The sequence below is a fragment of the Magnolia sinica genome, chromosome 2 (genome assembly GCF_029962835.1).
Source record: "Magnolia sinica isolate HGM2019 chromosome 2, MsV1, whole genome shotgun sequence".
In the NCBI taxonomy this organism is placed as follows: Eukaryota; Viridiplantae; Streptophyta; class Magnoliopsida; order Magnoliales; family Magnoliaceae; genus Magnolia; species Magnolia sinica.
In genome coordinates, this window is record NC_080574.1 from 138,742,479 (window position 1) to 138,814,567 (window position 72,089).

The window sequence follows — 72,089 nt, forward strand, 5'->3', positions numbered from 1 at the left end:
GCTGTGTCTCAGACCTAAGCAAGATCGAATAGTAGCTCTGTTTCAAACCAAAGGTCGAGCCAAACAATGGCTGGGATTTGGGCTGAAACCAGGTAAGATAGTGACTCCGTTTTGAGCCGAAACCAGGTCAGATAATGACTCCGTGTTGGGCTAGAACCGGGCCAAAACAATGGCCATGTTAAGGGCCAGAAACGGACTGAAATCAGGCCTTTCATTAGGTTGTAATAGGAACTAGAAAAGGACCTTCAATCATGCCTTGGGTTGATGAGAGCAAGGTCTCTTGCTGGGCCACATTTGGTACTGAAAACGTCGATCAACTGAGCCATGGAGCAATGTAAGAACCTGTCCAGCGGCTGGACTTTCTCTGGACAGGGAGTTGCAGGGAAACAGCTCTCAACAGAGCTAAGGTCGGGCATTGGGCTCCACCAAATTGCAGGTGGGCTGCACACTGCAATAGCAGGTGGGCCGCACCTTGCAGCAGCCCAGGAGCTGCACGCTGGTTTTTTTTTTATCCCTGACCAAGTGGGCCACACCCTGCCTACATGGGCCCTGAAAATCGCGGGTAGGCCTCACTCAAACATCAAGTGGGCTGCATGTGTTGGGCCAACCCAAGCGGACAGCAGAGTCCCTGGATTCATGTATATCTGTTATTCTAATAACATCATACCCTATAGGTACGTGGTGGGCCCTATGTGGGACCCACGTTGACATATATAATATATATATGTAATGGTCCTACGTGGGACCCACGTGCTGTGAAACCCACCTTGTACATATGTTGGACCTAGACCCTCCCAGGGTCTGGACATGGTCCACCTTGATGCATATCCACTCCGTCCACCTGTTTTGCCAGTTGGGTGGGACCCACCCTGCACGTTGTACACGTGTGGGGTGTGGGGCCTACCATGATAAATGTACTATGTGCCTACTGTCTAGGGGTTTGACGGTGGGAGGCAGCTTGGCTGGAAGCCTTGGCGGGTACACCTCACACCAGTCATGTAGCTGCTGCGTGTCATCAGCAGCCTATGTGGGCCTGTATGTGATGTTCGTGTAAGATCCAAACCATCCATCTAGTGAGCGAGCTCGTCCTAAGGGCCTAAAAAGAAAATAAGGCTAGTCTAATGATCAAGTAGACCACAATAAAAGATTGCACATGTGTTCAGTACTTTCACGTTTGGGCGCTGGCAGATCTCATCATGCACAATGGGGCCAATCGTTGGGTCATTGGACCGTTGATTCATGGTTCTGATTAGAGGTTCCCCAAATGTACAAAACATCTTCGTTATTCATTCATTATTATTAATTATAACATTTGATAAGTGGCATGGCCAATGAAAGTTGTGGCAACGGTTCATGATAGAAGACCAGACACTTTGATGGCTGGGATCTTCCAATCTGGGAGGTTTTTGTCATTATTATTATTATTTTAAAGATTCCGTATCTGCATGGTCTGGATCTGGACCTACTTGTACGAATCGAACGCATCTCAGTAAGGTGGGCCGCACTCGTAACTCCAATCCCTGTGGGCCGCATCACCTCTAGGGTATGGGCCGCACATGAGATTCTAGCCTAGCAGTGGGCCACGTCCCAAGGGACCTCACCTCACTACAACAACATGGAGGTTGCCAAGCTGGGCCGAGCAAGGCCCAGTCCAGCCCAAAATCTTGGTACCTTCCATATAGTGGGCCCCAATCGAGCCCAGATTAAATTGCACTTGGACTGCTAGGTCAGCTTAGGGTAAGGTTCAGTCCAGGCCTTGACTAATTAGGCCAAGTTTGACCCAAAGCCACGTATAGGAAGGTTTGTCATCAAACTGTCAACTTATAGATGCAACTCGTGTCTTGAAAATTATTTCAGGAAGCCCCTTATTTGGTATTGGACCGCTGATTAGCCACGGGAAACTAAACCAAGGAGCTGCAACTCCTCTAGGTGATGATTTCTTCCCCTTAAGCTTTCCATCCCTAACTAGACTAGAAATAGTAGTTTTATTAAATTAGTGGCTAGTTAGACTAATAATAAACTGTGTACAGAAATAGACTGTATTCACTTGACCTATCTATTTAATATAATGATTTTCGTGCTTACTATTGTCTAGACTCCTGATTTCTTTGAGTTGCCTAGGTGAATAACATGATCATTCACGTTATGTATCTTATGTTAATTCAGTTAGTGTGTACTGATAGAAATACATGTATCATTCCTCATTCCCTTTTTTATTTTGATCTATGTTGTTATAACATGTATGCTGTTGGAATCTCTCCATGGGAAGTTCTAAGCAAAGGAGAGTTCGTGCTTAGAGTGTAATCAGACTGGTTGTGATGTGAGTAGGCCCCTGACATGGAGGTTTTGGTGTTGAGTTGATTGACCACATGTTGGTGGGGAATACACACACCCGAAGATGGTAGCTTCATGGGCTGGGGATGGTAGTCATGGGATACTATGCCCAAGCTGTCGCCCTACGCTGGGCCATGCGCTCCTCGTAATGACCATGAGCTCATTTGAATCGGCTAATTGTAATTGGACTAATAATGGGTTGACAAATCATGCATGCATAGCATATACCAGCATTTATTGCTGTCATACATTAAGTACATATTCGCCTGACTGGATGTTTTGCCCAGGGCACAAATCGCCATCTATTGTTATCGTACATAGTTACTTGTCTGGATGTTTTACCCGAGGCATAGATCGTCTGGATGTTTTACCCAGGTCAATGATTGTATGGGTGACGACCTTAGTGTCCATCTGGATGTTTTACTCAGAACAATAATTTCATTCATGCATCCATGCATTTAACAAGACTGCATCTACTGTGTTTTGGAATGTCTGTATGTTTTTATGTTATTCCTTGTTTAGGGCGGCGGTGTGTAATCTTGAGGGGAGATTACACTGAGCTGACCACTCATTCATAAATGTTCAACCGTACAGAGGACGCAGGTACAGGAGCCGACGAGTATGCGACAGATTTGGAAGCGGTGGCGGCCGAAGAGGAGCCTTATGGCAAAGAGCCGCAGCAGGAGGCGGCCGCCAATTTTGGGCTGAACCAGTAGATTAGCCCCTTTATTTTATTTCAAGTACATTTGGAATTTTAGAAACTTGAGGTTTTATAATTGACCTCCAGCTGAGTGGGCCAGATTGTTGTTTGTATGTTGGTTCAGATATATATTATGTTTCTTTTTCCCACCACCTGTACTTTGATTTACTCATTGATTTATCATTACCCTTAGCTAACTCCTAGGTTCTTGGAATTCGAGTCGTGTACTTGGGTTCTAAAAACCAGGGCATTACAAGTATAGACTAAATTATAATTCTAAATAAATTTGCTATTAAAATCATAATACTTTCGTTATACAATCACGAAATTTATAACTTGCAATGATATCCTTTATACTCAAAATTCTACAACGTGAGATTTCAAAATCTTGTTGATGGCTTGGTTAATGACCCGTATCAAAGCTACATGGCCCCACCATGGTGTATGTGTTTTATCCACGTAACTTATCCATTTTGCTATCTTATTTAAGGACATGAACCTAAAAATGAAGTAAACTCAAATCATAAGTGGATCACACTTAATTGAACTTCCACCATTAAAATCTTCCTACAGCTTACTACATCTCACCATAATGTTTATTTGACATCCAACATGTTACTAAGATCACACAGGCAATAAATGAAGGGAAAACACAAACATCAAGCTTAATCCAAAACTTATGTTGCCAGGAGAAGTTTTCAACAGTAATCAAGCTTAATCCAAAACTTATGTGGCCAGGAGAAGTTTTCAATGGTAAGCGTTTAAATCCCACCGTTTCCTGTGGTATGGTTTACCAGAGATTTGGATGTCTCATTATTTGGACATATGCCATAAAATTAGCTGGAAAAAAGATGGCCGGCGTGTATAAAACACATACATTTTGGTGGGGCTTACATAGCTTTGACAACACCAAACTGGCTAGTGTGGCAGCAGGTTAGCATGAGTAACACACCACCAACCTGGGCTGGTGTATGTACGTTTTGTGCCAAGACGAGCGTTGACGCTCCCCGAGCTGCCCGTTGCAAAACGTACATTGAAAGGAGATCAAAGTTACATGACCCCAACAAAATGATGTATTTATTATATCCACACCGTTAATCCATTTGGAAAGATCATTTTCGATCTTGATCCAAAAAATTAATCATGTCAAAATCTCAATTGGACCACACCACAAATGGCAGTGAGGACAATGATTATCACCGTTAAAACGTTAAAACATTCATAGGGCTCCGAATAGCGTCTATATTCCATCCCATCTATTCATAAGGTCACACATAACTGGATGAAGAGTAAAAAAAAATAAAAATAAAATCATATATCCAAAATTTTTGTGACCCTAAAAGGTTTCAATGCTAGAAGTTCAATCCCCCACTTCTTTTTTCAGTGTGGTCTACTTGATATTTTTATCTGTCTTATTTTTCTTCTTAAGAATTACGACGATCTCTCCAAGTGGACGGACGGTTTAGATATAACTCATTCCTAATCATGGGACCTACAGAACTTGGTGACGTCAACACACCAGTCAGGTCGGTGGTGTGTGGTACACCAGCCAATCCGCTTCCGGCTTGTGTGGGGTCACTTGCCAAACTGCGCTCCCGATGGTCGTAATAATAAAAGCCCGTCGACACGTCGAGCCTCTCAGTCTTAGACGCTTCTCTTCTCCTTCATTTCCCGCCTGTTTAAATCTCTCTCCCAAATCTCTCACCCAATGCAAATGCTCTGTCCATCTCATTTCAAAACCCTACCTCCCAACCCCTCTCCGTTCTCTCCCCCCATACCTCCAGTCTTTCCCATCTCTCCAATCTCTCCGCCTTCAACCCCTTCGAATCTCGCCCTACATCTCTCCATCTCTTCCTCTGCAAATCGCTACAGGAATCCATTTGCTCCGAGGAGCTCGAAATCGATTCCTTCGGAGCGAATGGACGTTGGGTTGGGGTTGGACAATGTAGAAATTGATCGGTTCGTTGAAATTGGGAATAAGGTCGCCGATGCTGCCGGAGAAGTAATACGGAAGTATTTCCGCAAGAAGTTCGACATTATCGACAAGGACGATCTTAGTATGGTTATTTATTGATTTATTTATTTGGAGAATTAGGGTTCGGTAGGTCGGGCGGGTTGCTACATGCTGCAGGATTAGGGTTTGGTGTGTGCTTTTGTTGTGTTAGTTATTTTCTCTCTTTCCTTTTCCTTAAAAAATATATATATTTTAGCGCGGTTTTCTTTCCCAGAAGATAGGTTTCTGTTGTGTTCTTTAGGAAGTATTTGGGCACGCCTGCTCATTGTTTGGGTTGGAAAATGCGTTTATCTGGTTTGGACGAAAATGCGGGCAATCCAAAAAGGTAAAAAAGAAAAAGAATAAGAGAATAAAGAGACTGGGTTCTTCCATCTATTTTCGGCTTAATTTTAAAAAGGTTGATATTTGTTATTTTTATTTTTATAGTTTTGAGTTATTTGTTAGGGGTCGTTTGGATGGTGGCAAATGGGGCAAGTAGTAAATGATTTACTGTGTCATTGCCAAAATCTGGGTAAACAGATGTGATCAGTTTAGAAGCAAGTCCATCAATGAACCTGCAAAGCCAAGATGAAGAAGACAACGCGGGTGCCGATAACGGGTGTGGACCCTCCAATACCTAAGTCAGGCAGGTAGACTCGGGTTGAAAAAGGATTGAGCTAGGGTTTTTGTTGCTTATCTCCCTTCAATTGCAACAAAAGTACTTATAGAGTCCATTGGGTAGTGTTGAGATCACGTATCTTGTGGGATTCATCAAATACGCTGGAAGATCTTATTTGGATGTGGATTTCCCTCTAGATCTATCACCAAGTCCGCCTCTCGGTCGGCATGATCTTCGGATATGTTGGATCTTGATCTGGGGCGGGATATTCTCGAAGATCCTCACCCTGCGCTGGTGGTGGTCAACCTGCTCAGCTCGGGAAATGGCTCTTGCAACCGAGCTATGCCTTCAAGGATCATTGAACTCTACTCGGTTCGGGATCGATCTCTCCGTGGAGAGGATCATTAACAGTGTCTTCCAAGCTCTACGAGCCTTATGCCTTGTTAGTTTGGGAAGCTCACCCTGGCGTTCCTCCTATGGTCGGTTACACTTTCCGCACGATAGACTAGTTTGGTTTTCCCCACAACAACTTGTGTTTGGATGCTCTAAATTACTTGTAAATCATTTACTACTTGTAAATGATTTACTAGCAAAGCCCCCTTCCCATTTACCAGCAAAAAGGTGTGTTTCATTTACTAGTAAATGAGGAGATGGCAACAGCATTTTTTTATTTTTTTTAAAAATGAAAGCCTACAAAGCATATTTCATTTTACAGGCTATCCAAACTCTGTAAATGATTTACTAGTAAATCATTTACAACTTAAAGCCAAATAGACAGGCTATAAATCATGTATAGCCTTTAAGTGATTTACTAGTAAATCATTTACAACGAAAACCATTTACCACCATTTAAATGACCTCTTAAGCATTGTTTTAAGATTCTAAATGTAGGCACCCCACCCGAGAATGTGTCATTTGATTGGGCCAGATCAAGAAGGGTGCTTCTCACAAGAAATCCCAGCCAGCATTCGCAACCCAAAATAATGGGTACGGAAATCCAATTTCCACCACCATGGGATTTCAACCTTTTGGTACGACATCATGGTGACAGTTTTCCTTTATCATCCACCCACACCATCATACCCATTTCATTACCATCTCTCTAAAAATCCTTTATATATATATATATATATATATATAGTCATGCTCACCTATGCACGTGTGCACCTTTGCACATGAGTCATGGGTGTCTAATCTGAATGGTCCATGTGATGCGGAATCCCATGAAACCTCAAGGGACAAATTTTCACCCTGATCTGGAATTCTGGTGGGCCATATCAAAGAGAAATGCAAATCAAGGGAGGAAGCTGTTTTCATTTTTCATGGCCCACCAAAGTTTTGGATCAAAGTAAAAATTGGGCCGGGGGGGTTTCATGAGGTGCTTCTTCACATGGACTGTTCAAATTTTGGAGTCACATCACGTATGATGAGTTCTCAAAAAAGTTTGCACGAGTTCCATGCGAACTGATGCACAGCTGAGCATTTGGCTATATATATAATTGCTTTTTCCTTTTTTTGGAAAGGTAACAACAATTATATTAACAAGCAGCGTGCAACATGCCAAAGAACAAACAAATAATAAATAAAACTAAAAAGGAAATTTACAATCCCTCTACCCATTTATACAAGAAGCCCACTCTATATTAAAACCCCTCACCCTACTCAAAATGACATCAAGCTATTACTCGTATTGCAGAAACATCCCCCATTCCTTTCAGCCCACACAGCCCAAAGACTTCTAGCAAGCTAAACCTCCACAAAGCGATGATTTGCTTCCAAAAACCTACCCCATTTCAGGCTAGAAGGAGATCGCCAACAGATTTTGGCATAGTCCACGAGATATTAAACTTCGAAAGGAAGCCCAACCCAATCTGATTTGCAAATTTGCAATGGATAAAAAGATGATTCACCAACTCTGCCTCCTTCATACATAAGACAGATACTCGGGAGGATCACCGACTCTTCCTTTTTCCCTTTTTATCATTCACCTACTCTCACACCCCTATCCCATAACTTTTTTCTTTATAAAATTCCCAAAATACCAATTTCTATACACTCATCCATGAAGTTTCTAGAAATCATGAGGCCTGCCACTACAACCAGGCAATGAAGGGATTTTACATGTCCAAGTGCATCCACTAGCGAACCATGTGATGTCATGTGGCTTCCCACAAATAACCAAAACATCATCAATCCCATCTATAAATACACCTTTCCTCTCCTATCCTCAACAAGCCTTGAAATTTTGGCGAGAAGCCTCAAAATTTAGAACCCCATTAGTTTCCATCCTACTCTATTTTCCAACACCATTAGCTACTTGGGCCAACCATACTTCGTCTATACCAAACCTCCTAAGACCAAGAGTTGGGTGGGGATTGAAGAGCTTCAATCATCTTCTCACCTCCCAAAGGAGTATTGAGGTTCTTCTTTCTTCACCCACATTTTTAATCTAGGCCCTCCATTACTCTTAATGAAGATCTTTTTGGAGTAGAGTAGGATATTTAAGATCTTTGATCATCTTCTCTTGCTGAAGAGTGTCAAAGTTCTTCTTTCTCCAATCATAGCCCTAAACCCTCGTCAATCCGACATGTCAAATTGATTTACAGAGTTCCTTTTCATTTTCTCTACATTGCTACTCTCTCTTCTCAGACACCCCCTACGTTGCACTTTTATTTTATTTTATTTTATTGATTTATCTTTCTTGAGCTACAAGCTATAAATTAGAGATCCAATAAGTAGAGACTATGCACATGTACAGCCAGAGAAGGTACCTCACAACTTCCTTCTCCGTAACCAAGGCCCTTAGTCAGAATTTACGGACAATTGCCCACATGGAGTTGTTTGGTCAAATCTATCCATCTTTACCCTTGGGTCATTAGGATCTATCGTCTCTAGCTTGCTCTATGTTCAAAGACTTTTCAACTAGTGGCGACTCCTTTTCATTTATATTTTTCTATTGAAGTTCGTCGGTGGATTTATCAGTCTGTTCCGCTTGACAAGAGAGGTCTTAGTAAGTAGCAGACTTTGTAAAATTAGAGTTTATGTAATCGAACTTTGCTTTTTGAATCCCCTTTTTCTGATTAGGGGAAGTCGACTAGGGTTGTTGTGTTTTAGATCTACTTATTCATGGAAGAAGATTCATATGAAGCAAATGGGTTTTGGGGACAAATGGAGAGTGTGGATGGGTGAATGCATCGGTTCGGCTTACTTCTCGATTCTTCTCAATGGATCCCCAAAGGGATTTCTCAAGAGTTCGAGAGGTTGCGACAAGGTGATCCCTTATCTCCGCTTCCTTTTCTCATTGTGGGCGAAGCTCTATCCAGACTATTGCACAAAGGTTAATTCGAAGGCATCCTATGTGGCATCAAAATGAAAGGTATGAGCAATCCGATTTCACATATCCAGTTTGCGAATGACACGTTGATTTTTTCTGAAGCTAATCCAGAGATGGTAGATAATCTTCGCACTACGATTCACTGTTTCGAGGCCGTGTCTGGTCTGAGAGTTAATTTAGCAAAATCCAAGATGTTTGGAATCAACATGGAGATTGAGGAGCTAAATTCATTTGCCAAAGCCTTCCATTGTTCTCCGGCCTCTTTTCCGACATCCTTCGTTGGGCTCCCTTTATGTATAGGCGTCCCTCCAAAGTATCTATGGGAGAAGGTCATTCCTAGGTTTCAGAAATACCTGGCTAGATGGAAATGCCGTTACTTGTCACTGGGAGGTCGTTTCACTCTTATCAAGGCCCCCCTTTCTAATTTTCCGCTCTTCTTCATGTCTCTCTTCAGATGCCCGGGCTCAGTAATGACTACCCTTGAAAATTTAAGACGCTACTTTCTATGGCATGGAAAGGAAGAGAAGAAGAAATTTCATCTCTTAAACTGGAAAAGAGGTATGCAATCAAATTTGAGATGGTGGAGCAGGAGTTAAAGATCTGAAGACAATGAATTGGGCCCTCCTCGGGAAGTGGATTTGGAGATTAGGGTCGAAAGACGGGAACCTTTGGAATATTGTTAGTAAAAGTAAATACGGAAAATCAGCGGGTGGTTGGTGGACCAAAGATTCTTCATCCTATAAGGCGTCGGCTATTTGGAGGGGCATTTTAAAGACGAAAAATAAGGTCCTCAAAGGCGTCGCCTTCGATCTCGGTCAGGGCTCCAATATCCGTTTTTGGGTTGATATTTGGGCGGGCGATACTCCTCTTAAAGACAGATTCTTGAACATTTATCTTCTTGCTCCTATCAAAGATATCCCTGTGGCTGATTGCTACTCTGTCGCTGGGGGCAAAATAGTTTGGAATCTGATTTGCAGAAGAAATCTCGAAGATTGGGAAATCAGCGAATACGTGGATCTTTTGGAATGCATCCACATAGTTTCCCCAAACTAGTCAAATGAAGATTCCTTAATCTGGAGAATGGACAAGGCCAACAGATTTTCTGTTAAATCTCTGTAGAATTTGCTTCATAGTAACCTGGTGGCTACAGAATCCTAGCGGCCCTTTCACATTTGGAAATTTTTGGTTCCCCCTAAGATCATGGTCTTCGGTTGGTTAGTTGGCAAGAAGAAAATCCTAACAGTTGAAAATCTGAGAAAAAGAGGGATGGCCATCACAAATATCTGCCTATGCTGCATGCGTAATGAAGAAACCGTCAATCATCTCCTACTGCACTGCCCCTTCATTACTACAATTTGGTCCGACTTTTGTTCGCAGTTCAATATCAGTTGGTGTGTTCCCGGAGCGGTGGATCAATTCCTTCAAGCATGGCACGGGGTCAATATAGGCAAGCACAGGACCAGGTTATGGAGGATGGCCATTCTTGCTGTTTGGTGGTTAGTCTAGGAAGAAAGAAATGGGAGATGCTTTTCGGTCGTTTCGAATTTTGTAGAAATTATCCCTAAGGCTAAGTGTCTCATGATAGAATGGGCTACTCAAGTAGATCTGTTAAAGGGCTATGATTTTAATTTTATAGGAGTTTACTTGAGTCTGCCACCTCAGTGGACTCTCTCACATTCTCGTCCCTTTTGTTTATTAATATATCATCAATTTTCAAAAAAATAAAAAATAAAAATCATCTAGCCTTTTATCCCAACTAATTGGGGTCAGCTACATGATTCCTTTTCCACCATTCCACTCTATCGAGGGCCATAACTTCAGAACACCCTAGCATGGGTTTAGAATGTCATATTGGTCGGATTCATGTAGGAAGTTATGGCATAAGTTTGACTCTGGCTGCCAACCTGATGCAACCCTCCTGGGCTGGGGATTGGCAATGAGAGTATAAAACTCCTACAGGCGCAATATAATAGACTATTACATAGGTTGATTACAATCAGGCGCTATCTGATACTCTATCACATAGGTTGGTTACAATCAATGAATTTTGTGGAAGAAAGTTGATTATTATTATTATTTTTAAAATTTTTGTTGTTGAAAAATGTGTAGGTCCTGTAACAATTGCTGATCGAGCTGCGGAAGAATCAATGTCGTCAATCATATTAGAGAATTTTCCTTCTCATGCAATGTAAGTGATTTTTTCTAACGAGTGGAGGAAATGATTTATTCTTTTTCCTGTCCATGTGGATATGTTGTTCTGGTTTCCAAAAATCGAGTTTATTATGAAATTTTTTTCTCAAGCTTGACACCGCTTGGTTGTGCCACTTACTATGTTGAGATGCAATTGCTACCAGTCATCATGAAAAGTATTGGGCCAGCTAAGTGCTGATTTTATTGCAGCAGAATGTTCAGAAAGTTGCCTAGTATTTTAAAATCTAAGAAACCCGACATGAATTTTCAAAGTTGATTACATTGGCATAACCATGGCATATTGTAATATTCCCATAATTTATTACTGATAAATAGGATTCGACAGAAAAAGATGTCCAATAATTGCGTTAACTGTACTGAGACTCTAGAGGAAACATTACTGCAGTTATGGGGAGGAAAATGGCTGGAGGTGTAAAGAGAAATCTGCTGAGTATGTTTGGGTTTTGGATCCAATTGATGGAACTAAGAGTTTTATTACAGGTCCTCTCGAGTTGCCTTTTTCATACTGTAGCATTGAAAATTTAGAACACTCTAATTCTATTGCATTGCAGGCAAACCCTTGTTTGGAACTCTTATTGCTCTTCTATACAAGGGAAAACCGGTAAATTCGCCATAACATGATTCAGTTTATACTTTCATAGCAACTCCGTTTTTGTAAAACTAGATATCAAATAGAAAGGGAGGTTTGCTAGCCTACTCATCCCTACACATGCAGCCACATGTGCCAACTATAGGACATCTGAGCCATGTATCAGGTGGACTCAGTATGTAGATCATTTGGCCAAAAACTCAGGCTGTTCAACTATCAGGTAGCCAATAGATGGACAAAAGCGATGGTCTGTACAAACATGCTAGTATTTTCAGGCAGTACATTGTTTTCGTGCATGCATGGCTTACTAGAACTGCTTCATTCTGTGGCGAGGTCATCTATCTGAGGGGTCCCACCTGATACAGAGCTTGGTTGTCCTACAACTGGCTGCCCATAGAGGTGCATGTGTTAGCAAACCTCATCAAAACAATATGCAACTCGATCACAAGCATGGAAGCAGGGATTGACTCTTTCAGCACCTATCGCATGGTATGAAGCAAAAATCAAAAGAAACCTCTTAAAGGGAATGAAAGCAAACTTGTTCAGCTAATAGTGGTGCAGATGTGAAAACTTGTTTACTGAAGCAGTGGAATTTTCAGAACTCCCATCTCCATGCAGCATGTCCGTATTCTTTCAGTCATTTCCTTCCTCCACCTTCATAATTGGATCTATCCAATTTTCTTGTAATTGTTTGCATATTTCATAATTTTGTTAGTAATTAGAATTGCAGAAAGCTGATGTTAGTTTTCTTTTACCCTTTTACATTGAATTATTTGAACCTTTCTTTGTCTTATTCAGATTGTTGGGATCATCGATCAACCTATTTTAAGGGAGAGATGGATTGGAATGAGTGGGAGACGAACCACATTGAATGGACAAGAAGTTTCTACACGCACCTGTAGTAAACTTTCCCAGGCCTACTTGTATGCATTCCCCATCCTCATACTGTGATTCTGAGAACATTTGCACTTTAAGAAATTGAAATCTTGATGTGTTTTGCTTTGGTTACATTAGACCACTTTTCAAGTTTCTCATGAACAGCCATCAGATGCAGATTTCATTGAATGCAAAGGCTTTTTTTTAACACACGTACACACACCCCCACACACTCACCCTGTAGTGGTATTTCACCACCTATGGGTACTCGAACTCTTGACCAGGTGTTGAAACTCCTGAGAGTCTACCACTGGAGCAAGACTAAGGACCCTGAATGCAAAGACATGTTAATGTAGAAACCTTGGCAAGAGTTTTACTTGCATCCCACATTTTTATGAAGAGATCCATTGGTCAAATGAAGAATATACTCTGTTTTTCTTTGATCTTTAGAGGAAAGTAAAAAGCACTTTATATTGAAGTTTGAAGATTTGACTACACACAAGACGTAGAGTATTTGTTAAGACTTAAGAGGTTCTTCTTAGGTGTAACCTGCGAGTTAGTGAAATCAGTTGGCCTTCTCTAACTGTGTTTAAATTTCTCAATATAAAACACTATCTATTGGCCTGGCATGTGTTCAGCAAATTGACCAGACCTTGGTGGAGTTATTAAGATGCTTGAGGAATAGGCTTCCACAAGGATTTCTAATTAGGGTAGGCCTGGCAAGGCAGGCCTAGGGTTGGTTCAGGCCCGAATTTTGAAGCTGGCCCTAATTGAAATATTGATTTTGTCTGTCCCCAGGGTATTCAATAACAGTAATCAGTGGCTGTAATAGCCAGTCTTATGGCCATTACAATAGAGGCCATAATGGCTGTTAATGGCCCTGTAATGGTCTTTTCTTTTTTTTTTTTTTTGAGGAAGAAAATGTATGGCCCCATTATGGCCTGTTATGGGCCTATTACAGCAATTACAGGCCCATTATGGGCCACTTTTTCCAATTCAGAATGAGCGTTATGCTCCATCTTGCATAACAGGTCCCACCATTCCCGTTATGGCTGTCATGTAAGCATTTTTAATACTATGCTTGCTGAGACCTGAGCTCATTGTCAGCCACAAATTAGGATGGAAAACTGGCTAGTTTGTGCTTGGCGGGACTTGGGAGTTTGGTCCTTAGCTGAAAACTAGCCAACCTTATTACAGTTAGTTGTTAAGGATAATTGCTTGAGAACATGCTCTTTCACAATGATTTATGATCGAGGCACCACCCAGGCTGTGCCAAAGCATGTCCAAGTCCAGCACGTGATATAAGGAATCGGGCTCAGTCTGGTCCTGACCCATCAGAAAGATGCTCGGCCCACCAATGGTAAATGAGTTGGGTTGGGTTGTATTGCCTTTGGGCAGATGCAAGCCTTTGTCCAGCCCAATTAGTTAACCGGGCATCTAGATCATATTCACTGAAGCTTGGCCCCAACCCAGCCTGAGACAGGCTGGACTTGGTTTTGCCACTCTCATTTTTTATCATTGCCATGGAGTGCATTATTTTTAAACATATTCACTTATTATTGTTTCTGTGATGTTTTCAAGCATCTTGCCACCAGTAAATATGCACAATTGTCCAATCCATCGTTCTGAATATCAGTGTCAGGGGGCATATTGACCCAACCGAAATTTGATACCATATGGTGTCATGCATTGGTATTTGCCCATATCAAAGCCAAAGATTTAAGGAAAAATGTTAGAAAAAAAAAAGTAAAAAAAGAAAAAAGAAATATTCAAGTAGATCATTTTTTTTGTTTTTGTTTTGGACATGTTTATAATGGTGTATCAGACCATTCTTTGATAAGAATGTTGTCTATCAGTTTAACCTATTGAAAGTCAACCAATTATGCCCTAATTGAACACACATCAAGCATGCTTTGGTAAATTAGGGTCTATTAACATTGAAGTACAAGTGTACAACAAAAAGAAGATAAAAACATCGGAAAAGGTGTATGTTTACTTTTTTCTGATTTTTCACATAATGGTCCATTCCACTTCGATCCATTGAATTCCACTCAAATTTATGTTTTGATCTCCTAAGTTGGTCTGGATCTAGTATAAAATGACTTTCTAAGCTTCTCTCATATGGTTAAATGGAAAAAAAAAAGAAGAAGCAGAAAACCGAGTAAATTTTTTGAAAAATAAAAAGAAGCATTAATGGGCTTATTGGCCTTTACGGGTGCTGACATGGCCCATGGTTTTAGGGTGGGCCGATTTGGCCTTGTATCGCATATTGTATCAGGCTGCTATGGATATGATACAGCCATTTCAGCTGATATAATACCGATGTTCAAAACCATGGTCCAATCATGGAAACTTTTGACTTTTTTCCATGGAGAGTGCCCTATACTGTTGAGATTGGAGATCGTCTTAAAACCTTTTCTCTTCAAGTTTTTTTTTTTTAAAATTATTATTATTATTTTTATTTTACATGTACGTGTACTCTTCATCTTTTCAGGTATACGACAAGCCCTCATCTGTTCAGTGGAGATGCTGAAGAGGCATTTGCTCGTGTTAGAAGTAAGGTTGGTGCCTGTGTAACCAGGATGCTCTTTTATTAAAAACCTTGGTGACGAACATCCATATCATAGATTTGTGTCCAAGTTGTCGAGGCTATCAATACGAAGTGAAGATCAATTCTTATAGTATCCAATGCATCTTAGCTTTACATGTTTTCCTATTTAATGCTATGAACTAAATTATATCATTATTAAGTTTATAATCAGGATATCGTTTGATTGTTTGATGCTTATCCATCGCACTACAACTCATGTGATAATATTTAAGTTGCAACAAATGTCTACTCTACTAAGTTTCACGTGTTATAATGCAAGGTCAAAGTACCCCTGTATGGATGCGATTGCTATGCTTATGCCCTTTTGGCTTCTGGGTACGTGGATCTGGTTATCGAATCTGGCCTTAAGGTGAGAGAACCTCGGATTTTATTTTTCTTATAAAATGAAATGTGTGATGGTACTCTTATAAAATTGTCCTTGATTGTTGTAACCAAATCTTTTAGTGTTGATTGATTTTATTGAATTGGGGCATTCACGGATGGAGGGAGGGAGCCCTATGATCATTTGGTTTCCCTTAATGTCACATTTCTGATTATGTTTTTTTTTTTTTTTGGTAAATAATCTTTTTCCAGCCTTACGATATCCTTTCGTTGATACCGGTGATAGAAGGTGCCGGGGGAGTGATAACTGACTGGAAAGGACATGAGCTTTTTTGGGAGGCATCTCCAGGATCACGTGCAGCAAGTATAGTTACTTTCTCTGTAGAAAATAATTAACACAAATTAAACTTCTGGGAGTGATTGGTGGTCTGCCAAGATTGTAGTCCTTGTCTTGCTATAGTGGAAGGTGTGGGACCCACTTGAAAAGTGATCAGTGGCCATAGATGGTGAGAACTTCAGTTCTTGCAGACAACTAAACCATTCCTCTTGAGCTTCTGAAATGCGTCATGTTAGTTTCTACTTTCATGATATAAAGAGATACACTATGTTTGGATGCATGTCTAACAAGTTTAGGTCCGGTCTGGATGGAGAAAGCCAAAATTCTTTTGGATTGCCATAGGGACTGACAATATGGTGCCTATGTCTCCATGTCATTGTTTTGTCATTTTGCAGGAAAGAGCCCCTGTAAACTAGATGCTTTTCATTTTGGCTTCTCACTACCATGGTTAAAATACTCGATAACTTGGATCAATGCATTCGGTCCTGAGTTGAGTTGGGGCTGAATTGGAGTCGTGGCTCTGTGTATCAAATCGGATCACTTCCTACCGAGTCTGAGTTGACTTGGACAAGTCACACATACTTGTCCGAGTCTTAAAACCATGGTCACTATTTGGAATCCAAAAGGAGTTTAGGTTCTCTTTGCAAATATTCTCTTGCATTGCTTTCATTAAAATTTACACGAGCATAATCCCATATAATTATTACAGCTTAAAATGTTCCATGTTTAGGTTTCAACGTTGTGGCAGCGGGAGATGCTGAGATTCACCAACAGGCTTTAGATTTGCTACAATGGAAGTAAGGTGAATCTTCTCAACTGATACAAAACATGAAAGGTAAAGAGCTTGAAGTCTGCTTGCTTGCAAAAGTGCATGCCCTGATCTGATATCTTTTGGATGGAAATGCTTGCGAGTGCTTGTTTTGAAATGCAGCAAAATCATTTCTGTTTTCTCGGGAGAACTAATTTGAATAGGGTGAAACGAAAACCTTGGAAATGGAAAACCCGATGGAATCCGTAAATGTGGAAAATGACATTAGGAGAGGAGGAAAAGGATTTCCTTGTCGTTGTATTGTGCTGTCAAATTCAATAGAAATGTTAAAAGGTCAACAGTCAAACAACAAGACTCTTATAACCATGGTCCATGGAGTTTGTTTTTGAGGAAAAGCTAGGAAAAGGAAATTGATTGTATTTCTTTTTTGGTTTTTCAGACAGAAGAAGCTGTCACATTAGGGGATTTTGTTCTCTAGTCCACAGTTGTCCCATGTTCAAGGGGGATGGGGATTGGGTACTGCCCTTGCCTGTAACGAAGTTGGTACAGGCATGGTGTGGCGGAATTTAGTTGAATGGCAGGCCGTTGTTAGAGATGGGGCCTGGTCGAGTATGAACTCAACCAAACAACTTTGAAACATGTTTTGCGTGGGCCGCATCTTTGACAGCAGTCTGTTGTCCAATCAAATCCCACCATGTTGTGCCTATATCAACTTTGGTACAATAGGGGCAGTACCCAATCCGTGTCTGCCAATCAATGGAGGGAGAAGCAATTGAGCAAAAACTAAATTACAGTCTTGGCATGTCCTAACCCTAATTTTAGGTTTGGATGTGTACTCAAACTGCTTTTCGGGGGGGAAATGTTTCAAAGACAAATAATACATGGACTGCAGATTCTGACTCTCATCATGTAGTAGACACTTCAATAGGGAATTGGACACTGACAGAAATCTATTCTGCCCAACTGTGATTCCAAGGCACCCAAACAATTTCAGACAACAGACCAAACATTCATATGCAAGCCTAAGGTCGATTTAACTGAATCTCAGGGTAGTTGTCTCAATTCTTGAAATTTGGTTCAACACTGGTAAATGGAGCACATGATGTAAATGATTGGACCATTCCAACTAACGGTTCTTGGAACCTGTGGTTCAATGACAATCTGACATCTGTATGTCTGTGGATGAAGGTCTACATGTATCTGAAATGATTCTAACATTCACTGCTGAGAGGGGAAAGCTAATATGCAGTTCCCTTACGGTATGTATGGCAAGCATGCCTGGTGATTGGGACAGTAGGGCTGTATGGATGGGCCATAGACTGCAACATTGCTGTGATCAGACAAACTATTAACGATCTAGTTGGGAGGTTTGCTGGTTCAATGTTGTCCGCTGCTCAAACTGTTCATTTTGTGTGCAAACTATTGTTGCAGATGCCTGGTCATCCAGTCTCCTTTCCTTTTGGGATGCCCCATATAGGTTGTGATCTACCAGAGCAACAGTCCTGATCACCAGACCTGTTTGTTGCATGTACCCTATACGTGCCTTTATGGCTGGCCCAATTCAACATTTTGGAGTCTGCAAGACCCTCGCCTGGCCCATGAAGGTATCTATGTTGAACCTTTACGCCCAGCATGAATGTTCACATCCCTCTTGCTGAAAAACACATTTTTTTTATATTGTGTTTTGGCGAGGGATGACCTCCAGCAAGCTGGTGACAACCATCCTGATCATGTTAAGTGATTCAGCACTCCGAATTGAGTTGCGACTTGCCCAAGTTGGGGTTGAATTGGTCTGACTTGCCCGAGGCAGGGTTCAATTGGGATGACTTGCCTGAGTTGGGCATGACTCGAACTCAATCAGGTCGGATATCTGAGTTTGATTTGGATGAATTGCATGGGACTTGGCATGTCTTAAAGCCATGATCCTGATAGAAACTAGGGTCTGCCTAAGACACAGTGCGTCGTTGGCAAGTTGGTCCTGAATGTATGTCATGTTAAATAGCTTGATGTCTTTTGATGCACTGCAGTTTGTACTCTTCACGTTGTATTCTTCTCTTAGAACTACAGGATATTTAACCTGAGGTTTTGCACGGTATGCATGGTTTTTCAGCTCTGTTCATAGACTATTAGTTTCTTGTGCCCTGCTGTGCCCAAAACCTCCTCCATTTGAAAATCCTAGCCTTTTGTTTCTGGACGGCGAGCAAATGGTTAAGACGGCAAGTACAGAAACAGTCTTTCAGCCAACATTGGTGGCTGCGATTTTCCAATCCCAGAGATTTTTGGGGAATGGTCCATCTACAGTAGAACAATGAAACAATGGTCAGGATAACGGAAATATTGGAATCCTCTTGTCCAATTGAAAACCAAGGGTGCTATTATTCTTCTTTTTCTCTTTTGCTGTTCATGTTTGCTGTGTTTATCGTTCCGGATCAAGGGTACTAATTCCCCGCCAGTGGGTATTTCATGGGAACAAACAAGATTTACGGAACTTTGGTTTTTATTATTCTCAGAGGTAAGTAATTCTCCTTTTTAATGAAAAAAAAAGAAGGTTGGGTTCGTAATTTGGGTTTGTGTTTATATTTCCCTAGAATTCGTTCCTTAGCTTCTTCCCAAAAAAACTTGCCCTTAGATTTTAATTAGGAAATGAAAATTCAGAGAAATTTAAACAGAGTTTTATACTTTTCACAGGTTTTTATAGGAAATCCGGCACATGAACCAAGCAAAATGTAACAATTCCCCGGGAAATACCTGGACGAGTCTATCATTCCTAAGAGCACACCAGTAGCCTATCGAAATTGCTAGACGACATATATGCAGTGTTAGAAACCTCAGTATCACGTTATGTATAGCATCCTTGGGATACAGATACATCGGTTATCACACGGGATATATCGTTTGTATCGGGTAATTTATCGTGCTTTTTGGAAAACATTGGGAAATGATTGAATTTTTCAATGAAACTTCAAGGATTGTTAAAAAAAGACATTAATACACACTTTTGAATCATAACATCTCAAAAAAGAAGCGCACATGATAAGTTTCCTTTGTATAGGGTCTCAAGTCATGCGTTGTCTGATTGAACTAATGCAACTATATTCAAATTGAATGCATAACATTTAGAGTGTATATGATGATCATTTCATCAAACACTTCTAGATACTTCGAAATTAGTTTCAATTGACAGCTGGTTGAAGGAAAATTCTGAATATATATATATATATATATATAATTTCTATTAATTTTTAATTAAAAATTTTATTTTTATTTTTCGAAAATTGACCAGGACTTAACAAATTAGTAGATCAACCCTCATACATGCTTGATTTCATGTTTTAGAGTGCAACATTGCAGGCAATTTGGGAGAAATTGGGGAAATTTTGAATTTTTCCTAATGTTCCCCAAATTGGGCCACCTAAACTCAAAATTTGAAATTAGACTGTATGTGATGATCATTTCATCAAATACTTTGAAATACTTCAAATTTAGTCTCAATTGATAGTTGGTTAAAAGAAAAATTAAAAAAGGAGAATATGAAGAACCAATTGATATCGAAATCAAAGCTGTAACTCTATGATTTTTCATGCAAAACATGAAGAACCAATGAATTTATATCCATTTGACACTGATTTAATGTAATTTCAACAAAAATAGGGGATCAGAAATTGAAAATGCTCATCGGATTGAACATGTGGGATATATCGGCACTACCTATGCATTTCATATCACATAGGTGGGATATCGCACGGGTGAGATACAAGATATATCGTGGGATATATCGGTCGATATTTAAAATATTGCATATTTGTGCCATAATCTATCTTACGTTTGCCATGATCTATCTTATGTTTTTGCAGCTGTCTCCACCTTGGATTGACCATGGCCTAAGTTTTGCATTGATCGAAAAAATAAAATAAAATACACACACGAGTGATGGTGGACTACCATACGAGCCTAAACGCCTTTGACGGATCATGACTTTTTTCTGCCGAACGCACGGCAATAGTTGTAAGACAATCCAGGCTGTCCAAATTGATGGGTTCATTTGTGGAAGTAGCATAACGCATAAGGTACCCGAATCATATAACAGTACCAGTCTCATGTTGCCTTTTGGAATTTGAACTACTCGCTAATTTACTTTTAGCCAACCTTTTCGTGACTAGCAATTGGATGGCTAGGATGGTAACACTAGGGGTATGGAATGTGCAAAGCAAATGGAGAGGAAAGAGTGAAGGGATTTGGTAGAGAGATTGGAAAGAATCTTAGGCGTAGGTTACCAAGCATCCTTGTCGTCCAGATCACCAAAATACTCTTTGTCATTAGTTTATATTCCTTCCTATAGCTCTTCGATACTAGGAAGTTTGCGTCCTTGGAAAACTAATTGCTTGGCTGTTTGTATCATATGGAGTAGATATTTGCTCTATTTTTCGTGTGCCCAACTCTTTTAATTTTATAATCCAGTAGGCATGAACGCCCAATGATAGGATGATGAGTCAACATTCATTTTATAACAGTGGTGAACTATCACAGAACTGTCGGCCAAGGCAAGCATGCTCATCTGAATGACATATAAAAAACAGAAATGTTGATGGCAGGGTCTTGTTTCTTCCACATTTATAAATTGCACAGTGCATAAAAAGTAGCACAAATTAAACTACTCAAATTGTGGGCCTAGCTTAGAACGATCATAGAAGAAAAAATTACATTGGTTTGATTACCAAGCTAGCTGATTTGGTGAAAACCATTGTTCAAAAAACTGAAAACTGGACTTGACTAGATGATCAACCGGATCAGGTTTACTCGAAGACTTGACCGAATCTTTATTTGACTTGACTTGATATATTTAAAAAAAATTATATTTTAATAATTAAAAATGTAAGCAGTTGTTTGAGGTGAACATTATACTTTTCAGAAAGAGTAAAAAAATTAAAATAAGGCGGGGCTAGAGACACTAGAGTTGCTTGGTGTGGTGATAGCCGGTTCTTGTTACCTTAAAAGTCATGGGTTTGAATTCCATCGTTTGCATTCCATTGTTGACCTGGAGAGGGATTGGGTTGGTCATATCGAGTGTATTGAGTCGACTGAGTTTATAAACCAACTTGATGAGTCTTGTCATGATTTGACCCAGTCATTTTCAGCAGGGAGTTTCCAAGATAGTCAACTTCAAGTCCTGCGGAGTTGAGTTGACTCGTCTAAGTTTCAAGTTTTAGACCTATGGTCCAAACTGTTGTACCCTATTTTTACCATTTTTAGAAGAGCCAATTAAAAAAGGACGCATGTCATTGCACAAGAAGTATATATCATGCCTAAGATCTGTGAGTATATTTAGAGTGCGTGTTGTGAAAATAATTGTTGGCATTGGTTTGGTAATACACGTCATCCGAAGATGGAACGTGGTCGAGCATTCGAAGGCGAAACGTGGTTTAATATGAGGTGGTTATTAGGATGTGTCAAAGAAGGGTTTGGAAGGACGAAATGGTGCTGAAGCAGTTGTTGTAACCATCGGACGTGGGGAAATGCTTCTAGATGATTCTCTTAAGGAAGTCTGTAAGTATTAGAGTTCAACAAAGCAAAGTGTCTCATACCAACTTAATCAAACAAATTAAACTTGCCTTTCAATTATCCTCGCATAACTTCTATGTTTCTTAGCATAATCAGTCTTTTAAGTTCCTTAGTGTAATTAGTAGCCTAATCTTATATTAGAAGTAACAGTAATCTAAGTCTATGCTCATACGTAGGATGATTGTCATTATAATTCAACCAGTTCCTCTTTAAGAAATGTGCTTTCTTTTTAGTTACTCTCTGCGGTCGACAACAAGTGTTTATTTTTTGTTTACTTATGTATTTAAAAGTCATTTTGTATGGAAGATGCTTGGAGTCAAAGTTGTTTGGTTGGAATTGAGCCAAATAGTCGGTTCTGGCACACTCGCACATATCACACATGACCAAATTTAAAATCAAGAGGCAATGCAAACACTAAAGATTAGAGATTAGAACCGTTTAATCATTTACTTTTGCGACGGTGCTTTATCTATAATGGATCATGTAATTTTGGACAACTTGAATTGAATTGATTTCCCTTTTGAAGAATATAAACACAAAACTAAAACTATGGGGAGATGCTTTAGTATCTAAAGGGATGAGTGGCAAGATGAAGAAGGATGGAATTGGAAACAAAGGCATTTCAGGCAATTTAGGAGTAGCACCAAGAGGTGATAAGATGATGGAAAGTATGGCTAAATGACATGTTCACGTGTAATGAGACCAATAGCTCTGCCAATAAGGAGTGATTAGATTCAAGGTAAACACTCTAAAAGAATGAGCATGACCCAAAAGGAGGCGGGTGAAGGTAGAGTGGATGACCTATAGTTTAACTAAGGTTATGACCATTGATGGATTAGGAATAGCCAAACATGATTGGTTATCCAACCTCAATTTGTTGAGATAAAGAATAGATGATGAACAAGAATGTTAATGTTATCCATCAATGGCTTGATTTTAAAATATTTAAATTAATTTGCAAATACGGAAAATAGCCGCCTCTTAGACACTTAAGGGATGGAAAACGACCAATAAGGTATAAAAAGACATATTTGCCCTCACACCCTTTGGTATTTACGGTTATAGTTTGTTTATACGGGAGTGGGCATGCATGAGATTTGACGGGGCCCACCTTTATCTGGTGTGTGATTGACACCATTTTAGGGCATTAGCTTAAAACATGAGTCAGGTTTGAATTGCATGTCAATGGTGATTGGACGCTCACCATTATATACTTCTCAGGGGACCAGTAAAGGTTTTGGATCAAACTAATGTTTATGTTTTCCCTTCGGTTAGGTTTGTGTGATCTTATGAATAGGTTGGATGACAAATAAATATCACTATGGGCCCTGGGAGGTTTTTAATGGTGCGTGTTCAATGACCACTATTTTGTGTGGTGTGGTCCACCTGGGATATGGATCTGCTTCAATTTTTAGCTCATGTCCCATAATGAGTTGGAAAAATCAGTACGGTATGAATACAACACATACATCATGATGGGGCTCACAACTTTTTCAGCATCGATGCTTGAGAGATCAATAATCTCTCAGTGGTGCGTGTTTCCATGACCAGGTATGGTCCACCTGAGTTATGGATCTTCTTCAATTTTTGGCATATGCCCTAAAGTAAGCTGGTGAAACTGTTGGAGGTTGTAGATATAACACATACATCATGGTGGGGCCAATAGTTTTTTAAGCCTGTAGGAGTAAAAAATTGGCGTGTTTGCATTGACGTCTACCGATGAGGACGGACATGGATTTCCTGTGAAAGGCATTCGTAGAAAAATGCTGGGTGGGGCCCACTGTGATGTTTGTGAGAAATCCACCCTGCCATCCATTTTATGAGCCTATTTTAAGACACGAGATCACAAATTGGGTGGATCCAAAACTCAAGGGGACCACATGAGAGGAAAGATTGGAGAAAGAAATGCCTATTGTTGAAACCTCCTTATGCTCCACCTTGATGTTTTTATGCCAGTCAAATCATTTATAAGGTCATTACCAATGGGATGAAGTGAAAACTTTTTGGGCCCATAGAAGACTGATCAATTTGATATTTGTGTTTTCCTTTCATTCACATCTGTACGACCTTATGAAGAGGTTAGATGACAAATAAACCTTCCGGTGGACCCCAGGAGGATTTCAACTGTAGTTGTTAAATCCCCATTGTTTTTTGTGATGTGATCCATTTGAGATTTAAATGTGCCTCATTTTTGGGCTAGTCCTCAAAAGTGAAGTTCCACGTTAAAATGTGTTATATAGTATGCCGTTTTTTGTCATTTTCTAAAATAGATATTTTAAATAGCATTTTTTTCCATTTGAGATTTGAATGTGCCTCATTTTTGGGCTAGTCCTCAAAAGTGAAGTTCCACACGTTAAAATGTGTTATGTAGTATGCCATTTTTGTCATTTTCTAAAATAGATATTTTAAATAGCATTTTTTTTTCCCCCACGCACACACCCCCACACACTCATGCTAGTGGAATTTCACTACTTATGGGTACTCGAACCCTCGACCGGGCGTTAAAACTCCTGAGAGTCTACAACCCGAGCAAGAGTAAGGACCCGATATTTTAAACAGCATAAAACACTAACGCCATTAGACATCAGGCATTAAGATGACTAACGGTCCAAGTTTATTCATTTAAATATTTTAAAACCGGACAATTATTTGTTGATGGCCTTAAAAAAGCTGGCAGTTATATGAAAAAACTTCATCAAATGTAATTATGCCCTACAGATGGGGAGCAGATTTCCCACTTCGGACAACGCGACCCTTTCTTCTGATGATCCCATGGACTCAGCTGTTGATTGTCTCGTAACCTAAGTTTGCTATGATTTTGGTATTTCAGCCATTTTTTTTTTTTTAAATTATTTTTTTAAATGGGCCTCTTCTCACTTAATGGAGCAGTCGCTGATTTTTGTCTTTTACTGTTTATTTACATGCCATTAATTGAAGGGTTAAAATCATCCAAATATTGTGTCAAATGTGCTAATGTAAGGCCTATGTCACATGTGCCATTATACAACTTGAGGCACCCTTTCATGCAATTCCATACCACTTAATCTGGCTAAACAGTGTGGATGAGACACATACATGATGGTGGCCTCGTATAGTTTACTCAGTACGCTGTAGCCTACTGAGTAACTTTCACTGGTCAGCATGGATAAGACACATACATCACTGTGGCCCCGTACAGTTTACTCAGCTCCATCCCCTGCAACACGTTTTAAGGTTGTACCTAATGGGGTAACTGCACCTGTCTGAAGGTATATAATGATGCATGGATTTTATCCACACCATCAATTTATTTTGGTACATTATTTTAAGATATTATTGAGCTATATCATGCTTACTGTTGAAAACATTTCAGGTGTAATAGATGATTTGGATGAATCTATCATTTGCTTCTTTTTTTTAAAAAAAAAAAATTTATTGTCTTGACCCAAGTTAATGTAACCTTATAAACAACTTTGATGACAAATAAACATTGCAGTAGACTCCCACCCGGTAAGATTTCACCACAATGGAAACTCTTGTAAATTCGATGCCCACCATTAAAATACTTCTTGGGCCACCGAATTTTTGGATCAAGCTTATATTTGGGTTTTCTGGTCAGGTTTGTGCGACCTTCTCAATAGATTGAATGGTGAGCCACGAAGTTTTGGATCAAGCTGATATTTGATTTTTCCCTTCATCTACGTCCATGCCACCTTATTAACAGATTGGATGGTGGTAGTTCAATCACCACTGTTTCCTGATCCACCTTTTATTTGGATCCCCTTCATTTTTAGGATTATGCCTTAAAACGGATGGACAGCGTGCATATACATACATCAAGGTGGGCCCGACAGTCACGGATCCACCGAGGTCCCGAATCCGGTACCCAACTTCCACGTGCGCCACGTGTCTTGCCTCGCATCTACCACACTCTGCCAGACCATCGAAGCCTTTCTCGGCAAGGAAACGTGCGGAAAATGCCTCTCTACCAACTGTTCCAAGTCAGCCTTGCGGTCAACTGAAGGAAGCTTCTTTACAAAGGACTCGCGGGTGGACGCGGATTGCGTCGCACCCCCGCCCGTCCCTAGCCACGAACGGACAGTTCTGTAGGCGGCCCCACTGCGATGTATCTGTTTATCCACGCCGTCCATTAATTATTTTAGATTATTTTAAGCCATGTGCACAAAAATGAGTCAGATACAACAGCTAAGTAGACCACACCATAGATGACTTTTGCATTTAATGCACATGCTTTGTGCATTTAATGTAACTCAATATTATTAGTTGGTATGGTCCGTTGGATCCGACTTATTTTTGTGCACATACTTTAAAATGATCTAAGAGAAAGGATGAACGGCGTGGATACAGATGCAATCCGCGTCCCTCGCGGGTGTGAGGAAAAACAGTGGACCCGCATCTTCACTATTTACGCCCGCACGCGGTCCGTTCCAGCAGAAAAAACGCTGATCCATTCGGACGTGTGGGTCCGAACGCGTACAAGAGTAACTCAACATGGTCGCCATGACTGCAGCAGATAATTCACTACCCCTTAACTTGTGGTATCTGATCCACCATAAGAAGTACACGTGTCAAGTAAACATGTCAATCTACACTGTCCGAATAGTGGGTCCCATGTGGATGGAACGTGGGCCAACATTCCAACCGATCAAAGACGATTACCACTAGTTCAATGGTTGAAAATGGAATGATAATGGGTCCAAATACATCGTGGGAGATCACACGGTTCAGAATTTCTTATCGGTGCGAATTTTGTACTACGATCATTTCGGCGAGTCCGGATCGCCCATTCATGCACGTGTACGGTGGATGAGACACCAGGGCTTCAAAAGGGGACGGACTTTACCATGGAAACTAGATATTCCGGCGGAGTATGATCAATTATACGCATGCGAGTATAACTGCTTCCAAATTTCATACGTGGCATACAAGTAATTCAAATTAAACTATCCAAATCCTGGGTCCAGCTGAGATGTATCATGAACCAAAAAATTATCTGAATATCCGATCGGTGGATATTTATTGGACGGTTACAAATGAAAATATCCATTGGATCGGATATTAGGATTGTTCAACCAATCAGATCTTGGGTATGTGACTCACTGACAATAGATTACAGAATATAATCGGTCTAATCTGAGTGAATATATGACGAGTGTAAAATTTCTGAGTGCCTGTGCATCAAGAGTCGTACTCTGACTGGGTATCAAAACACTCCCACAAGGGGAAGGAGTATAATGAATTTGAGCAAAAATTCAAAGGCAGCTTCTGTTTCCAAAGAAAAAGGGCCATGTTTACTTTTTAACGAGTATAGTTGTCGTCGGGGAGAAAACGGGAAAGGGTTTCTCTCGAGAGGTTTTCTAGGGTTTTTTATTTTCTCTACGCTCAGAGGGTTCTCGATCTTCTTCCATTCAATCGATCCAGTGTTCGATCTATATTTACAGGTATCTCTCTCTCTCTCTCTCTCTCTCTCTCTCTCTCTCTCTCTCTCTCTTCGATTCCTTTCGGTGAATTTCGATTCTAGATCTCGATTTTTATTTTTTATTTTTTATTTTTCTTTTTAAGGATGGAGAATTGCAAGCAGAAATATCTCATATATATGTTTATTTATTTTTTTTTGAAAAATTGGAATTTCTGTTTTTCCCCTTCTGTTTCTTTATTTTGCGGCTAAAGATTGAAATTCTGTGTGAAATTCATTCTTCTCTGTTCGAATTTCTTGAACGCCGATTCTTGTTTGGAAGATTGTCGAGGAATTTTCTACTGTAGTCGTAAGCTCGTAATCCCTAATTAAATATAGACTAATCTCTTTTAAGGGGCAATAGTGAGTTGGGGCCAGGCCACTTCATGATCTGAACCATCCATTCTGGGGACCCCGCCATGTGTTGACAATGAGTTGTTGTCTATGTTCAATTGATTGTGGATCCTACCGCATGGGCAGCAGCCGTAGCTGATATGGGTTCACTGTTTTGCTTTCTGCACCTGCAACATTCTTAAGAAGAATAGGAAGATTATGACTGATGGTGCTTTGTTTAATCCTCATGAACGATGGACATCCATGAATAACTAACGGCTCAATTCAAATTCAAGATGCAAAGGTCAGGATCATCAATGAAGCATGATTATAAGACCATAGCTTCTATATGGTAGTAATGATGATAAAAAAAAGTAATGTTTAGGTCAGTCTAAGGATGCACTCCGGGAGTGGACAATGGTCTCCGTACTACTGTGATACAGGGCACTGTAACCCATCAAAACCCTGTGAATTATGTGGGTTGGTAAGAGCTTCATCACTTTCATGGTGCTTTAATTAACCATGCCCATTCAGTTCAAATTTTCAGATCCTTTTGAGTCCACTTGAGTAATTTGGACAGTTTTTATTTTTTATTTTTTCTCTCAATTTTTTGTAACACTTCATGAGCATTGCTATGCCGAAATGCATTTGCAATAAAGCTCATGTACACACCGTACATGTGCCACCAGCATGGCATGATAGGTCTGAGGTCGAATCCATCCATCAGAACAAAACCACTGTATCAATCTCCTAGCCCAAGAAACAGGTTGATTCAGGTGGGCCACAGTGTGCAAAACAAATGCACGGCTCTGAAAAACTTGGTTAGTTCTCCAAACCATCCAACTGTTTTCGATATTGGGGCTTATATGGTGAATGGACTGGAATTTTTATTATTTATTTATTTCTTTCTTTTTTTACACACCGTCAGACCAACCTGATAGATGGATTGGATCTTGCACTTATTTGCCCTGCTGGCGTATATGTGGCATGTACATGAGCTTTATTGCACATGCGTGTGCGCTTAGCAAATCTCCACATTTAATAAAATTTAAAATATAACAATGTAAATATTGCCGGTGAGGCATTGTCCTAGATGCTGACTAGAGGTCAGACTCAAGGCCTCCTGCGAGGAATTGCGATGCCTGGTCTGCTGAATCCCATTACGCATACTCAGTTTGCTGACAACACCCTCATATTCTCTGACGCCTCCTCGGAATGCGTAAGCAATCTCCTTCTAACTTTGCGTTGTTTTGAAGCACTGTCGGGCCTTAGAATAAACATGAGCAACTCAAAGATTCTAGGTATCAACGTCTCCCCTCCGATGATTCAATCCTTTGCTGAGACGTTGGGGTGCCAGGTTGACTCCTTTCCGACGTCTTTTGTCGGCCTCCCTCTTGCCGTTGGTTCCCCCCCCACCCGAAGGCCATGTGGGACAAAGTTATCAGCAAGTTTCACAAAAATTTGGCTACGTGGAAATGTCGTTATCTATCTTTGGGCGGGCGCTTGACTCTGATTAAATTGGCCCTTTCTAGCCTTCCCCTATATTTCATGTCCCTATTCAGATGTCCGCCTACTATTACGAAGATGATTGACAATATTCGAAGGGATTTTCTATGGTTTGGCAAGGAAAACCAAAATAAATTTCATCTCTTAGATTGGAAAGAAGTTTGCAAATTATTCAGGGAGGGCGGGGCTAACGGAAAAAATTTAAAATTTATGAATGTTGCTTTGCTTGGGAAATGGGCTTGGAGATTTGTGACTGAAAAAGAAGCGTTATGGACCTCGATCGTTAAAGGGAAATATGGTTCTTCCCCTAGCGGATGGTAGCCGAAAGACTCTTCCTACTACAAGGCTTCGTATATATGGAGAGGTATTCTGTCCGCAAAAAAGCCAGTGATGGACAACTGCAGCTACATTCTAGGTAACGGTTCCTCTATCCGCTTCTAGCAAGATCTTTGGGTGGGGGAAAAACCGCTGAACTTCCAATTTCCACATATTACCACCTTTCCCCCGACAAAGATATTTGGGTCAACAGATGTTATTCCATGCATTCGGCACAAACTATCTGGGATATTAGATGCAACAGGAACCTAAAGGAAGAAGAAATCGAGGAATTTACGAATCTCTACGACTATATTGCCAAGACCATGCCTCTCTGTGATAATCCCGATTACATTGGCTGGAATTTGGATAAATTTGGCCTCTTTTCCGTGAAGTCTCTGTATTACGTCATCCTCCTTGCTACGCATGCTCATCGTGATGCCACTCCCTTCATTTGGAAATACCTTAGCTCCTCCTAAAATCATTTGTTTCGGATGGCTCATGGGTCGCAACAGAATTCTTACGGTCGACAATTTGGCTAAGAGAGGCATGAACATCGTTAATATATGTTTGTGCTGCATGCGGGAGGCTGAATCTGTCAACCATCTGTTGGTCCACTGCCCATTTTTCTCCCCTCTTTGGACAGATTTCTATCAAAGATTCTCGATCTCTTGGTGTATCCCCGAATCTGCTGCCGATCTCTTTGCTTCTTGGCATGGTCTTAAGTTTGGGAAGCCCAAATCCATCGTCTGGCGCATGATTATCCTTGCCATTTGGTGGGCCATTTGGACTGAAAGAAATGACAGATGTTTTAACGACAGGTCCTCCTCTGCGGCTTCTGTGGGTTATAGGGCGAAGAAGATGGTTATAGAATGGGCTACTAATGTCCGGGATCTGATTAATTTTGATTTTAGCTTTTTAGGTTCATAGGGCGCTTCTGCTACCTCAGCAGTTTTGCCTCTTTTCTTCTTTTCCTTTTCCTGTTTTCTTCCTTTCTGCTTCTTGTATCCTTTTGGCCGTTTAATGAATTTTCTGTTTGTTGCCTTTTAAAAAAAAACAATCTAAATATTGCCAAGTCTTGGTGGGTTGAGTTGTGTTTTTTTGGAGCTCCAACTGAACGGTGACCAAAATCGAGTTTCTATCGGGTCTTGAAGAAATCTGATTAAGTCAGGTCGACTCATCCAAACCAGGTGTTTATTATCATGATTATTTTTTTAACCTTCTAAACTTTTTTGAACCTATTATGGAAGATGGTTCTTCACAATGTCTTAGTTTTCTGTTAAAAATAGGAAAAATTCTTTTAGTTGGCAAAACAAGAAATAATCTTTTATTTATAACATATTGCTTAATGTAATGCATTACTTATATCTAGTGTCCTGAATTTCCTTTAAAAGGTATCTGTAGTTTTCATATCATATTGAGCCTGGAGTATCTGTCATTCTGAAGGAAAATCGCAGAATTTTCATCAACTAGTATGACAGCGACACTCATTTAACCATTTATTGTGCCATCAATGCATGTTAGACAGATGCCAACCTGGTTGGTGGAAAACTTAATTCTTTTCTTCTTGTTTTGCGTATTATTTGTATTACTATTTACTATGTAACGTCAATGCAATAGTATTTTCCTAGATAAAACTTTATGTTTCTTATTTCTCTGTGAACTAATACTTGTAGTGGTTGGCTCAGATGGTGTCTTGAAACTGTACCAGTTTCAGTCTTATCTGAACCGACTATAATGTAATCTAGATGACTGTTATGGTTCACGAGAAAAAGATGAGAGTGCATAACTCCCCTGGTGTAGTTTATAATGTAATCCAGATCAAAAAGGGGGAAAAATCATGGTCATCTTTTATTATCATCAAGAAAGTAAGATATCATGTCATCTTTTTAAGTATTTCAAGGTTGCCTTTTTTGACACTTGATGTCCATGTTTGACATGACATCCATGCCATGTTTATATTCATCTTTTATTATTATCAAGAAAGTTAGATATCATGCCATTTTTTAAGTATTTCAAGGTTGCCTTTTTTGACACTTCATGTCCATGTTTGACATGATATCCATGCCATGTTTAAGTTACATGGGCTCAAACGGAAGCATGTTGGCTAATGTTCATTTGTTAAATATGATGTTGATGTAATGACCGTCTTATTTGAATCAATAAATTTTGAAGGCTGTACACACTTATGCATGTGTTCTATCATAAGTGTTCCAATTATTGGTGACATTATCAATAATATTGCTGATAATATCAGCATCACTGGGTCAGCAATATTGAAATCCCAAGTAGAAAGAAAACATCCAGATAATGCTGATATTTTCAATAATATTGGTGATTTTTGGTGATAATATCGTTATCGCCGATATTTTTGCTTGAGCCTAGTGTATATTTTCCCTGGTGTTGGTGATACCAACGATATTGTCGCCAATATCAGGGAGACACCTGGAAATTTGTGAGAAACTCCCCAAAAATTCGATTTTCGATCTTTTTTGGTAGGATTTTTTTGGGGAATTTGTTTGTGATTTTGATAGCTCCTTTTATGTGTATGTTCTAGTACTTGCATTGTATGGTATTCAAATGATATACTCATTTTTATTGTACACATTTTTTAGGCTCCTATTAAATGCAAACTTATTATGTATAGTTGTTTTTTTTTTTTGTTGTTGTTGTTGCTGCAATATTTTGATTCCTAAATGTGTTAACATTGTGTCTTTCAACAAGTCCTGAAGTTTCACAAAAAATTTCCACCTTTTTCCCGATGTTTCCCTCAGAGATGTTTTCCAGGTATCCGCGATACTGATGCTTGTTTCCGCATCCCTGGTCTTCGATATGTGACATACTCTGAGCACTGGTAATAAGTAATCACACAATCCTCGAGGGCATGAAAAATTAATAAAGTAAACCACGTGTCATCATTTTATTTTACTGTTTGTTGACTTAATGAGGGAATTTATGTTTTATTCCTGTTTCCTTGATCACAGAAGAACCTGGTAATAATGTGCCAATTATGAAATATATCTAGTGGCTGTAGTTTAGTGGTGAAAATTCCATGTTGTGACCGTAGAGACCTGGGATCGAATCCCAGCAGCCACTCTTTCCTTCCAGTTTTATAAAAGAAAAGGGAATACAAACTAATCATTATGAATATGATTCTTTATAATTAGTAATCTTTCTATCTTTCAAAAAAAAAAAAGAGGAGTCATTTCTGGTATTTTTCTATGGTTTGAGCATCCATTTTGAACAGGAATCACCTCTGAGGTTATTGTCGAAACACTATGATTTTTTTTGTCTTTGAAACTACCCCTGGTAGTTCAAATTGTCTGGAAAATCTACATGATAGAGTGAATGTGCGAGAAACTACATCAAAATTACTGCAGGCAGTCCGTGCCAGGAAGTTTCACACCCCAAGGCAATCATGATAAGGTACATAAAATTAACTATAATTTTCATGTAAGTCCTTTCCATATATTCTCCTTGTAGTGCACATAGCAAGGGAAGTACTTGCTCTTCAATGTTGTGATCCTTTTGAGGAAGGATAGAATTTCTCCCACTATCAGGCCGTGAATGCGGTGCTTTTCTGTCTCTTGTTTTTGTCATTTTCAAAACTGAACTTCTGTGTCATGTTGTAACAATGTCACAGTTTTACTTGGAGTACAATGAGTTGCGATGTCTTGTAGTTACAATTCTTTTTGCATTTCTTTTGCAGGAAGTTGATAGCTGCCTGGCAACAGCTGATAAAGACGCATGTGATTTACAAGGAGGGACGAGCTGCTTTATTAAATATATTTATATTTTCTATTGAAATCAGAAGATGGCAATGGCAGGACAGCTGCCCAGGGATCATTCTCTGCATGGGATGGTAAGAGAAGGAGCTTACGGCATTTTCCCTGACATGGCAGAAGATTCTCAGTGCCTGGGACCTAGCTGGTATTTTGGTAGAAAGCAAATTGATGATCATTCTCCATCTAGAAAGGATGGGATTGATTTGAAGAAAGAGACTCAACTGCGGAATTTATACTGTTCATTTCTTCAGGACCTGGGCAAGAGGCTCAAAGTGTACGTACTTTCCTGCTTAGATCTTTTTCAGCTTAATATGTAAATGAGGGATACTTTTCAGTAACTCAAATCACCGAAGATTTTTTATGAGTTTCTCCATTTTCCTTGGAATGGCACTGTCATTAAAAATTTCCACTGCTGTTTGAAGTATTTTTCTCATTGATTTTGCTTTGGATATTTTGATGCATCTATATCTACACTGCACAATTGGCTATTTATGATTGATAAGTGACTTTTGCTTTTAAAGGCTTGTCTATCATTTTCTTGTGCATTTCATCTTCATCACTTCTTGCAAGTTTGAAATTCTTGCAGGCCATCCAGTGATTAAAGTGGCATTCTGATTTATGACCTTTTGCATGCTCCCAAATTATGCATTGCCAAGGGGTTGTTTGGCAGCATGGATTTTTGGCAGTTAGGAATTGGATTGTAGGATTTTCAATCCAACTTGTGTTTGGCATCCCCCAAGACCTGGATTTAAAATTCTCAAAAGGGCCCCTCTTAAATTCCAAGAGAAAGGGGACTTATACATTACACATCATCATAACAGACCGTTTCGGACCTGTTGCAGTCTGAAAATTTCAACACGAGCCATTATGACCCCATACCTTTTAACTGTCCGTGTCGTTACCATTACATAAAAAGCCATTATGTTACCATTTTTGTATACCCTGGATATCAACAGAAGAAGGGTTTTAGGTAAGGGGGTGTATGAATCTTGGGGTGTGTATGGCGCTTGATACCTAGGCAGTTAAGAAATTGTACATGTGTCATATGGTAATTAAAGTTAAACTGACTAAGTTGTGGAACCCACACTAATTCACGGTCACAAGAACATTTTGGTTGAACAATCTTAAGCCTCTGATTCTGGACACTTGATTGTTTCTATAGAACTGTTGAATATTTTCGTTTTTTTCCTTGCATGCTAGAACTTATTCACCTGCTAATTGCTATTCACCTTTGCCTAATCATGTCTTCACCTACTTATACCTGTGTTGGGCCCACCGTGTTGTATGTATTCCTTTCAACCCATGCACTAAATGAGTCTCACTATGATGATGGGATGCTCTAAAAATAGGCTTATCCAATTATTATTTGGGCCACACCATAAGAAACAGTCACCTAAAAAGAAATTTGGGCATTTGCTTGAATTATGATGTTAGTGGGCCACTTGATGCTCTCATTTTTGGGCCAAGGCTCAATACTATTGTTACCTAAAACACGAAACGCCTATGTTTTCCTTCCCGGATCAGGCAATCTGGATTATGGGTCATTTGTCATCCAGATTGCTACTTTTAGCGACACAAAATTACTCCTCTATATACCATGGATTAAGTTAATACAAATTTATATTTACAATGTAGAGATTTATTCTTTTATTTATTTAGTTATAATATAACGCTAAGCATGCAAGGTCTATTAATAACATCCATCATTTCATATATAAATCCAATATGAGTTCATATATAAGATTGTATTGCATATGCAATGTGTATTGGAGTGACGCACATGATCCTACCCCTAGCATACCACATATCGGATGAAGAGTTGTCCTGTGTGCCCGTTCCCGTACCATGTACCAAAGCAACCCTAGATTGTCCTACATGTTGCACACGTATGTCATGTTGGGATATTTGAGCCCATTAACCTTATAAAATTCATTATCTTATGAATATACATGGTGTAATTCCTAGAGTCCACATATTGAAAATCCAGGTAGCCAAACACAATTTCTGGATTCCATGGGATTGAAAATCTAGGTTGCCAAACACGATTGATAAAATGAAAATCTCAGAGATTGAAAATCCCAGATTTGGATTCTTAGTGTTAAAATCCAAATCCAAGGTGCCAAATGTCCATCCCGAACCAAGATCTTCTTATGTCTCACAAAATTATCTAGCTGCGCTTTTCTTGTTTGAATTAATTGAGAACTAGAACGACACAGGCGTGCCAAATTTTTTGAAGTTTCTCCATTATAACCATCCTCTTTGCTCCCCGTCTATAAACCTTACATATCTTTAAAAGATCTCTTGTTTTGCTTTGGTTGGAGTAAGACATCCATGCGATATTACGTACAAAAGAAAATGACAAGTGATGCCTTGTTTGCAGGCCCCAGATAACAATAGCAACAGCAATGATGATTTGTCATCGCTTCTACCTTCGCCAGTCTCATGCCAGGAATGAGTGGCAGGTAATTTTATATTCTTACGTTGGCATGGGATCGTAATTTATTTTTGCCAAATTGGTGGGATGAGTGTTAGAAAGTAATCACGTTCCAACAGAGCATTTATGTGTTGATTGTCATTTGTAATATGTTCAGTGATAATGTACTTGACCCATATTGGTCATCCTTTTTAACATATATGATTTTTTTAAAGGCAACGATTTTTATTTGAAAGAGGAAACAAACAAAATGGCTACAGAGCAAGTGATCCTCTTGTAAACCACTATCAAGCCAAGAAAAAGGGGAACAACAAAGGGCAGCCATTGCCCCCAATAAAACACGGGTTCTGACTTTGACGTTCCCATACCCAAGAACCCACCCCCAACCACCCCCCCCCTCCCCCCCCCCCCAACCCACACACACACCCCAAAAGCTAAGGTTCTGTCTTCAAAGTTTCTTCTATTCTCTCCTTCCCAGGTAAAGGATTGCTAAGAATATTTTTCGTAGGATCTCGCCAATCCAACATTGCTTCCCCGATGGACTTAGAGAACCCAAATAGGTCAGGGAAGGAAGAATAAACCTCTCTACGCAAAGAGCAACAAATGAATAGATGATCAACATTTTACTTCCCCCTGCACAAGAACACGTGACGGGGAAGGCAATGTTGTGCTTTTTAAAATTATCCAACATTAGGATTTTTTTAGTTGTTGCCACCTAAGCAAAAGCTTTAACTCTTTGCGGCACCAGAACTGTCCAAACTTTAGCATGAGGAGAATAATCATCCTCCCTCGGCAACAAATCCTACAGAATGTTTTTGCCGAAGAATTGGCATTTGGAGTCCATCGCCTACTTTTCCTGTCATCAGTCCCAGTGCCTATATGAATTTCTCGTCACCTGCATAGCAGATTTGCAAACAAAGCTGCCCCCTTTTAGGACAAGTTTCTTCACAATCGGATATTTGGAACCACATCATCCCCCACCGTTTAATAGAACTCTTTCAGCTTGGTATCCTTGAACATTACAATCCCTGCATCCTTCCAACAAACGCCCCTGAATCCCATACCACCTCTGTTGGATGTTTCCACCGGTACTGTTGGACTATTGCCCCACTTTGCTAATAGTTTTCCACCCCTCAGAACTTCTTAAGTTGGCACATTTTACATGAGAACCATCCTCCCTCTGGATCACCATATTTTTCCCCAATCACATTCCTCCATGAACCTCCACACGGCCACTTCAGAGGGTCCAATTCCTCTTCCTAATGCTACCAATCCCAAGACCCCCATCTCTCAGTGGCTTCTGGACCTCCTTTCAGTTCATAAAATGAAAGTTGTGCCCTGCCTTTCTCCCTTTCCACAAAAAGTTTCCCTGACCTAAACACTCAATTTGTTTCCAAATCCCAGCCTTCTAAGAGAATAGGAGGAAATCCAAATCAATATGGTCACCACACAGCCACTTCAGAGGGTCCAATTCCTCTTCCTAATGCTACCAATCCCAAGACCCCCATCTCTCATTGGCTTCTGGATCTCCTTTCAGTTCATAAAATGAAAGTTGTGTTTCTCCCTTTCCACAAAAAGTTTCCCTGACCTAAACATTCAATTTGTTTCCAAATCCCAGCCTTCTAAGAGAATAGGAGGAAATCCAAATCAACATGGTCGTTCACCTTTTCCATGTCAATCTCACACATGATTTTATCATCACCCTTTTAGATCTAGAGTCTATAATCTCATTGGCAACCAGAATACAATTCAAACCCGCTTGGGGTTTGGGTGAACGGTTAGTGCATGGGCTTGCTCCCCACAGACGTGGTTTAAATTCCCGTCCCCGTGCTTTAACCTTTGCATGTGGTTTGCTGGTGATTGCGTGCATCCACAGGGAATAGTCTTGCCTTCAAAAGGGGTGGAGACACCTTGTCATCATTAAAAAAAAAAAAAACAATTAATGATGTGCTTTTCTTTAATAAAAGCACATTGGGATGGGGAAATCTCCAAGCTCCATGCCTCATGCAATGTCATCAACAAATCCTTTGCTAGAATCTTATAAATCCCGCTCACCAGGCTGATAGGCTTGAAATAATAGTATTTTATACCTCCTTCAACCTTTGGAGTAAGAGATAAATATAATATAGCGTTTAAGCCCTACCTCAATTTTGGCAATCATGAAAGTTAGAGAAGCTCACAATATCATCTTTATAATGTTTCAACTTCCACCAACTTTTAAAAAAAAATGCCACAGAGAAACCATCTGGCTTTGGTGCTTTGTCCTTGAACATCTCAAAAACCAGCATACCAACCTCCTCTTGTCAAAGCTTCTTCAAGTTTATTGGCCATAGAGTTTGGAACTGACTTAAAAGATAAAACTATTCAACAATCTTCTTGTAATCTCTTCTTTGGATTACAAGTTTACAACTGGGCATAGAGTTCAATAATCGCATACTTGATTTGGTCATGATCTTCGACAAACGAATTGTTGATGCATAGCTTATGAACTTGGATTCAATTCTACCCTTGTTGTTCGGCATGTTGTTGAGGAAAGCCGTATTTTTATCCCCTTCATTTAACCATGTTGGCCCAGATTTTTATCTCCACAAAGCTTCCTTCCTCCTTAAATCGAAAAAACCATGCTGGCCTTGACTTTCTGCTTGTCCTTCCTCTTCTACTTCTCTTTCTTCTTTCTCCCTATAAGTGGATTTGGTCCAGCTTAAAAATTCATCCTTCCTTGCTTAAACATCTGCAATAGTAATAGTAATAATAGTAGATTTGAGCTTACTCCATTCTTTAATATTCTTCTTGATCATCTGAATCTTTTTCAAACATCCATATCCTGCTCATCTCTCACCTCACTCTCCCTCACCACTCAGCAATTAATTGAATGCCAGTGTTAAGGTTGGCAATGGGTTGTGTTGGGATCAGCATGAGCTCGAGCTTTTTACTAAACAGGCCTAGAATTCTGGCCCAAACCCGACCCATGATTCATTACCCCCAACCTTGACCCAACCCGCTCAAAATTCATCAAGTCTAAGCCCAACCTGACATGACCATTTAATTGTATGTGGTCAGGCTCAAACGACCTGACCTGATCCAGCATTACCCAACTCAGATTTAAGAATGGAAAGTGGGGCCAAATGGTAATGGCCATCCTGGACAAATTAGTGGATACATACATGCATCTTAAGTATCTAGACCTCTTTTCAGTTCGACCCAAGGCATATATTTTCTCACCTATGCCTTACCCGCTACCCATTTATCTTGGCCTAATCCCACCTCAACAGCAGGTTGGGCCAATTGACCCACAGCTGACCCAACCCATTGTCACCCCTGACTGATGGTCTCGATTACTGGACTATGGGCTCAAGTTGTCAAAATTGAAAACCTGTGTATATTGTGCAAAAGTGAGGGCCACATTATATAATTCTTATTCTTGTACAATTTGGTGACAATGTGTGTGCGCGTGCGTGCGTGTCACATGATTGACCAATAGCCATTTATGTGCACCTTTGAATGGCTTTATCGTGCCTTGAAGTCTGATCAAACTGCACCGATTTTGCAGACCATTGCAACAGCTAGCATGTTTTTGGCAGGCAAGGTGGAAGAAACACCCCGTTTGCTGATAGATGTTGTAGTGGTAGCATATGAGACAATGTACAGAAGGGATCCTGCTGCTTCTCAGAGAATCAAACAAAAAGTACTTGCTACCCACTCTCCATTTCTCTGCCTGCCTTGTGTCTTGCTTTGATCTGGAACTGACTGAATCTCTTGCGTTCCATGTGCAGGAACTTTATGAGAAGCAAAAAAGCCTACTCTTAACTGCTGAGAGACTGGTACTATCAGCGATTGGATTTGATTTCAATATTCAACTTCCCTACAAACCGCTTGTTGCTGCTTTAAAGAAACTCAAGATTGACAGTGACATGTGCAAAGTGGCATGGAATTTTGTGAATGATTGGTACGCGGTCCATTTTTATTCACAACTTCTCTGCTTCAAATTTAATTAAGAGTTTTCCTTTTTTTTCTTTGCCCATTTCTTTATTGTGGGTTACAACTGTTTAAGCTTATCATACTGCTTCTTTATCATCCTTAGAATCTGAAAAGGTTGTGGATGGGCATGTAGGCTGCGGACAACGTTGTGCCTGCAGTATAAACCCCATTATATTGCGGCGGGGTCGCTGTGCCTTGCTGCTAAGTATAGCCAAGTGAAGCTTCCTTCAGAGAAGGGGATGGTTTGGTGGCATGAGTTCGATATTACACCAAGACAGTTACAAGGTTTAAAACTCTTCCTCTATTTCATTGGGTTCAACAGTCATTTACTCCTTATTCTTGTATAAAAATGTGAAGCACTGAACATGGAGGTCTAAAAGTCAAGATCAATTCCCACCTTCTCCCTATGGGAAAGAAAATGGACATGACTTCGGTGAACAGGTTGCAGTGTGCACCAAGAGTAGGTGTGTACATATACCTCCCACCTCCGAAGGCGGTGAGCAGAAGTCCAGCATCCATGTCGAAATGCGTTATTCAGAGGCCCATTTTGAAATGGCGTTGGGATTTTTGCACACCATTATCCTAAAGAAAATTGTAATTTTTATGAAGAAATCAATACGTATTGCAAAAAAACTATAATACAGAACACTTGGGTGAAAAACTTTTTGGGTGTATGTTTGGATGTTCCATGCACCACATTCAAATCACAAATGAGGTAGGAATGGGATCCATTTCTTTCTTATTCTTAGCTGGTTATTTGAGTTGAAAAGGTGGGAAAGAAGCTTGCTGCAGGTTCCATCTTCTATGCCACCTAGGTGTGCAACTTGAGTTGTGTTGGCTTGGGATTGGATCAACTGAACCTGACACAATTAAATCAGTTAACGCAAGAAGTCGGGCTATCATTCATATTACTCAACCTGAACTTGACCTCCACTCATCTGAAATTCATAAATTATGGTAGTGAAGCTTGAATCAAATCACTGATATGAAGATCCCACTACAGATGACCCAAACTTGAGTTTAGTTTGGTTAGGGTAACTACTCGTATTCGGTGGGGCTGGCAACTGGTCAGGTCGACACACAGGCCAGCCAATCCAGCCTGCTTAAAAAAAAGAGGTTTGGGTTGAGTTTATTGAATTTTGGGTCAGGCTCAGATCAGAAAAAAGGTGGCCTATTCAACTATGTACATTTGGTTCATATTATTGACCTTTGCCCAACCTCACCTGACACGCATGCAATCATGCACACAGAGGTAGGTGTACTCACATCTTTTGTGCATCAGTCAGAGAGAGAGAGAGAGAGAGAGAGAGAGAGAGAGCCACACAAGTGGTGGTTCTCATTGGCCCCATTTATTGATTTTCTTGCAGAAGTTATTAAGCAGATGCAGGAATTATTCGAGCAGAACAAGAAAGCAGCAACTCCTTGTGCTCGTGGAAAGGTCACACGAGCCCCAGTTGTAGCTGAAAAGGAAGCATCCAGTAGTCCAGATTCATGTGTTTTAAATGGGTCTGTTGTTGCCACTACAAATCATGTACTCGACAATGAGGCAGGACCTAATCCTGCCAGTTCAATCAACCACAACGATCCTGGCGGCCTAGATCCATCCATCAATGATACCTGTTTCACTGGTAAGGAGCATTTACAATGCCAGACGAGCGATTGTGGAAGTACACGTAGCATCGTAGAAGATGGTGAGAGATTCAATGAGGGCGCGGATCAAGCAAGGATCGAGTCCGTTTGCATCGCGGGCAGTAGCATTGTTTGCAAGGGTCTATCCGAATTGGACAAGGACAGGATCAAATCTAAATTGAAGAGCAAAAGATGGGAAAGAGCTATGAATGGTAAGAAGGCAGCAGCTGTGGATGATGTCAGTGATGGAGATGCTTGGATTGAAAGAGAGCTTGAAAATGGAATAATGCTCGGAGTTGAATACACGGAGAAGAGGCAAAGGCAGGTCTGAGTTTTTGGATTTTTAACTGTAAGTGAAAAATTGCTTATGGTATTTGGAATTCTTTTCTGCACCCTACATTATCCAAGGGAAAGCAGGCGGCTGAGGGAAAGCCCAGTTGGGCAGAAGAATAGATTTCCCAGAAATCGTCTAACAGTGGAAATGAACATCCAGAATGGATTTTTGATGTATGCGGTGATTCTGTACCAATTTATCATTGTTTTATTGTTGCTGTTGTTATTAACATCTGTTGCAATTGTTACATATACAATTGGTTTATTTTTAGTGCTGTAACTTCGAAAAGACAGGAAATTTTAACTGTCAGGGTAGTTTTATGGAACACTGGGCTCTCTGTGTGTGTGTGTGTGTGTGTGTGTGTGTGTGTGTGTTTTATGTAATTGTGTTATTCGTTGGGCGCATTTGATGCAAGTTCTGGTTTTGTTCCTGAACTCATTTATTCAGGAAGCACATGGGCCCTACAGTCGGCAACTCGACATTTGGTGCCGCCTAGCAGGAGTGCCCCTCCCAGTTCTGGAATTCAGAGCACCTTCTCCCTTTTGTATGTGTTTTCAGTAACTGGGGGGGATTACTACATGACGAAAACTAAAGGCTAGAGTTGTCTGTGGGACCCGCACGCTTCCTTTATTTATGAGTCCCTGAACCAGAAGGGTACTAGTCCCAAACAGGCCTTTTGCAAATGCTGTAAATCTTAATCTGTTGTAATTTTGTGCTTTTTCTATAGGAGGATGGCTATTCAAACTATCGCCCTCTCTACGTGCAACTCTAGACAAGCGTTGAAAACTTGAACCAGAAGGCACATTTACAGGCATCTAAGCCATGTCTCAGGTGGTACCCACAATGCAGATGGCCTAACCCAAAAATCAAGCCAATCAAATTGGTAGTTTCACCCGTACAAAAATAACAGCAAGTCTATTTTAGACTGTCCGTGCGGCCTACCTGATAAGTTGACCAGTGTCATTGTTCTCATGTGTGACCTGCCTAATGAGTTGAGCATTGCTGCTGTTTCCATACATCTATCACCTACCTGATTAGTTGAATGCTGCCTCTGTTATGGTATGTGCGGCCCATTTGAGTTGAATGGTGCCACTGTTCCTTAGATATGTGATCTGCCTGATGTTCTGGGTGATTTGCATAGTGGAACCCACCAGATGCATGGGTCAGATGTCCATGTGAGTTTTGGCGTGTGATGGATCGATCATCACAAGCTTGCTGAAAAGCTGTTCCCGGGCAGCTGGTTCCCTTTATGGGTCGGCTGGATGCCAGGATAGCGACTTCCCAAAATTTGATTTACACAAAAATTGAAGTGCTTGTGTTGGGACTTGGGAGAGTTTCTTGTGGTGGAAGCCTCTATTTGGGAAAACTTGACTTCTGCGAAAACAGGGAAGTTGGGAGTATCGGGGAGAGGATGTTGCTAACTTGAGGTCAAGTTATGCAGTTGCGTGGGGGTCTCACGTGACTACATGAGAGACCTTTAGTTATCATCTTTTCTCTCCATTGCCCCAACCCGAAATAAAACTCTCTCCCTCCCTCCATTGCTCCAACCCTCTCTCTCTCTCCGTCACTCGTGTGCACACGCCTGTGCGCTCTAGGTAAGCTTCCCCTTGTACTAAAATACTTCATTTTTCTTGATTGTCATGTATGGCTCTAGTTTAGACAATGTTTTAAATATCGTTATCGCGTAACGTATCACACCCTTGGAATATAGATACATATTGGTTATCCAATGTGATATAACAGTTGTATTGTTGTTGTTGGGAAACATGAGAACATTGGGAAATTGGTCGAAAAGGAAACTTTAAGGATTGTTGAAAAAGACATCAATACACACTTAGAAATTAAAACATTACAAAAAACAAAAGTGTGCATGATAGGGGTTTCCTTTGTATGGGGTCATAATATATTATATACATGCACTGTCCAACTGAATTGATGCAAATATATTTAAAGTCTATTCATATACTTTATAAACGTAAGAAAACATGTATGGGAACATAAGAAATACATTCAAAAGCAAAAGAAGAATCACTAGATCAGGTTATATGTTTGATTTTGTGTTTGGATATAAATATTGCAACTGATTTGTGAGAAATTGATAAATTTTGATTTTTCGTAATTTTCTGCAACTTGCCCCATCTCTCCCAAATCCCTAAATCAAAGCTCCAAATCCATGATTTTTCATGGAAAACATGAAGAATCATAGATTTGTAACCATTTGACATTGATTTAATGTGATTTACAACAAAAACATGGATCGAAAATTGAAAATGCTCACCGAATCGAATAAGTGGGATATATCGGCACTACTTATGCATTGTGTATCGTACAAGTGGGATACAAGATATATCGTGGGATATATCAGCCGATATCGTTGTTATTTAAAACAGAGTTTAGATGGTGCTTGAGTCCTAGATTTTACTGGAAATATTTGAACCTGATCTGTTTTGAATATCTAAGCTCATATAAAATGTCAGGAACCATGCATCCAAATCTGCTATTTTTGTTTTTGTTTTTTATTTTTCAAATGATGTGCTAGAGCTATTTGTTTCTTGATGATCTGTTCTGCTAGAACCCCATATTGAAGAGTTGTTGCCCATCTTCTTTGTAAAACTGAATTAGCAAGTCATGTCTGGAATTATTTTAGTAATGCACTGAATGTCTTAAAATTCACACAGTTCAGCAGCGCACTTCATCATGTTTCTTGAAGGCATCATCTCAAAATCAGTTGCAAATGTTCATTAGTCCAATGCCTGTGTTTATTGTGTGGAAGATAATGGAATGCACATAATAGAAACTTGTTTAACTTCCAAATGGTGATCGATGGGAGTCATCCATCAACTGACTCGTCCTTCAGCCTTGCTTTTTCCCACATCTTTCGAGAAGGTAATTCGGTGGCGGACGCTTTGGCTAGACTGGCTAGCGAGGGGCGACCCAATTGCCTTTATACTTCTCGTGCCGACCTCCCGAGATCCATCAGGGGATCCTTGCTTCTCGATAATGTGGGAATTGGAATCCTTAGATCTTCTTAGCCGGCCCCGCTCCTCGGCCCGTTCGAGCTATCTTCCTGTAGATAGTTTGTTTGCCCTTTTGTCCATAGGCTCAATTGTTTCTTTTTTGGTACATGATAGGCGAGGCCCGATCCTTTTTGTTGGTTCCTGCCTGAAAGTTTGTTCATCTTTGGCTGATATGATATAAAAGTCCTCTTTCAAAAAAAAAAAAAAAAGATGTATGGAAGGGTGATTAGGAATGTGAATGATTAGTTGAAAGCAGTATCTGAGGGGCGGCTATTTGAAGAGCGCTCTTATTTGTGGTAATTAACTTTGTAGAGCCTTCCTATTCGCATTGGAAGAGTGAAAGTAGTATTGGTGGGTTGAACTTGAGAAGTTTCATCTAGCTATGAGCATTTCTTCAGTTCACATTTCTAGGGAAGGGTATTAAGCTGCTGAATATCTTGCTAATTGGATATTTGACTCTCTACCTTGTTCCGTTTTTCATCATCTCTTTTTCTAAGTGTGGGCAAAGGATTTTCTCTATACATCCAAGGGAAAAGGTTAGTATATTGCTTGTAATCTTGTTTTCTTCATAGTAGAAGTTTGCACCCGTGGTTGTTTACCCTGGTTTGGGGTTTTTCCACGTATATCTTGTCTTGTGATTTGTTTGGAATGCTTTGATTCTTTTTCTAGTTTATATTTCTTCTTGTTTAACGTTTGTGGGTGAGACCGGAGATTGGATCTCGGTTCACTGCGTTGTTTGCGTGCTGCGTAACAACTGGTATCAGAGCTATTGGTTTAGTTCTATTGGGAGCGATGACGGAAGAAGGGAAGACTAGAATTGAGAAGTTTAATGGTTCAAACTTTGCCTTCTGGAAGATGCAGATGGAGGATTATCTGTATCAGAAGGACCTCTATATTCCTGTAGGAGGAAAAGAGAAGAAACCAGAAAAGATGACAGATGATGAATGGTTTTTATTGGATCGGAAGACTTTAGGAATGATCCGACTTTCTTTGTCTAAAAGCATCATCTTCAATATATTCAATGTGAAAACCACAAAAGAATTAATGGAAGCCCTAGCCACCATATATGAAAAACCCTTAGCGTCCAACAAGGTTCATCTTATGAAACAGCTATTCAACATGAAGATGTCAAATGGTGGGAGCATGACTGAACATATAAACGAGTTCAATACAGTCACAAGCCAATTGGAATCCGTTGGCATTGTTTTTGAGGATGAGGTCAGAGCGTTATTGATCTTGTCCAGTTTGTCAGACAGTTGGGATGGTTTAGTGATTGCTGTGAACAATTTTTCAAGGTCGACAAAACTGAAATTTGATGATGTGGCCTGTCTAATTCTCAATGAAGAATATAGAAAAAAGGCATCAGGAGTTTCAGAGGATTCAGGGAATGCTCTAAACGTTGAAGGAAGAGTAAGATCGCTAAACAAATGAGGTAATAAACACGGATGTTCTAAGTCGAAGAAGAAGTCCAAGAGACCGAAAGACAAAGATGGGTGTTGGCATTACGACAAGAAGGGGCACATGAAACGTGATTGCAGGGTGCTCAAGAAACAAGAAGGAAGCTCTCAAGGAGGGAATGATTCAGTGAATCTATCTGAGGAGAGTGACATAGAGGTGTTGATCTTGTCTCTTGATGCGAGAAATGAGTCTTGGGTTATAGACTCGGGTGCCTCGTTTCATGCCACTTCAAGTAAGGAAATTCTACGTGATTATGTATTAGGTGACTTTGGGAGAGTCTACTTGGGTGATGATGAGCCGTGCAGTATTGTTGGAAAGGGAGACACTCATATAAATCAGAAAGACGGAACGACTTTGAAATTGAAGGATGTCAGACATGTACCGAGTTTGAAACAGAATTTGATTTCAGTGGGGCAGTTAGCTGATACCGATTATGTGACGACATTCACCAGTGATTTCTGGAAGATCACAAAAGATGCCTCGGTGATATCTTGAGGCAAGAAGGAAGGTACTTTGTACGTGACTTCAGGATCATATAGTTCACTCGCAGTCGCATCAACTGGAGTGAATGGACAGTTCTGGCATCATAGGTTAAGACATATGAGTGAGAAAGGGATGAAAGTGCTATTGTCAAAAGGAAAACTACCAGGGCTGAAGTCTATTGACTTGGAATTCTGTGAGGACTGCGTGTATGAAAAATAGAAGAGGGTAAGTTTCAAGAAGACAAGACGTGCTCCAAAGACGCATTTGCTGGAACTTGTACACACTAATGTATGGGGACCGGCACAGGTATCATCTCTTGGTGGTTTACGTTATTTTATTTTCTTTATTGACGATGCTAGTAGAAAACTGTGGATTTATTTCTTAAAACACAAATCTGATGTATTTGATGTATTTAAGAAGTGGAAAGTAATGGTAGAAAATGTGCCATATAAAACAGTCAAATGTCTCATATCAGATAATGAGAGAGAATACTGTGATAAGAGATTTGAGGAGTATTGTGCAGAAAATGAAATCAAACATTAGAAAACGATTCCAGGGACACCGCAACAGAATGGTGTGGCTGAGTGCATTAATAAGACATCCTTGAGCGCGCCAGGAGTATGAGATTACATGCAGGGTTGTCAAAGACCTTTTGGGCAAATGCTGGGAAAACTGCCGCATATCTCATCAATAGAAGTCCCTCAGTACCATTGGATGGTGGGTTACCAAAAGAAACGTAGACTGAGAAAGAAGTGAACCTTACACATCTCAGAGTGTTCGGTTGCACTTCATATGTTCACATTGATGTAGAGCACAGAGACAAGCTGGATGCGAAGTCCAGGAGGTGCACGTTTATAGGCTACGGGCAGCATGATTTTGAATACAGGTTTTGGGATGCAGAAAACAGAAAAATCATCAGAAGCAAGGACGTAATCTTCAATGAAAAAGTGATGCATAAGGATAGTGTGCAGGAAAATAAGGTCAAGGAGAAAGAATTTGTAGAGTTGGAAGAGTTACCGGACACGGGTGTTACAGCGTCACAGGATGATCATGCACAGGAGCATTATGAGGCAGAGCCACAGACACCGGTTGCGAGGAGGTCTACTCAAGAGCGGAGACCCACGGTCCGATACTCACCCTCCTTACATTATCTACTGCTGACGGATAATGGTGAACTAGAGTGTTTTGAAGAGGCATTACAGTCGGATACACATGTTAAGTGGGAGCAGGCTATGGATGATGATGTGGACTCTCTTGAGTCTAATTGTATATGGGAGCTAGTCACTCTACCTAAGGGTAAGAAAGCTCTTCATAACAAGTGAGTTTACAGGCTTAAGGAGGAGCACGATGGTTCGAAACAGTACAATGCCAGATTGGTTGTGAAAGGGTTTCAACAAAAGGCAGGCATTTATTTCACTGAAATATTTTCACAGGTGGTGAAAATGTCTACAATTCGCATGGTCTTCAGTATAGTGGCTACAGAGGACTTACATCTAGAGCAGCTAGATGTTAAGACAACATTTCTTCATGAAGACCTTGAAGAAAAGATATATATGCATCAAACGACAAGATACGTGGCACTAGGAAAGGAGAACAATGTGTGTAGATTAAAGAAAAGTCTATATAGCCTGAAGCAGGCCCCGAGGCAGTGGTACAAGAAGTTTGACAGTTTCATGTCGGGAAACAGTTTTAAGAGATGTCATGCAGACCACTATTGCTATTTGAAAAAGTTTGATACATCGTACATCATCTTTCTTCTGTACGTTGATGATATGCTTATGGCCGGTTCAAGCATGAAAGACATCTCAGATCTCAAAAGACAACTGTTTAGAGAATTTTTCATGAAGGATTTAGGAGCTGCAAAACAAATCCTAGGTATGAGGATAAAGCGTGACAGGAAAAACAAGAAACTGATTTTGTCACAGGTAGAGTATATAACCAAGGTACTTGATCAATTTAATATAGGAGGTGCTAAGCCGGTTAACACTCTATTAGCCAAACACTTCAATCTATCTAAGGAGCAAGGTGCAAAGACATAGGAGGAATGAGACTACATGACTAAAATCTCATATGCGTCAGCTATAGGGAGTCTCATGTATGCTATGGTGAGCACGAGGCCAGACATTACTTAAGCAGTGGGAGTTGTTAGCAAGTTCATGAACAATCCCGGGAAGGAACATTGGGAAGCTGTGAAGTGGATCCTAAGATACCTGGTATGTATTGTGGATATAGGTCTGTGCTATGGTGGATCGGAAATCAAGCTACAAGGCTATGCAGATTCAGATTTGACAGGAGATATCGATAACAGAAGAAGCACTACAGGTTATGTCTTTACTCTGGGTAGTGCTGCAGTCAGTTGAGTCTGTCAGTTACAGAAAATAGTATCTATCAGTACGATGGAAACGGAATATGTTGCGGCTACAGAAGCGTAAAAGGAGATGGTGTGGATGCAAGGTTTCATGGAAGAGTTGGGTAAGAAACAAGCAGATTATAAGCTGGATGTGACAGTCAGTGCAATACACTTAACTAAGAATTCAGCCTTTTATTCAAGGACGAAGTATATTGACATCAGATATCACTTCATACATTTGTTAATGGAAGATGGATCGATTTCTCTAGAGAAGATTCATACAAGTGAGAATCCTGCATATATGCTGACCAAGGCGGTCACATGGGAGAAGCTGAAGCTCTGTTCAGCTTTGATTGGTCTTCGGGCTTGAAGACGGGGAGGTGATGCACTCCGGATGAAGAAGACGAAGGTTTATAGTGATATGTCTCCAAGTGGGAGATTGTTGAGATGTGAAGCCACAACTGGATGGCCGCTCGACTAGTCGAGTGCCCTGCTCGACCGGTCGAGTGGCCCACTCAACCAGTCGTGGACTGGCTCGACTTAAAGTCCAGTGAGTATCGGATTTTTTGGTTCCGCGGTACTTGACCGGTCGAGGCCCATGCTCGACCAGTCGAGCACCCTGCTTGACCAGTCGAGGTTACGCAGATTCGTTTCCAGATTTGATGCGGACTGCGGATTTTTGAGTCGGTTTTTGCAGATGTGTGAAAGGGGAGTTGCCTAAACTATAAATAGGGGTCCCTAGGGCTTTTATGGGGTTATGGGAATTATTCTAAAGTGTGGGCAAAAGGTTTTCTCTATACATCCAAGGGAAAATGTTACTATATTGCTTGTAATCTTGTTTTCTTCATAGTGGAAGTTTACATCCGTGATTTTTTACCTTTGTTTGGGGTTTTTCCATGTATATCTTGTCTTATGGTTTGTTTGGAATGCTTTGATTCTTTTTCTAGTTTATATTTCTTCTTGTTTATCGTTTGTGGGTGAGACCGGAAATTAGATCTCAGTTCACCGTGTTGCTGGCGTGCTAGGCAACAGGTAGGTGGATGGGGTAAACTATCTTCTTTGAGTTTGATATAATAGAGTACATGGTTTCTATTTTGTTTTATTATGTATTTATTTATTGTTAATGTTATGAAATGAGCATGATAATAAATAAAAAAAGGTGATGTTTTTATTTGAATTTTGTAAGCACTCCCTCAATTGAGTTAAGAAAGATAAGACTTGAGAGAATTGCACCATACATTCATCACGAATTCAAGATTTTCTCAGATTGTTTTCTGTGACCAGCATTTTTAGATAAAAATCTAGCTCTGTAAAACATCTAATCACTGCTGAAAAATCAATCTCCATTATTCAATTCTGGTTCAATGCGTGGGATTGGGCAATCTTGTCTACACACCCAAATCCACCCGTATGGACCAATATCATGAAATTTGATCATGTTTCATGATTAGTCAAAGTCTAACTTGGCACAAAACTTCGTAACAATCATGAAATTTGTGCAACCAAACACGCCCTTGATTAAAAGTTGGTGAATGCAGTTTTTACAAATCTTTCTGACCTGTATCTGACTCTTCTCAAGAGGCTTGTTGAATGAAGGGATTTTTAGCTAGGCCTATCAAGGAATGTACAATGAATCTCTTCTTCAAGTTTACCTATAGTGAGCTTAATAGTGATGTGCACCACTGTTTTAGAACTCCCTGACTCGACTCTAAACTCGGCCCAGCCAACTTGACTCAGCTAGATTTTGAGTGAGTCGCTTGGAAACTCAGTTCTGGTCTAACTCAAATCTTGATTTGGGAAGGCTCGTTGAGTCAACTCAACCTCTCTTTTTGGTGAGAAATTAACCATTTTATATTTACTTGTTAATAATGAGTTGTTTTCAGAAATCTCAACCTTTCATCAGACCCGTTGGATGCTTGACTGATGGTGCCACTATCTCATATCTATTCTAACAATGTTACTTCCAACCAGTTCATCAGGTCCGACTCGTGGGGAAAAAGGGATACTCCAAAAGTCAGCCTGACCCAAAACTGCTGAGGGGAAGAGATTATTCTTTGGAAGAGGACAGCAAGTATGCCACACGGAGTTCCCTTCTCAAGCTGCAACGCTGTGACCAGGACCGTTGATTCGTTGATTTACCCTTGTGGATGGTCTATAGCCCAAATTTCAAGTAATTTGGATAACTCTAACCACCCGATTGTTCTGAGTTTATTGGTTCAATGTGGACCGTTGCATTAACCGTTCCTTTTGCAGGAAATTTATAGGATAGGTACAACGGTGTTGATTTTTTTTTTTGGGGATATGGCCCATCCACCTGATGGTCCAGCAGAACAACAGTTTTGATCTTCACATGTTGCCACGTTCATTGTAAATAGGGTACTGCATAGAAGCATGCACTGCAGGCTAACCTTCGTCTAAAACAACATCTAATCACCTCCTACGTTAGCTTTGCTATAATTTAAAAATTATAACAAGGCCATTGTAGCATGTGTGTGGTCCAGCCCATAAGGACCACTCTCTCTCTCTCTCTCTCTCTCTCTCTCTCTCATTTTAATTAATTATTTTTTCGTGTGTCTAACAGTGGCACGCTTGACAATTGGACATGGCCATTAATCAGTGGCCCATGCCAGCCCTTAGATTTCAGGGCCAGGCTAGTCCTTGGGCCAAGCTTAAAGGGTTTAAAGTCCCAGGCCAAACCCAGGTCCAATAGTACCTTCGAACTACATGTGTACATTGAATGAGAAACGCTCACAAGCATCCTTACTCCGTTCATTCTTAATAATTGGATGGGCCATTTATCACCTGCCTACGTGTAGGGTCTAGACTGTAAGCCCAAGCTAGCCTTCAGGCCTAGTTTAGGGACCCAAGCCCTGGCCCTCTAGGGCAGGGCCACCCAAAACTTCATAAGTTCCAAAGCCAGTTTTTGGACAAGTGTACTATCCCTTCTCTTATCTTGGCTGTTCATTAGGACCATCACACTCTTAATGGGCCATTGAATAATCAAGCTGATCGGAGGATACCAAACAAGACAATGTTGGCTTATTGGATTGTTGAGATGATTCCTTAGAGGAGTTAGCCAAGGTGGGGCTACATAGAGCTCTTCTTTATTACCGTCCATTCATCTAATGCACATGGCCCACATGAATATTGGAAACTAATAATTGAAAAATAGAATACTAATATATATATTTTTAAAATAAAGTGTTAATGTGGACACGCGTACTGTCCGTTCTTTGATCTGGGTCGTTCATCAGGACCATAGTACTCTTAATGGGCCACTGAATAATCAAGCTGATCTGAATATACCAAAAAAACAATGTTGGGCCACAACGTGGAAATCTCGCCACTAAACTACAGCCGATGTTTTTGTTAGTAGAAAACGCAATAAGTTATATACCCTATTTTTAAAAATCATATAGCAGCTATATATCTTCACAGACAATGGCCCATTGATCTAAACCGTTGATTTGATGTTCCCTAAAATGAGTGAGGATCTAAACCGTTGGTGGCATATGTATTCTACGTTTTCTTTATTAAGTGATTTCAATGTGTGATTGGAGGATTATTATAAAAAGAAAAGGTAATGATACCGTAGAGGCAGAACAACCAGAATACGATAGAGTCATGTTGCCATATTAAAATTGTTAGGGTTATCTTTCAATCACGATTGTTCACCTAGTGGTACTTTGGGCGTGGAAGCGTCACCCAAACCCAAAGGTAATCTAGACATGAATCAACAAGCCCAGAGATTTAAAAAATAATAATAAGAATTGAGCATGCGTGACGAATACAGCAGTTTATGTGGAAAAACTTTTGCGAGAAAGAACGATGGCACCAAGCAACAAGCAATCCACCGTGAAAATGAAATTACCAGAGATAGAAACAACTTACATGCAATCTTTAGAGTTGAAAACCTTAGATCTCATTTTCTCCGAATCTTAGCTTTCTCTAGAACAAGCTCCAATTCCCTAGAATTACTCTAACCTCCTAATGTTCACTCCCCAAGTATAGGGTTGTGATGTAGTAATAAACTCGGTAAGACCGAGGTCGAATCCACAGGGACTGATACCTGTACGTTATCTGAAACCAAGTAGAACTAGAACTAGACTAAGATGCTATCTAAATCAAATAAAATTTAAGAATTAATTGTGGAAGAATTATCTAAAACTTTAAGGAATTCAGAGGAAGGAAACTAGGGATTCAGAGGATCCACTTGTAGAGATCAGGGAGATCTTATGCTCGCATCAAGGATTATGGAATTCAAACTGAACTTACTTGATTTGGTTTTCAAGAGATGAAAGGTATATGAATTAGAAGGGATTCCATCACCAAACCATGCCCAGGAGACAAAGTAAACAATAGAATTAAACTAATTTCCAACCAATCAACAATGTATGAAGATCAGGAAGGTACTGTCATCCTACCATGCCCATGGGACAATGATGAACAACAGGGCTTCCTGACTTCATAAATATAAAAAGAGGAAAGAAATATTCAAAGCCATTTCAAACCCATTGTAATTTCTGTCACAACAGACCATTAAAGACTAATAAAAATATTCCTTATAATAATCAACTAAATTAAGTTCAGAAATTTAATCTACTTGCATGGAATAGACTCTCCCATCTCGCTACAGGCTTCACCTCTTAGCCCTAGCTAAGAGGTTTAGCCACACATGATATGGGCTAAATTCTAATTAAAAGAAAGAAGAAGAAGAAGAAGAAGAAGAAGAAAAGGAAGAAGAAAGAAAAAAAACCGGATCAGCTCCACATCCAGCAGTCCCAAAACCGAGCCACTGCTTCCACGAAAAGCCCAGCTCCAATCCAACTCCCAGCCGTTGATGCCAGCCACGTCCTCCTCCTCAAAAACTCCCTAGCTGTTTCACTCCAGCAGCCTTAGCAAAAGAAAACCAGCCGCTGCCGTCTAGCCTCCCAAAACTCTTCCCAGCCGTGCCACGTTTTGGTGTCATTAGAGCATTAAGTCCATGCTTTAAGCACCCATTTCAGTCCAGGCTCGTACATACACTCTGCATTATAAACACAATTAATCAGGCCATTAAGCAGTATCATGCGTGTAAATCTATGCAATAAATGGGTCTGATATGCAATATTTGACCCTCAACACAACCCCCAACCAGCATTTTGCTAGTCCCGAGCAAAGTATGCGAAAAATAAGTTGAGAAATACAGGACAATTTTTATGAACTCAAGCGATTTTTTTATTTTATTTTATTTTATTTTTAAAAACAGTCTAGATTCGAAAATTCTAAGATGCATGAATGTTGGATATTACTTCCTCCTGGAATCAAGTGCACAATAAATTTCATAATCAACTTTAAAATATTTATGCATTAATTAGAACAATTCTAAACAATGAGTATCATGAGTCTATAATAAAATCTCAGCTTATCATCATTAAGAAATCCAATGGATAATTTTTATGATAACATTGATAATCAAAACAGTATTTAGGACACTCAAAACTTAAACCAGAATTTGCCTTTCAGTTCTTTTTTTTTTTTTTTTTTTTCTCGAGGGAGAGGAGAATTGAATCCACACCTATAGGGAGCAAACCTATGGTGAAAATTATTCGCCTAACCTTTTCCAAAGGTATCTCTCTCTCCCTTTTTATTTTTTTTTATTTTTATTTTTTTTTTCATGACGGGCAAATTTTCCAAGCTGGTTCCTTACATGCTTAGTGATTACCAAGTTAACCCTTTAATATCAAACTGAAATCTTAATGTGAAAGCGAGATGTGACATGTGAACTCATAACTCAATCAATGTTTAAAACTTCCAATTATAGATTAATACTTCAAACTTAACTGTGAAATCTAATATAATAGATAACTGAATCTAAGAGTCATAAATTACCAACTTCACTTATCTTGTAATTTTAAATCCAAGATGGTTATCAAAATCACTTCAAATTCAAAAAAATCTCAGAAAATTTTTAAAATTTTCACAACTTTTGTACAAGACCAAGAAAATGCTGATTAGGTGACCTAATATCCCACCCCCAACCTAAAATCTACATTGTCCTCGATGTAAAATAAATAAGCATGCGATGCACATGGGACAAAAAGTAAATGAGAAGTGATGGAAGGATAATACCTGGATGAAAGAATCAAGAGGCTTTTCAAAGATTTCTACGTAAGAGCGGTCAGCACAAGGGAGAAACCAACAGAAGTAAAATAAAATAACAAAAATACAATCCTACCTATACCACTTTCGTAGGTGCTCTCGATTGCATTTAGCGTATGCAACAAGCCTTTAAACCCCTAGGTTTCCCCTAGTGGACGAGTTGTAGTCTCGTGAGGGTTTGCAGTAATGTTACCCACAAACATTGAACTGACTAATGAAAAAATGACATAAAATGAAGAGCTGGGTTGCCTCCCAGGAGCGCTAAGTTTACCGTCTTCAGCCAGACAAATAAAGCAACTACCCTAGTCCTAAGAAAACAGGAAACTTACCTATACCTCCATCAGACTAGGAGATTAATCACGGTAAACAGGATCGTCGAGGCATGGACATGTCCTCTGAATCAAATTTCTCGACAAATGGTTTCAATCGATGTCCATTGACTTTAAACTCCTTGCCATTGTCGGGATCTCTTATCTCAACGGCCCCATGAGGAAAAACAGTAACAACAATGTAAGGGCCGGTCCAACGAGATCGAAGCTTACCCGGAAAGAGATGTAATCGAGAATTGTACAAAAGGACCTTCTGACCAGGCGTGAATGATTTTCGTAAAATGTGTTGGTCATGAAATGCTTTCATTTTGTCCTTATAAATTCTCAAATTATCGTACGCATCATTCCGGATTTCCTCAAGTTCATTCAATTGAAGTTTGCGTAGCGAGCCAGCGTTGTCCAGATTGAAATTTAGATTTTTGATCGCCCAGTATGTTTTATGTTCCAGTTCCACAGGCAAGTGAGAAGCTTTCCCATAGACAAGTCTAAAGGGAGACATTCCAATAGGGATTTTAAAGGCAGTACGGTATGCCCATAAGGCATCGGTCAATCGGATTGACCAATCCTTACGATCTGGGTTAACCATTTTCTCCAAATGTGTTTGATCTCCCTATTGGAAATCTCAGCTTGTCCACTTGTCTGTGGATGGTATGGGGTGCTCACCTTATAAGAGATACCATATTTCTTCATTAAGCTCTCAAATGGTTTATTACAAAAGTGTGAGCCCCCATCACTAATGATGGCTCGAGGCGTTCCGAACCGAGAAAGGATGTTTTCTTTTAGGAATTTAATGACCGTGCGATGGTCATTAGTTCGACACGGAATCGCTTCGACCCATTTAGTGACATAATCCACGGCGAGCAAAATATACAGATTTCCAAACGATTGAGGGAATGGTCCCATGAAATCGATGCCCCAACAATCAAATGCTTCAATGATAAGGATGGGATTCAAAGGCATCATATTTCGACGGGACAATGCTCCCAATTTCTGACAACGCTCACAAGCTTTGCAAAACTCATGAGTGTCCCTAAACATAGTGGGCCAGTAAAAGCCACACTGCAGAATCTTGGCCGTGGTCTTTTTAGCAGAAAAGTGACCACCACAACCCTGAGAGTGACAGAAGGAGATGACACTTTGGTGTTCACATCTCCTTAGAATTTGGTCTGGGCAATATTTAAATAAATAAGGATCATCCCAGAAAAAGTTGCGCACCTCGGTGAAGAATTTCTTCTTATCTTGCGCAGTCCACTGTGTCGGTATGGAACCTGTGGCAAGATAATTAGCAATATCAGCGAACCAAGGAGAATGGGAGACTCTGAACAGTTGTTCATCAGGGAACATATCATTGATATGGGTCGCCTCAAGGGAATCAGAGGTATTAAGGCGAGAAAGGTGATCGGCCACTACGTTCTCTACTCCCTTTTTATCTTTAATTTCCAAATCAAATTCTTGGAGTAGAAGGATCCATCGTATCAGACGGGGCTTAGAATCATTCTTAGAAAGAAGATACTTAAGTGCCGCATGATCTGTGTAGATAATGATCTTGGATCCGATCAAGTAGGACCTAAATTTGTCCAAGGCGAACACTACAGCTAAGAGTTCCTTTTCCGTAGTCGAGTAGTTCACCTGGGCAGAATTTAAAGTTCTACTTGCGTAATGAATGACGTAGGGCCTCTTATCTTTTCTTTGGCTTAAGACCGCCCCAAGAGCATAATCAGAAGCGTCGCACATAAGCTCAAAAGGAAGGCTCCAGTCGGGTGGCTGCATGATAGGTGCAGTGGTTAACGTGCCCTTAAGCTTGGTGAAAGCTTCCTGACATTGTTCAGTCCACTCGTATGGTGCATCCTTTGGAAATAGATTACATAGAGGACGAGAGAGGTGACTATAGTCCTTATGAATCTTCTGTAAAACCCGATGTGTCCTAGGAAGGAACGCACGTCTGGAATGTTCTTGGGTGGAGGAAGGTTATAAATAAGATCAATTTTAGCCTTATCTACCTTGATTTCTTTGGACGAGATGATATGTCCGAGGACAATTCCCTTAAGAACCATGAAATGGCACTTCTCCCAATTTAGTACCAAATTCTTTTCTTCACATCTTTTTAGCACACATTTAAGATTCTCTAAGCAATCACTGAAAGATGGACCTATGAAGACCTCTAGATATTGCCCCACCATGTCAGAAAAAATACTCATCATACATCGTTGAAAAGTGGTGGGGGAATTACACAATCCAAATAGCATCATTCGGTAGGCAAAGGTGCCGTAGGGACATGTAAATGTGGTCTTTTCCTGGTCTTCGGGGCTATCTCTATCTGGTTGTAGCCCGAATACCAATCAAGGAAACTGTAATAGGAATGACCAGCTAACCTTTCCAGGATCTGATCAATGAATGGTAAAGGAAAGTGGTCTTTCCTCGTGACGGTATTCAACTTCCTGTAGTCAATGCACATTCTCCAACCAGTAGTGACTCTAGTTGGCACGAGTTCATTATTAGCATTGGCTACGATGGTGATTCTGGACTTCTTAGGGACCACTTGAGTTGGACTCACCCATTGACTATCGGATATAGGGTATATGATACCCACGTCTAATAGTTTAAGAACCTCGGCCTTAACCACTTCCTTCATGTTTGGATTTAGTCTACGTTGTGGTTGCCGAGCGGTTTTTGCATTATCCTCAAGATATATGCGGTGAGTACAAATCGAGGGATCGATTCCCTTGAGGTCCGCTATCGTCCATCCCAGGGCTCCTTTATGCTTAATGAGAGTAGATATAAGCATACTCTCCTGTTCTTTCTCCAGGTGGGCAGAGATCACCACCGGGTATGTCTCATCTTGACCTAAATAGGCATATTTCAAATCAGAGGGCAAAGGTTTTAGGTCAAGCTTCGGCGACTTGAGGTTAGACGGTAGAGGCACTACATCAGTTTGTGGTAATTCTTCAAATTGTGGCCTCCATCGGTTAACTTCAAGTACCGGTACGGTATCAAGCAAGGCACACGTCTCCCTAATCATGTCATCATCAAAATCATGGGAGTGGGCCAGGCATGTCTCTAGATAGTCAGAGGATAATGTCAGAGGTGTCGTATCTTCCACGAAAGAGTCAATCATGTTAATGTCATGGAAATCGTTATCATCCTCTGCATTGCTGCCGTTATTGAAAAAAATGTTTGACTCCAATGTCAAATTTCCAAAAGACATAGTCATGATACCATTCCTGCAATTGATAATTGCATTTGACGTGGCAAGGAATGGGCGACCAAGAATGACGGGAATCTGAGTGCTCATGTTATTGATGGGTTCGGTGTCCAGGATGATAAAATCTAAAGGGTAGTAAAATCTATCGACCTGGACCAACACATCCTCAATTATCCCTCTTGGTACACGAACAGAGCGATCAGCAAGTTGTAGTGTGGTTAGGGTGGGTTTTAATTCACCCAAACCTAACTGTTTATATACCGAGTAGGGAATCAGATTGACGCTCGCTCCTAAGTCAAGAAGTGCGTGATCAATTCGATGGTTCCCGATTACACATGATATGGTTGGGCTACCGGATCCTTATATTTCTGTGGCACGTCTTGCTTGAGGATGGCACTCACTTTCTCGCAAGAAGATTTTCTTTTGAATAATTTTCCGTCTTTTGGTCGTGCATAAGTCTTTCGAAATTTGGCATATGAAGGTATCGTTTAATGACATCAAGTAGAGGAATGTTGACTTTCACCTGTTTCAACACCTCTAGGATATCCTGAGAGTTAGAGAGAGGTTTTGGTGAAACCAACCGTTGGGGGAATGGAGCAACTGGCTTCTCTAGAAGTTCCAGTTCTACTTTTTGTGGGGCATCACTGGATCTATCATTGTTGTCCTCTTCTGGTTCTTGAGGCTTTTCGGGCCTAACCGGAAGAGTTTTATCGATGATCTTACCACTCCTAAGAGTGGTGATGGATTTAGCATGCCCCATCTGATTTGAAGAGCTAGGATCATTACTCTCGTACTGCGGTTTAGGATTGGGGAGAGGTTGTGCAGGAAGCATCCCCTTTTCTATAACCGTCATACGAGAATCTATCTTTTGCATAAAATCTGTAATTCCCCGCATTGCCTGAGCCAGCTCTTGTATGGAATTTTGAACCGGTTCCTCTTGAGGTTTCACTTGATTTGGATTTTGATTGAAGAAACCTTGAGGAGTAGCCGTTTGTCCATTCCTCCAACTAAAGTTTGGATGATTTTTCCAACCAGGATTGTACGTATTGGAGTTAGGTCCAGTAAAATGTCTTTGATAGTTGTTTACGGCATTAGCTTGTTCATTCAACACTCCTTGAAAGGCGGATATTGTAGGACAATTTTCAGTTGTATGAATGTTCCAATCACAGATGCCGCAAACAATTTCATTAACCTTATCCTTCTTTCCTTCCATGGCCTCAACTTTCCTTATGAGCGTAGTCACTTTATACTTGAGATCATCCTCTTCTTTCAAGAGATATAATCCACATTTTTCCTTTAATTTAGTCGGCCTAGACGTGGTGTTCGACTTTGGGTAATAGTCCCATGATTGTGTTTTTTCAGCAAGACTATCGAGGTAATCCCATACCTCGTCAACATCTTTATTAATGAACTCTCCATTACACATTATCTCGACCATTTGGCGCATGGAAGATGTCAGTCCATCATAGAAAAAATTTGTAATGCGCCACGTTTCAAATCCGTGTTGTGGGCATGAACTGACCAAATCTTTGAACCTTTCCCAACATTGGAAGAATGTTTCATCTTCCTTTTGGGCAAAGTTCATGATCGCTTTTCTGAGGGTAATCGTTTTATGATGTGGGAAGAATTTTTTTATGAATTCCCTCTGCATGTCGTTCCATGTGCCAATGGATCTAGGACGCAGTGAATGTAACCACGTCTTAGCTTTCTCTTTTAAGGAAAAAGGAAAAAGTTTCAGCCTAATTGTATCCTCAGATACATTAGGAAAACATAATGTAGCTATAATCTCATCGAATTCTTTCAAATGTAAATATGGACTTTCTGATTCAAGTCCATGGAATTTGGGAAGGAGTTGGATAACTCCTGGCTTGATGTCCATTTGTACTGTATTTTCAGGAAAAATCATGCATGAGGGCATACTCACTCCCGCCGGTTGTAGATAATCTCGTAAAGTACGAGGCGGGGGTGCCTGTTGCACCTCATTCTCATCTTGGGTATCCTCCACCCTGGGTGGAAGTGGAGGAGGTTGGTCTTCAGCCATAACCTCAGTTAACTTAGGGGATTTCGAGCGGTGTGTAGTCCTGCGATGGATAGCCAACCCTTCAACCAATCCTCCTTCAGTCAAGAGACGTCGAGTGTCGTCACGGGCCCACTTGGGCATGAAAAACACTCGCAGCCCTCGATTAAAAACCTAATCCTAAGAAAGGAAAAGAAAATCTAGGAAGAAAGAGAGAGTTGGAAAGAAATTACCAAATTGGAGTCCTAAGTTAAAAACCTGCAAAATAAAACAAAAATAAGTTAGATTCTTAAAAAGAGAAGAATGATACTTTAAAAGAAAAAATAACAGTAACTTAATTTCTAAAAGAAGGTATTTTTTAAAGAAAAGCGGAAATTTCTAAAGTAAACTAGGAAAGTCCTATACTAGAAGGCAAATTACTAAAAGAGAACTGAAAAATAGAAAGTAGGGAAGGAGTGTACCGAATTAGAGATTTCTACCTTAAAGGCCTACAAAATAGGAAGGTTAGTTTCTAAACAAAAATTCTAAAAATAAATTAAGAAACAAAATTAGATTCTAAAAGTGTTAGAATTAGAAAGTTACTAAAATAAAACAAAAATAGAAAGTTAATTTCTAAGAAGTGAAAGAAATAGCCTAAACTCTAAAAATAAACTATTTCCTACAGAAGGGCGGATACTAGAATTAGAAAATTTCTAAAATTTAAACCCTAATTCTAAAAATATGAAAAAGTAGAGAGATTAGGAAGGAATTACCAATTTAGAAACTTATGTCCAGATCCTATAAAACAGGAAACAAGTTAGTCTTGAACTCAAATAAAAATAAATAAATAAATAAGTAAAAGCTAAGGTTAGTAAAATCCTAATCTTAAACTAATCCTAAAACCAATTAATTTCAGAAAATCGTAACCGTCAGTCCCCGGCAACGGCGCCAAAAACTTGTTCACTCCCCAAGTATAGGGTTGTGATGTAGTAATAAACTCGGTAAGACCGAGGTCGAATCCACAGGGACTGATACCTGTACGTTATCTGAAACCAAGTAGAACTAGAACTAGACTAAAATGCTATCTAAATCAAATAAAATTTAAGAATTAATTGTGGAAGAATTATCTAAAACTTTAAGGAATTCAGAGGAAGGAAACTAGGGATTCAGAGGATCCACTTGTAGAGATCAGGGAGATCTTATGCTCGTATCAAGGATTATGGAATTCAAACTGAACTTACTTGATTTGGTTTTCAAGAGATGAAAGGTATATGAATTAGAAGGGATTCCATCACCAAACCATGCCCAGGAGACAAAGTAAACAATAGAATTAAACTAATTTCCAACCAATCAACAATGTATGAAGATCAGGAAGGTACTGTCATCCTACCATGCCCATTGTACAATGATGAACAACAGGGCTTCCCGACTTCATAAATATAAAAAGAGGAAAGAAATATTCAAAGCCATTTCAAACCCATTGTAATTTCTGTCACAACAGACCATTAAAGACTAATAAAAATATTCCTTATAATAATCAACCAAGTTCAGTTCAGAAATTTTAACTTAAACGCATGAAACAGTATCTCCCATCTCGCTACAGGCTTCACCTCTTAGCCCTAGCTAAGAGGTTTAGCCACACATGATATGGGCTAAATTCTAATTAAAAGAAAGAAAAAGAAGAAGAAGAAGAAGATGAAGAAGAAGAAGAAAAGGAAGAAGAAAGGAAAAAAACCGGATCAGCTCCACATCCAGCAGTCCCAAAACCGAGCCACTGCTTCCACGAAAAGCCCAGCTCCAATCCAACTCCCAGCCGTTGATGCCAGCCACGTCGTCCTCCTCAAAAACTCCCTAGTTGTTTCACTCCAGCAGCCTTAGCAAAAGAAAACCAGCCGCTGCCGTCTAGCCTCCCAAAACTCTTCCCAGCCGTGCCACGTTTTGGTGTCATTAGAGCATTAAGTCCATGCTTTAAGCACCCATTTCGGTCCAGGCTCGTACATACACTCTGCATTATAAACACGATTAATCAGGCCATTAAGCAGTATCATGCGTGTAAATCTATGCAATAAATGGGTCTGATATGCAATATTTGACCCTCAACACCTATTACACTTATATCATATAATCTGGATATAGAATTAGAAACAATATTGTGCGTTTATGCAAAAGTTGCATAAACTGTCAATAGGATCGACGACCATCGACGGCCGGTTGATAGGAACCACATTTTAAAGCTTCGACATCCAATTGATCGCTCCATCCGCTAACATTAATAAATAACCAAAAGTCGACCTTCTATTGTTCACGTTCTTAGCGTAATTGGTGTCCACGTTCTCGGCATAATTGGTGTCCACATAGCCTACCAATTTCTTCTCAAAATTTTCAAATGTCAAGATGTAGTCCACTGTACCTTGTATGTAATGAAGTCGCCATTTATCTGACTCTCAGTATTGCTTGCCGAGGTTAAACACATATCTGTTCACAACACTCACTGCATGTGAAATATCTGGTGTCGTACAGACTGTGACATACATCAAACTGCCAACTGCGCTAGAGTATGACACACGAGACATACATTGCTTTTCTTTGTCTGTAGTAGAATATTATTTCGAAAAAAGTCAAAAGTGAGCAGCACAGAGTGTTAACTGGTTTTGCCTTGTTCATCCCAAATGTGAGTATGACCTTCTCAAGATACTCCTCTTCAGACAACCATAGCTTGCCCATTTCCATATGTATATCAATGCCGATAATCCTCTTTGCAGCCCTCAAATCTTTCATCTTTAATGTCCTGGATAACCGAGCCTTCAATATGTTGATATCAGATATGCTTTGTCTTTTTTTTTTTTTTTTTGGTGAATCTCTTTCCATATCATTGTGAAACATTACCTGTACATTCGGGCACCCCTTTACATAAAATAGGGGCCTATTATAAAAGAAACAAAAAAAATAAAATTGCACAAGGAAACCATAGAACATCACAGCATCTTAATCGAACCTAGACCAACCTTATCAAGAAAGACAAAACCTTTGACCTGGTGTGGAAGCTCAGATAGTTTGTCGATCCAAGAATAAGACTGGGAGCTGCTTCCTTATCGGGCCAAAAAATCTGCTGGAGAGTTTCCTTCCCTCAGAATATGCGCACAAACTTGATTCGACCTCGTATCTTCAACTGGTTTATCCTGAAAATCCATGCTTTCCATTTTCATCCAGGCTTAGTGACTCCATTGAGCATATCTATCACTAATCTTGAGTCCGATTCAATGATGATTTGAGACATGCCCCTTTGGAGGCCACAGGATAAACCATCATGAACCGCACGTAACTCTGCAGCAGTGTTAGTCCCTACTCCATAACCATCAGAAAAAGCAAAAATGGAGTCACCCTTTTCTCCTCGACAAATTCTATCCCCACCTGATCTTTCTGGATTTCCTCTAGCTGAACCATCAACATTTACTTTAAACCAACCAAGCAGAGGCCTCTCCCACTTAACCACCAAGGCTTGACCAACATTTTTATTCAAGGAGTTGAAGACGGCTATGTGCGGCTGAGACTGCCGTCCTCGATCAACGTCACCAACTACCTCAGATAAGCCGTTGATATGAGCAATCCACCACCTGATTTTGGCAATAACTGTTGCCGAGGACACCACCACCGTATCAAAAATTGCGGCATTTCGAGCTTTCCAGATCTCCCAAATTATAATGCAAGGAGCAAGCATATGGCCTACCGTTTTCCTTGGCTTTGACGAGACCACCGCCCACCACTGATGTAAGCGAGCCTCAATCGAAATAGCGGCCATGACAGTATTCCCAAACCAACTACCAATAGCGATCCACACATGCTGTGCTAAATTACTAGAAACAAACAAATGAAAAATCGATTCCTATGCGAATAAAAGGGGGACGTGTGCGTCTTGCAGTGCGCAACAAACGCATCTGGAGGCAAGCTGAACACCGCGAGATTGCACCGCACTATCAACTGGGACTGCATTATGTAAGACTTTCCAGACCAAAAGCGAGATTTTGGGCGGAAGTTTAGTATGTCATACCCATCTTGACCAATTTTGACCCGTACTCGGTGTCCTACTCATTGCCTAGGCTGATCTAACAGAGAACTCCCCATTTGGAGTGAAAGGCCAGATTAGTGTGTCCGTATCCCCTGCAATACAATAGCCGGCCTGAAATATATGGTCGATAACACGCTAAGGGAGAAAGAGCCACACAGAAGAAGGGGGGAGAGGGCCAACCGATCCAAGCACATGACACACCTGGAGATCCAGCAGGACATCCGACATGTCTGAGTGAACAAGCTGAGAGAGAGGTCCAAAACCGGTCCAATTCTCCTTCCAAAACTACAGTTACCAGCTCCAATTTGCCAAAACACTCAGGATTCCACCAAAGGAATGAGATCCATGATACGCTTCCACAGTGGAGAGGAGGGCCTCCTTGATCTGTCTAACATGTGAGGAGATAATTAATCATGTTAATATTTGGCTGCCATGAATGATTTTCATACGTTCCCCTCCTTCCCAAACTTTATCGTCCACGTCATTTTAAGCCGAAAGGGCATCATGATATCAGTAAGCCTTTTAAAACCGATGCCACCCTCTTCCTTAGGCAAAGCTAGCACTTTCCAGTTCTTTCAGTGACATTTTTGTTTCCCTTCTGTCCATCCCCAGAAAAATTTTGCCATCTGCTTCTCAATTGCGTTCAACACCTTCGTAGGGATATGGGCAGCCGCCATAGTATGGACTGGAATACTTGTGAGAACATTCTTCACCAAGACTACTCTCCCGGCCTGAGATAAAATTTGGGCCTTCCACCCATTGATACGCCCCACAACTCTATCAACCAGAGGATTGGAATTACTAGATTTGAGTCTTCCTTGCGCTATAGGAACACCGAGATATGAGAACGAAGACGAGGATTTCGCAAAGCCAAGGAGTGCCTCGATAGACTTGACTCTGTCTCTTGGAAGCTTCGTTGAACAGAAAAAGGAACATTTGCGCAGGTTTATACTCTGGCCCGAGGAAGCTTGAAAAGAGACCAAGAAATTCTTTATCGCTTGTAGTGACCTCTTACTCCCATTTGTGAAGATTAGTATATCATTCGCATATAGCAAAAGCGATACCGTTGGGCACCCTCTACGAAGCACAAATGGCCGGCAAACCTGAAGGTCAATCATGTATTTCAGACCCCTGCTCAAGACCTCAGCTAAAAGAATGAACAAACTAGGCGAGATTGGGTTGCCCTGCCTCAATCACCTTGAAGACTTAAAAAAACCTACCAACTCTCCATTGATAAGAACTGAAAACTAACTAATCGCCCAACATTTTTTAACCATCTTTATCCAAGACCTGCTAAACCCAAACCTCTCTAACACCTGAAGCAGAAAACCCCAATTGACCCTGTCATAAGCCTTATCCAAATCTAGTTTTAATACAATATTCCCACAACGGACTGGCTTGTTTAAATTCCTGAATAGTTCCTGGGCTAAGGCAATATTTTCTGCTATCGATCGTCCTTGAACAAAAGCTCCTTGCTCAGGCGAAATCAACCCCGGAAGAATCTAACTAAGTCTGACCACAATAATCTTGGAGAAAATTTTATACAAACAGTTACCTAAATTGATTGGGCAAAAATCAGAAAAACGCTTAGGAGACGTTGATTTCAGAACTAAACAGATTAGCGAGGACGTTACTGACCTTGGAATATTTCCTCCTTGGAAGAAAAAGGAGATTGCATTGTGGATGTCCTGACCAATTACATTCCAGCAAGATATGAAAAAATTAGCAGAGAATCCATCAGGGCCAACCGCACTATCAATTGGCATGGATAAAACCGTCGTGTGGACCTCCAACAAGGAGGGGGCAACCATTAAACTCTCATTCTATACCTAACTGATGAGGTGAGGAATGCATTGAAGTAGGTTATGATCCAACTGACAAGTAACTGCACTGAAGATCTATTGGAAATGGGCTACTGCTGCAACTTTCAATTCAACCCAGTCTTCCACAATTTGCCCCGACTCCAATTCCACTTGACTAATGAGTGCTCTTCTTTATCTCTCCATTGCAGTAGCATGGAAAAACTTCGTGTTTTTATCTCCCTCCGTCAGCCAATCCACTCTCGATTTCTGCTTCCTGAAAATCTCCTGCATAAGTTCTAAGGAAGCTAACTTGGCGGAACTTGAGCGGAGTTGCTGCTAAATGCTGATAGACTGATCAGCCGAACCTGATACATCCAACAATTTGTCTTCCAAATCGACTATGTCCTTTTCCACTATCTTTAACTGTTCAAAGATGTTGCCAAACACCTCTTTGTTCCATAGTTTCAATTCATGTTTGTTGAGGGTCAAATATTGCATATCAGACCCCAGTCATTGCTAGGATTTACAAACATAGTATTGTTTAACGGCCTGATTTAATCATGTTTGTGATGCAGGGCGTATTCACGAGCTTGGACTGGAAAAGGGTACTAAAAGCATGGATTTAACAGTCTAAAGTCACCAAGGCAAGCGACGGACCCTAGGAGACCAAGATCGACAGATTTGCACGCCAGGGATCCAAGAAAATCGAGGAATTGAAGCTCAAGTGGCCTGAAAAGTGTCCAGAATGCAAGATCATAGGGTTCCCACCATCTGATCAGTTCGAAACTCCATACGTGGCCTGAGGACCAAAAAATAACCGTACACGTCAAATTTTAGCCATTGGATCCCTATGCAAGTGGCCCAACGGACAGATCAGCCCACAATTTACTGATCTGGGGCCCACCTGATCGCTGGATACACCTCATCCTTGGACTCAACGGCTTAAATTAAAAGAGGAAGAAGATGGACGGTGCAGATTTCTCGCAAACATCATATGTGGATCCCATATGAGTCAGAGGTGCATAGTACATAAGTGCACCAGCCGTGCACCCGTGCACTCAAAGTCGGTCAGCAGGCGCTGACCGACTCAAACTCAAATTTGTCGAATTACGCAACAGCGTAACGCTGCCCGACCGTCGGTTCTGCTTGTGGGCCCCACACATCATGCATAGCATCAATCGGGACCGTCCATTGTGTGCGTAGGTGGGGTATTTACCTCACCAAGGCGGCCTTTTGAGACCATGTAAAATATTGCAGAATCCTAACCGTTAAAGGCATGATGAACGGCGGAGTAGAAGGTATAGAGGGCCACAGAGAATTTGGTCCAAAAATAGTGCTTCCCACCTGGTTTTTCGAGTAGAACGCAGTGGACGGCTTGGATTTTCCAAAAAAATAGTGAAGTGGGCCCCACCATCGTCACAACGTCAATGACGCTACTCTGTTTTGCGTCCGCAAAAACCGGCCGCAGTGGGCCACTGAGCGATCAAGGGGATGACCGGATTGATGATCTGATCCGTCCAGAGGATGCCAAGGGGGGTCCTGATCCAGTTCATGAAGCCAAATCAGAAGTCTGGGCCATCATTCCGCCACAATTCCGAGCCGACGCAAGTCGGTTTTCAAGTTTTGCTGCACCAAAACAGGGACGTGCGTTCCTGGATGCGTAAGGAGTGTCTCCGCAACCTATTTCCGGTAGGATTCTACAGCAGCTCTCGGAGGACAGCTCTATAAGGAGGGAGAATCGGCTTGGCCAGAGGGGGAGGGAGAAGACAGGGTGCTCGGTTTTGGGTTTTAGGCAGAGGGACGTGGACTGGGCTTTCTGCTGAGACGTGAGTAAAAGGAGGAAGCTGGTTTCTCTCTTTCCTTGTTCTTTTCTTTCCTTTGTTATTTTTTTATTTATTTTGCTGCTTTGTTTTAGCCCATTCATGTGTGGCTAAACCTCTTAGCTAGGGCTAAGATGTGAAGCCTGTAGCGAGATGGGAGATTTTACTATGTGCCTTTAATTCATAAACTGAATTTGATTTAGTTGATTATTAAAGGAATATTTTTTTATCTTTTATGGTCTGTTGTTACTGAAATTACAATGGGTTTGCAATGGCTTTGAATATTTTCTTCCCCTTTTTATGTTTATGAAGTCAGGAAGCCCTGTTGTTCATCATTGCTCCATGGGCATGATAGGATGACAGTACCCTTCCTGATCTTCATACATTGTTAGTTGGTTGGTAATTAGTTTAATTCTGTTGTTTACTTTGTCTCCTGGGCATGGTTTGGTGATGGAATCCATTCTAATTCATATACCTTTCACCTCTTGAAAACTATATCAAAGGAAGTCTAGTTAAATTTCATGATTTCTGAAGCAGGCATAATTTCTCCCTGATCTCTACAAGTGGATCCTCTGAATCCCTAGTTTCTTCCTCTGAATTCCTTAAAGTTTTAGATAATTATTCCACAATTATTTCTTAAATTCTATTTGGTTTAGATTGCATCCTAGACTAGTTCTATTTCTACCTAGTTTTAGGAAACGTACAGGTATCAGTCCCTGTGGATTCGACCTCGGTCTTACCGAGTTTATTACTACATCACAACCCTATACTTGGGGAGTGAACAATGTTTCACCTACTTGAGCTTACATCGCACATTATACACTGGATGAGCTGATTCCACTTTATTCCAGGCTCACTTGACCACACTCAAGAACAACTCATGTTGTGTCCACATCCATTGAAAGCGGAATGGTTTAGAAGCACCATTTTGCTGCATGGAAAAACTGAGGAGAAGAGGTGTGTGGTCTAATTGAATGCGGGGCAAATGAGAGACATGGAATTGCGGGAAAGCATAGACCAGTTCACATTGATAAGAACGCGATCTAGCCTTGCCCAAACACGGGAGGTACCCCCCTGATTGTTGCTCCATGTAAACCCACTTCTAGAAATTCCGCATCTTGGAGGCCCGCTGAATGAATTGTATCAACAAATTCAGTAGAGGATGCTCTGTCCGCAGTCTTCCTACTTCTTTTAGATTCATTTACAACTACATTGAAATCGTCGCATACAGCCCAAGGACCATACATTGAGGACGAGAGGAAAGCCAGGTCCAACCAGAGCACTCTCCTCAAAATCCTAGCACACCTGGTATAGACGAATGTAATATGCAGATGGGAAGAGCAATTCTGCATAGATGTCATAATGGATAAACATTGGTTAGATTTAAATACAACCGAGCAAGAAAGAATAGACTTGAAGAAAATCCATATCTTTCCACCCTCCAGACCATTGGAAACGGAAGAGTGGAAACCCAACGCTAGACCGGTTCGCATTCGCTTCTCATCACCCAGCATAGGCTCAAGCATCGCCACAATACAATGATCATTTTTCCTGATTATCCTCTTTGCTGTCTGTAATGCCCGTTGGTTACCAATGCCACGAACATTCCATATAAGGATCTTATCCATTCGTCACAGATCCAGTATTCATGGCCCTCATCCTTAAACGACAAAGTCTTGACCCCAAGTTTCCTTTCTCATATAGAATTTGGTGCCTTCTTATCTTCTTTTTTGTTCCTTCCCTGTCTAACATCTGCTGTCCCTGCTGTCTCTCATGTTCAGCTATTGTCAGATTCCAGAAATCATCCTCAGAAGCATCACTCAACTCTTTCCGCTGCTCCTGATCCTGAACCACACACTGATATGCCACCGGGCTGCTAAACTCATTGTCCAAATTCCCATTTGGGTGGATGAAAATTTCTTGTTTCTGATAGAAAATAAGGAGATAAGTCAATCTCCAATTCTGCCCTCTCGCTAGCTCGCGTTCTTCTTGCAGTTGTTAGGGCCGCGTCTAGATTCAAATGGCGACGAATCTCACCTCTATTGACACCAATCATACTATCTCCTGTTGTGTTCTTCTCCTTCTTAGAACAGACAGCTCTATTAGTCACCTTATCCGACGTAACCAACGGTTGTTGGTTCTCCTTTCCTCTGATATCCATAATCTCTGTAAGGGGCACCTTGTGATGTAGTGCTGCTACTGAATGCACCGGAGAGTTGCCCACGGATACCGATCTCACTATCCGCACCTGCTGTGTATCCTCACCGATGGAATAAGCTTGAATCCTGTCACCATGGCTCACCGTTGTGGTTCTTTGGAGATTAGACTGGGTGTATGATTGCAGTCTACACACCATTTCCTCTTCACCTTGCATAACAACCTCCATGATTGGATTTGGGAATGGTTGAGTTAGCTGCACCCATCCCAAATTAAGTATCTCCTGACTTGGACACAACCCAGATCGATTATGTTCCATCATGCCTTGGTCCACTATCATCCTGCTGTTGTTTAGCATTGGTTGAAGTGGCGGCATTCCACACAACATTTCTACTTCACCCTAGCTGATGATCTGTCTTGGAGTAAGCATAGATCTTAAAGGCTGCAAACCGTGATAACACTCATCCTGCTGATTTCCTGATTGGCTGACCCTATATGAACTGACGGCCCTCTCGATAGCTATGGCTGGCAGGGGATTCGAATTCGGTGTGCCAATCATCAGCATCACCTCTGGTTTTTCAGGCGCAATTCCACAACCAGCTGGCGGGAGTTAATGTTCTCCATTGCCCCCCTCCACCATACTTACATTCCGAACAACCTCTGGTGGACCTTGAAAACTTGCACCACTCCTTTCCTCCATATTGACATTTTCACAAACAGCTACTTGAGCACCCAAATTACCACCCTGTATTCCTGCATCCCCGGTTGGAGCATTTCCACAAACATCTGACAGTTTGCATGAAGGGTCATGAAATCTTTTGATGACCCAGTCTTTAGTGCTCTCATTAGAAGATTGATTTATGGCCGAAAAGCATTCGTATCTAAATAGTGGCTCCAATTCAGTTATAATGGGATAACTCTTCCCCAACACCATCAATCTCAAAACGGTACTGAAGCTCACTCCCGGCCTGGGAATCACCTTAACTCGAGCAAATACCTGAAAATAGCCGAATCTGGAGTTTGAATCTACCTGGGTGATTTTATCGAAATAACATGCCAGATCCAGAATGACCGACTCGATCCAGGCCTAAACGGGGATCCCGAATATTCTAATCCACACTCCATCCCCACCTAACAGCTCTTCCGGAGACCACATCATAATCGATTGGAGCCCCATCTCCATATGCAGCTCAGCGTCACACTTGAAAGCCTCCAGATCCCCTTTTGATTTGAACGTTATGAGAAA

General features: G+C 40.6%; 2 protein-coding genes and 2 non-coding genes across 13 annotated transcripts; all 4 read left to right on the forward strand.

The window, feature by feature from the left end:
• Positions 1–4,503: 4,503 nt before the first annotated feature.
• Positions 4,504–20,610, forward strand: LOC131237920 (bifunctional phosphatase IMPL2, chloroplastic). Of its 6 annotated transcripts, none has more exons than XM_058235989.1 (10): positions 4,553–5,091; positions 11,090–11,168; positions 11,577–11,671; positions 11,743–11,792; positions 12,579–12,703; positions 15,151–15,217; positions 15,527–15,616; positions 15,841–15,952; positions 16,656–16,727; positions 20,549–20,610. In XM_058235989.1, exons 1-9 carry the CDS (start codon positions 4,743–4,745, stop codon positions 16,724–16,726), a joined length of 1,038 nt encoding a protein of 345 aa, XP_058091972.1. In that variant the 5' UTR covers positions 4,553–4,742; the 3' UTR covers position 16,727; positions 20,549–20,610. The 6 variants fall into 6 exon arrangements, with proteins under 6 accessions (XP_058091975.1, XP_058091976.1, XP_058091974.1 ...); XM_058235990.1 differs by lacking the exon at positions 20,549–20,610 and adding an exon at positions 17,587–18,369; XM_058235992.1 differs by lacking the exon at positions 15,841–15,952 and having other exon boundaries at positions 4,504–5,091.
• Positions 20,611–27,506: 6,896 nt separating this feature from the next.
• On the forward strand, positions 27,507–42,347 carry LOC131237918 (cyclin-T1-4-like). Of its 5 annotated transcripts, none has more exons than XM_058235983.1 (8): positions 27,507–27,694; positions 32,637–33,288; positions 33,674–33,921; positions 36,028–36,109; positions 39,632–39,766; positions 39,855–40,027; positions 40,193–40,344; positions 41,427–42,347. In XM_058235983.1, the coding sequence occupies exons 2-8, from the start codon at positions 33,211–33,213 to the stop codon at positions 42,017–42,019; spliced, it is 1,461 nt and encodes a 486-aa protein (XP_058091966.1). In that variant the 5' UTR covers positions 27,507–27,694; positions 32,637–33,210; the 3' UTR covers positions 42,020–42,347. The 5 variants fall into 5 exon arrangements, with proteins under 5 accessions (XP_058091966.1, XP_058091967.1, XP_058091970.1 ...); XM_058235984.1 differs by having other exon boundaries at positions 33,110–33,288; XM_058235987.1 differs by lacking the exon at positions 32,637–33,288.
• TRNAH-GUG (transfer RNA histidin (anticodon GUG)) lies at positions 32,887–32,958 on the forward strand. The gene has a single exon. It is a non-coding gene; the product is annotated as a tRNA-His (tRNA).
• An 18,151-nt stretch (positions 42,348–60,498) lies between the features above and the next one.
• On the forward strand, positions 60,499–60,605 carry LOC131238071 (small nucleolar RNA R71). The gene has a single exon (XR_009167491.1). It is a non-coding gene; the product is annotated as a small nucleolar RNA R71 (small nucleolar RNA).
• The last annotated feature ends 11,484 nt before the right edge of the window (positions 60,606–72,089 follow it).

Bases quoted from the DNA above. Each gene is read 5' to 3' on its own strand.
- LOC131237920 (XM_058235989.1), top strand. From the start codon at position 4,743: ATGCAAATGCTCTGTCCATCTCATTTCAAAACCCTACCTCCCAACCCC. The intron at 11,672-11,742 runs GTCCTCTCGAGT...ATTGCATTGCAG, and splicing joins AACTAAGAGTTTTATTACAG to GCAAACCCTTGTTTGGAACT. The intron at 15,617-15,840 runs GTGAGAGAACCT...ATCTTTTTCCAG, and splicing joins TTATCGAATCTGGCCTTAAG to CCTTACGATATCCTTTCGTT.
- LOC131237918 (XM_058235983.1), top strand. From the start codon at position 33,211: ATGTGCGAGAAACTACATCAAAATTACTGCAGGCAGTCCGTGCCAGGA. The intron at 39,767-39,854 runs GTACTTGCTACC...TTCCATGTGCAG, and splicing joins CTCAGAGAATCAAACAAAAA to GAACTTTATGAGAAGCAAAA. The intron at 40,345-41,426 runs GTTTAAAACTCT...ATTTTCTTGCAG, and splicing joins TACACCAAGACAGTTACAAG to AAGTTATTAAGCAGATGCAG.